The 72,089-nt window shown below is 34.8% G+C and overlaps 5 protein-coding genes across 10 annotated transcripts; 3 read left to right on the top strand and 2 right to left on the bottom strand.

Annotated features, from left to right (window-relative positions):
• Positions 1-22,895: 22,895 nt before the first annotated feature.
• Positions 22,896-24,457, bottom strand: LOC122304385 (serine acetyltransferase 5). The gene is made up of 2 exons (XM_043116635.1): positions 23,891-24,457; positions 22,896-23,734 (listed from the first exon to the last, which is right to left on the bottom strand). The coding sequence occupies exons 1-2, from the start codon at positions 24,275-24,277 to the stop codon at positions 23,243-23,245; spliced, it is 879 nt and encodes a 292-aa protein (XP_042972569.1). The 5' UTR covers positions 24,278-24,457; the 3' UTR covers positions 22,896-23,242.
• Positions 24,458-26,389: 1,932 nt separating this feature from the next.
• On the bottom strand, positions 26,390-41,704 carry LOC122304384 (protein EFFECTOR OF TRANSCRIPTION 2-like). 5 transcript variants are annotated; one of them, XM_043116630.1, is made up of 4 exons: positions 41,272-41,704; positions 40,931-41,088; positions 32,964-33,322; positions 26,390-27,933 (listed from the first exon to the last, which is right to left on the bottom strand). In XM_043116630.1, the coding sequence occupies exons 1-4, from the start codon at positions 41,310-41,312 to the stop codon at positions 26,590-26,592; spliced, it is 1,902 nt and encodes a 633-aa protein (XP_042972564.1). In that variant the 5' UTR covers positions 41,313-41,704; the 3' UTR covers positions 26,390-26,589. The 5 variants fall into 5 exon arrangements, with proteins under 5 accessions (XP_042972564.1, XP_042972565.1, XP_042972568.1 ...); XM_043116631.1 differs by lacking the exons at positions 40,931-41,088; positions 41,272-41,704 and adding an exon at positions 33,781-34,023 and having other exon boundaries at positions 32,964-33,332; XM_043116634.1 differs by lacking the exons at positions 40,931-41,088; positions 41,272-41,704 and adding an exon at positions 33,781-34,014.
• Positions 41,705-45,559: 3,855 nt separating this feature from the next.
• On the top strand, positions 45,560-51,756 carry LOC122304383 (inactive protein kinase SELMODRAFT_444075-like). Its single transcript, XM_043116629.1, has 9 exons — positions 45,560-46,458; positions 47,466-47,617; positions 47,713-47,807; positions 48,022-49,055; positions 49,762-49,922; positions 50,012-50,088; positions 50,167-50,314; positions 50,491-50,640; positions 51,294-51,756. Exons 1-9 carry the CDS (start codon positions 46,281-46,283, stop codon positions 51,315-51,317), a joined length of 2,019 nt encoding a protein of 672 aa, XP_042972563.1. The 5' UTR covers positions 45,560-46,280; the 3' UTR covers positions 51,318-51,756.
• A 376-nt stretch (positions 51,757-52,132) lies between these two features.
• On the top strand, positions 52,133-55,601 carry LOC122304382 (probable acyl-[acyl-carrier-protein]--UDP-N-acetylglucosamine O-acyltransferase, mitochondrial). 2 transcript variants are annotated; one of them, XM_043116626.1, is made up of 10 exons: positions 52,133-52,325; positions 52,408-52,493; positions 53,153-53,277; positions 53,385-53,493; positions 53,927-54,019; positions 54,129-54,245; positions 54,344-54,427; positions 54,708-54,812; positions 54,919-55,005; positions 55,086-55,601. In XM_043116626.1, exons 1-10 carry the CDS (start codon positions 52,235-52,237, stop codon positions 55,203-55,205), a joined length of 1,017 nt encoding a protein of 338 aa, XP_042972560.1. In that variant the 5' UTR covers positions 52,133-52,234; the 3' UTR covers positions 55,206-55,601. The 2 variants fall into 2 exon arrangements, with proteins under 2 accessions (XP_042972560.1, XP_042972561.1); XM_043116627.1 differs by having other exon boundaries at positions 52,163-52,305.
• A 7,111-nt stretch (positions 55,602-62,712) lies between these two features.
• Positions 62,713-64,202, top strand: LOC122304381 (transcription factor MYBS3). Its single transcript, XM_043116625.1, has 3 exons — positions 62,713-63,093; positions 63,299-63,495; positions 63,645-64,202. Exons 1-3 carry the CDS (start codon positions 62,808-62,810, stop codon positions 64,035-64,037), a joined length of 876 nt encoding a protein of 291 aa, XP_042972559.1. The 5' UTR covers positions 62,713-62,807; the 3' UTR covers positions 64,038-64,202.
• The last annotated feature ends 7,887 nt before the right edge of the window (positions 64,203-72,089 follow it).

Genomic DNA, 72,089 nt, shown 5'->3' with positions numbered 1-72,089 from the left:
CTTTAAAGGCAATGTGGTACAAATCCCTATAGGCTATTCTCAAAGTCAAGTGGATTGAAGGTTGTGGTAGTGGGATGATGCCAATGTCACAAATAGAGGTATATGCATGGGGGGATCACGTTATGTGAAACAATATGTTAAAGGGCTACAAAGGGATCATGAATTACTCTTATCTCTCGGATTGCACCCCATATGAGAATGATGGTTTTGGTACAATACTCATGTGGAGTATTGTCCAGTTGAAACATGTAAGTAAAGAACATGAATACAACACCATATCCAACAAATCAGGAAATGCAAACAAACCCACATCTAAAAAGTAAAAATGGAAGCAACTATGCATTTAGCTGGTCTTAATTTTGAACTTAAGGTTGTACAAAAAAAAGACACATGTTTGAGGTGCTGCTGGCAACATGGGAATGAATTAAACAACATACCATAAGTAGACAAATCTATTGAGGATTTTAAATTGGAATAAAAAACCTACTCATTCAACTAACCATGTTTATTATTGTTGATATGTAACAACTCTTGCCCAACTGTGTTGTATAATTTTGGATCACGGGGATTCAAAAAAAATATCTAGTACTTTCTAGATACTGTTAAGGATTTTAAAATGGAATAAATTGAATATTCATGCAACTAACTATGTTTATTGTTGTTGGTATTCTCATAACTCCTGCCTAAGTGTGTTGTATAATTTTAGATCATGGGATTTTAAAAAATGGTAAACAATTTTTGGAATACTATTGAACCTGGAAATTGCATTTTTTGTGATGATAATATATAATAATACTTTGCTAATTTCTAGTAAGCAATTTTTTGAAGTGTAAGGGTGAAAGCACACAAAAAATGGATTGTGTCAGGGGTGGAAGATGATCAGGTAGAGGGTGGGATGGTCATTTTTTTCAAATGGGAGATGACGACACCATGGGTCAAATCTTGATTGCCTTACAAGCTACCAAAGTATTTCCCATGGAAAGGTGGTGCCCAAACCAGTGTGTACAAAGCTTTATTTTGTACTAAGTTGCTTCCCTCTGATTCAATTGGGCACAACTTACTCTGAAGTTCAGAAATATCCAAGGGGTTGAGCGTCTGTTCTTATTCCAGTGAGGTCAAGTGGTTCCAGCTCTAGCAAACAGATTGGTAAAGTCCTCCTATGCATGGAGCTGCTTCTTTTCTTCCACTTAAGCTTCTTGAAAAGTATCTTCTTCACATAAACTACACTTCAATGAATCAATATTCTCGCATTTACCTCTGTCTCCCTATGCATGGAGTTTCTTCTTTTCTTCCACTTAATCATTTTGAAAAGCTTTAAACCTATTACATAAACTACACATAAAGCTTCTCTCATTCACCTATTGCCACACAAACTAGACCCACAACCAAGTACTAACAAAACCTTTTGCTTCACTGGGTCTTTATCCTCTTTCTATGACTAGGTTTTCTTATATTGAGTTGCTGATGCAATTTAAACAGGCCACCTACAACCATTTCAAACTGAAGTACTAATTTTTTTGTTATCTAAGGTTCACCTCTATTTAGAATACTGGATTTATTTTTCAGTTTGCCACCTGATTTTAGGATATTTAAGTATGAAATGTTTGCATGTCAATGCATGTATATAACACAAATCTGCCCTATTATTTGGAACATGCTAGAAAATAGGTTAATGAAGGTTCAAATACATACCATAAAAGCTATAAAAGGTATTGGATGTCATGAGGCTAGATGTTTCCCTAATCTATGACATTTCAGTAGAGGTATAAAGTGTTTTTAACAATAGTAGGAGCTCTTATTGATTATTTTATTATTTCATTACTAACTTTAAAATAAATTTAGCATTATGGTTAATCAGTTCACTCAACCCATCAATTACTTATATCAATTCAAGTGGCCAATTTCTTTAGCTCATCTCCAGTTAGTATGCAATATGTTAAATGAACATTACAAGATGTAGGTTGCTTGGCCAAAAACCAAGTTGAGTTCCAATTGGTAAGTCTGCCACCTCTCTCTCTTACAAAAAGACCACAAAAATTTCACAAATTGGGCATACTTCTTGGTGTTCCTTTTTCACCAAGAAACAGAGGAAGTAATAGTACATGGGGTCAATAGCAAGAGCGCATTAATTCTCCAAATTGGTTAGATATATTTATCTAGCTTTAGTATGTTCTATGGTAGTAAATTATAATGGCAACAACTCCATAATTTGAGGCTGAATTATTAATTTATACGATGTTTAGCAAGTTAAATAGCATGTAATCTATTCTCTCATTTACTTGTTACATTGGTACAACTAAGTTAGGGTTGAATTTCAGCAAAGTCAAGGTTGGTGAAATCTATAAAGTTTCCCCGGGGGAGAGGGGGGGAGTCCGACATGATAGATCTCTCATATGTAGTAGTCCAAAAGCAGAACCATTGCCTCCAAGAACCATGTTGCAGGAGTCAAAGTCAAATGAATTGACTCGACATGTAGGAGGTGCGACCGCACAAGAGGTTATGAGTGGAGCACAGGTTGGAAAGGGTCGCACTAATACAAGTATGTCATCCATTTTTGCCAACGAGTTAGCATATTTGATGTGTTGTCAATTCATATAGAACTACAAGTACTAAATTTTTTCTAGTTTACAGTAAAAATAAGGTGATTGGGTTGCACACAATCGATGTCTAGATGTAAATCCACCTAGTAAGAAATAAGGTAAAGGGCCAACAAAAGGTACATTATTTGAACGACTTAGGAAGGTGGGTAAGATATCTCTGGTTATACAAGATGGTCATTGAGGGCCATCATATGAGAATTCCTCCATATTCACTAGGCGACTGATGTGGATCATTAAAGTACATGCCGACATGACGTATGCTAGTTGGAGTTAGGTACCTGAAAACGAGAAGCAAGAGCTCATTGACTGTGTTAGGGTAGGACTTTACTTTCTACTAACAAGGTGCATGAGTTGGTTGCTTACTCATTTGGCCTAATTACACATGTTTGACTCCAAACCCTTGTAACAAAGTGCATATTTGATATTGCAGACAGATTTTGTTCTAGATTGGACAAGAGACAACCATCATGAAATTGTTGTAAAACATTTAGGCGATAAGTATAATGCATATCACTATGCATTACACAAAGTGTATTTATATGCATCACATGAAGAGGCCCTACGTGGTGGGACAAACATGATGGAGAAACCTGTATAGCAAAAGTTATGTGACAGGTGGGCAAGTGAGACATTCAAGGTATATTGTAATTCTGTGTCAGATTAGTATTAAGTGAATAAAATACTTAAAATTTATTTTTGTACATAGTATTAGGTTCCTGAAAATGAAGTATATGAGGGACTATATTTTTTGCTTAACTTTAAACTAGAGAAACACATTATTTGTAAATGGGATTTAATTTCTTGGAAACAAATGCAAGAGAAGTCCAGACGAAATAGTTCAAATAGGAAAAAACTGAAGATCAAACATACTGGTGGGCAGAATTCCTTTATATAAATATTAGAGGAAAAGGTTTGTGATAGTAAGGGGTATAATATAAGCCCTTTAATCTATTTAAGGTGGTTTAACTTCAATTACTGTTACTTGTGTGTTTTAGCAGGAGACAGCGCTAAATATGGTTACATTCTATAAGGAAACACACTGGTTAAAATGGAAGAGTAAATTCATTAATGCAGCAACGAAACACAATTACATAAGGTTGTGTTTAATTTAATTTAAGTTAGACTATAGGCTGCATAGGTGTTATCCAGCAATGTTGATTTTACCTTTATCTAATTTTTCAGAATCTAATGTGGAGAGGTTAGGTGAAAAAGAGTCCAAAGATTATGTTGAAGAAGCAACTGACACTATCTTGAAAGAAGTGTTGGGACATAGATCTAGGTACGCAGTAGGGATGGGGCACATGGTCATTCCAAACTCCTTTCCTTCAATGAAGAAGAGTATAGCATTTATTCGCCTACTAGAGAAGAATCAATGGAACAAGAGTGATGCAAAATTGTACAAAAGCAAACTAGACCAGATAATGGTTGATACTGAAGCGTCAAGGAAGAATTTTTCTGAGCATGAGAAACTCTTAATGAACTATCGAATGACTAAGTTAAAGGGAGGTAGTGAGTCTCATAGAGAGAATTAGTGAGATGCTTAGGTATCTCACTTGCTGTTTGCTGCTTTTTTTTTTTTTTTTTTGGATTGTCTTTTGGATATGTAACAATCCAATGGCCATGGACTGTCCCTCAATTAAGATTTTGGTAATTGCATATTAAGTTAGGGTGTATATCTATAAACCAATGCAAGAAAATTAAGATGTGTAGTTGACTTTTGAGTTATTGGTAGTCTGATTTGAATTGTTGGGGGATAAGATATCACTTTTAGTTGACTAGCTTGACAAGGAGAGTTATGGTTATTATTAAAGGGTAAGTTCTCTTACAGATAAGTTACTGGTTTAATGCATGGATTTTTCATTTGCATAAGGCTAAAAACTGACCAAGTAGGCTAATATCACCAGTTTTCGAAAATTACAATTTGGAGCAAATCTTAGCTCAGCTATATGGATCATGGAATGTAGACCAGGATTTGGTGGAGATGAATAGTAGTTTCAGATAATAGGTCTTTGCTGGGGTTGTATTTCTTCAATAGTAGTAATAATTAATAGTTGCAGCTACTGCTTTTCAAGTTATGTATGCAAAGGTTTTAATAAACTAAATAGTTTGCAATAGTTTATATGCTAAGATAACCTACACACTAAGTAGTACAAGTAGGTTAAACCCAATTCTAACTACTTTGGATATGTGCAAATCAAAAAACTGCTAACGGTGCTTGGTCAGTACCAATTGGGATATTATTAATACTAATGTGTATATGTTAGACTTGGTTAAGGAAAAATGTACATGAAAAGTAAAAGTTTTGTAACTCTATTCTAGCATCCCAAAGAGAGCTGTGGTTATTCATAAAATGGTAGTAATTTACTATTTGGAGCATGAATAGTTTAAAGTGATACACACAAAGTCTACTGAGCTACAATTCCCAAAAGAATACTAGTAGGTGGGCATGGTTGGTTAGATTTCAGAATTGGGTTGTGGGGAAACAAATCTGATAGTAATTCCTACATGGAAGAAATTTTAATTTGGTTGCACATATGTTAAATATTTTGTACTCTCATAGCCAATCCCTTGCTATGGTAGATGGGAAGGCTTAGTAGAATTTCAATATAAAAGTTTTCCCGCAATGGTAGATTACTTGAATTCAGATTAGGCTGCAAAGTTTTGGGATATAAAGAACTGATATTCTACTATAGCATGGCTGAAGCTATAGCAAATTCTATTCTTAGAATATACAACTGCAGTACTTTCAATAGAATAAAAGTAATGGTAGTAGGTATATAGTAATAATTCCAAGGGAATATCAACTATTTATATTGTCATTTTCCAAATTCATCTTTTAGGTAAATTTTTTTACTCTAAAAATCTATATATGCTATATAGGCAAGACTTAATTAATTAAAATTAATGTAAAAGGGCTGGATACACAATTACTATAGAAGCTTCACACCCCATGTCATCTCATTTACAAATACAGTATCTTAATTTGACACAGTTCTTTTTGACAATTTCAAGAAACATTTAACACCATGATTTGTGGAGCAAGAGGCTGAAATATGAATGTCTAGAGAACACATTAAGCAACATCACATTTAATGCTTAGTAATTGTCTATATGTCCTGACACTTATCATAGATGTTGTTGGAGCAAGAATTTATATTTCCCTCATGTACTTGGATTTGAGTTGCAAGCAATTTGTAGGTTTCATGGCCTTGAACTATTTGATTTCAATGAATGTGGAAACATTTTGTATATATGAGGGTGTTTCAATGAATGTTGGTGGATTTGTATATATGACGGTGGTTATATATGTATATTGACGGGTTATTATGAAAGTCAATTTTAGTTGTTATATTTTGATGTGGTATCTTCACCAATATACTTGGATTGTTTGTTGGGATAACAATGAGTTTAACATTTTTAGTTTCTACTAGTTATCATTGGTGATAAGAAACTTTTATAAAGTGTCCAATTGGTGAGGAAACAAATTTTTTCACATTCTTGTTTCAAGTAAACCAGTTTCATGGGAAAAATATACTACCTCCATAATCGATTTGTGGGAAAAAATTATATCATAATAGCAAATGGAATCCAAAAACTGTAGACGTTGAGAACTTATCATGGCACAAAGTATTTTCCCACAACGTCGTACTTATAGATATTTTGGATATTTGAGTTTTTTACCACCAACACCACTGATGTTGAATGAAATGGTTGCAATCATATAAGTTCACAAGAAATAATAGTTTCCTACCAATGAATATCATTAAGATTGACTAATTTCCACCACAATTCGTCATCAGCATAAAGGCTATTATCATAACAAAACATATCAGCCAATTTTTTTGTCACAAACACAATACATGGATGAATGAACTTTGCTACAAATAAGTGCCACGGGGAATATATATTTCAAATAATACAAGCTGGTGGATAGGAAGTAGCTTTGACAAATGTCAAGGTTACTAAGCTTAATTGTCACCAAAAGTTATCATCCCAAAACCAACTTTAGTCAAGTAATAGTGGATGGGGAAAAACTTTATGTCACTAAAGTTTCGACAAAATGCTTCAAGGATAAAAAAAATTTCTGACTATGGGTTCCATGGATAAATGGCCTACTTGTCACCACAATAGTCTGGTTGGCAACAGAATTTGCCACGGAGAGAAACAGGTATTGCCACAATTTGTTGTCATGGGGAAAAGATAACTTTTCCCATGAAATAATATTTTGGTGGGTAAGATATTATTCGTCATGAATTATATGCCACGAGTGTGCCACCACAAAAATTGATGGAAAATGGTTTTTCTCACTTTACCAAACCTTGTTTCGACCACTATCCCTCACAAGAAAAAATGCTATTTGTTGTAGTGGCAGCTTTGAACGCTTCACCTCCTCCACTAGTGGTTGGCATCATATGTGGTAAGTGGGTTCATTTCCCCCAAATTCTAGGTGCAAATTATTCTCATGGAGTGATCGTACAAATTTTGGGACAGTGTGTGTCACATTATTCTCATGGAGTCATCTTTCGGATGCTTGTAATTGTAGAGATGCTATTATGTTGTTGAAAATCTCAAGTTTCACATCTAATTAAGAAAACTGTTCTAGTATGATGTTAATGGTTCAACTTTAACCAGATAGAAAAAGATTGATATCCATGTGATACAACAATATGGGCAACGCTTGTCATCCATGTAGTTCATATGTTCTTGTATTTTTATCCAGGTGATTTAGGAAAATATGACAATATCTGAGTTGCTATCGAGTATCAAATCGTAACATCTGGATTTACTATTCTCCTACGCAATTGAACTGCATTGCCACCACTATCCTACAATCAAACTTAAGATTTATAGCATAGCCCTTTGTAGTGAGCTGAACGAAGGTTTTTATAAATTTACATAATAACATTTTGAGTTAAATATTAAAAATAGTCTTTCTTATTGGGTATATATATTGGTCTCTAAGTTATGAAGTTGAACAATTTTCACTCCATATATTTTCATTAATGATAAAATCAAATTCTCCATCCATCTCCTATCAGTAAATCATTAGATCTCATCAACACCAATGACTATTTTGAGTCTTGACATATTGCTTTGATAAGCATTTGGATGCTTGATCAATTTTTTATCCAAGTGATAAACATCAAAAACTGGTATGAATAATGAAGGCTTGATCCAGCCAAGTACATGACTAATGTCTTAAGTGAATCTTACTTACTATGTGCATTATCGAATAAATTTGGATTTTCACTGCTAAGGCTTATACAATTTTGTTAGTTGTAATTAGTTTTGCATCTGAAATTTATTTGGGTTTTACTTTCATGATGAGGGACAATGGCCAATAAGCTTACTAGATTCTCCTTACATGGTTTTGTTAGACAAGGTTAATTCTTGTGTATCAAGATCTATGATCTAAAATGTTCTCACTTTATGTTTCTTGTTGTATATAAAAAATAAAATGTTTATTGATGTTTTTGGAATATTTTTTCTTTGGAAAAAGCCCCTTTGTCGCCTGGGGTTAACCGCCCGGGTTGACTGCTGGGCAAAAACAATTTTTTTTTTACTTAGTGATTAAGAAAGTGATTTTAAATGTATTTGTGTATTTTTCTTTTTACTTAATGATTAAGAAAGTGATTAAAAAAATAAAAAATGAAAAATGAAAAAAAGAAAAAAAAAAAAAAAAGAAAAAAAAAACGTTGGGCGGTACGCCCAGCAGTATGTTTGGGGCGGCATAGTAGCCTTACCCTTTTTCTTTTGATCTTTTTCTAGTTGGTTTTAGATGATTTTTAATGTTATAAAATGATAAGTTATCTCTAGATAGATAGAAGGGAAGGAGCACGCATATCCTACAATACCTCTTACCACAAATCCATCAACCCATGTATTCATCAATTAAAGTTAAAATTCAGTTTTTATTCATTATTATGATTGGTTTTGTTCCTTAGGTGATACCAAGACCATTCTATTCACATTTCTTAATACCTCCTACAAGAAATCCATCAACCAATATAGCAACCTAGGTATTTTGAATATTAAATCAAGTTCGTTTGACTAGAACACATAATGTCTATAATTATATTACTACATTTGTGTTTCATAATCATTATTGGTTTTTATATTAGGTGATATTAATACCATTTTATCTGGATTTCTCAAATCATACACATGGTTGCCATCCACCAATGCTACATGCATGGTTACCACCCTTTGTTCCACATCCTAATCCCAACCCATATACATGGACTACTCAGGTGATAAGTTTGTTCTTTGAGTAGTGCACTTATTTTTTACCATGTTTCTAATAGATTTAAAACATGGATTTGTTTTGTAGATGCAAATTGCAAGAAAATCTAATGCCCCCATTTCACTCATCAATTAACCCCTCTATTGGTTTACACTTCACAAATTCAAGTAATGTGAAAGAAATTAAAAGTGCCACACCTGACTCTAGGGGGGTTGAAAGTTTGTCTACACCCACTATTCCTAATACTATTGAATCCAAAGATGACAATGAGTCCAGGATACAGAATACAGTGTATACTGAGGTAGATGATAGCATTGAAAGGCCCAAGTTGGGATGGTGTTTAAATCCAAAGAAGAACTACACTCTTATTAAAAGAAAATATGAAAAATAATGCAATTTCGGGGTAAGTATGCAAAGTAGTAAGAGGTATAAGGACGGGACTCTCAGATATGTCACACTTGGTTATACCCATGGAGGGAAGGCATGGAACTGGACATCAAAGGAAGTTGATTTGGAATATGTCTTCGGAGCAATTGCACTTATTTATTTGTTTCCATATAAAAGCACATAATTCTGTGGATAGACTAAATTCTAAAGGAAAATGAGGCCTGGGAATTTAAATCAAAATCTAATTGAGAGACATGAGATGTAAACGCATAACTAGAAAAAAAGAGATATGTACCACAAAGTTATGATCATAGAATGAATGAAAAAGACTTACAATTGGCTCAAAATTTGGGCTAGTCAAGTTAATAGTGAGGTTTCTCATCAACAACAAGACCTGCACAAGTCACCAATTGAATTATAAATGCAATGCATCTTTTCAAATAACGAAACACAAAGTTTGAACTTCCTCTATATTTTCTTTTTGTAATATTCAGGAGGGGGCACATTTTATGTTGGTAATTTCATATTGGCAATACATGAGACTATTATAAAGAAAAGCAACTCTTGTAACTGGCCCCAAGCATATATTGTCAACCATTATTCTTACCACTAACAATATATTTCTCCATGGTGCTGCTAGAAGATCTAAGGCATCATTCTACAAATCTTAATTCACTATTATTCCCCATTGACACCAACATACCAAGTCCTTTGAAATGGATTTTCTACATGGTAATAAAAATTTGTCTCCCTATTTGACCTTGGGCTCAACCGATAAGCATCTCAGTGATCTGCTAATAATGAAATAGAGTATCTTTGCAGGTGGCTCTTACGATAAATTAGTGGAACTGAATTCAACTCACCATTTAAAATTTATGGGATCCATTTCCTTGAGCTTCTGAACATTGCCATCGGTTTCTGGATCAAATACATGAGAGCAACTATACTCATCAATCATTCCTTTTACTTGCCAAAAAAAGGATTCCTTTGTTAACAATTGTGTAGAAGGTAGAGCTAGATTGTTGCTAGCCAACATAGACCACTAGTTGATATGAACTTGACCAGCAAGACAGGTCACTACACATGCTTCCAGTCATTATAGACTCAGTAATCTAGTTCTTCATAAGATTCTATATTGTCCTCATAAAGTTCCAAACATAGACACCATGGAGGACACAAAAAACTTATATGTTTATGCTGAAAGAAAAAGCAGTTAAACCTCTGAGTATTAGAAAGAAGATAAAGAGACTAATGATGATTACTTTTATGTCTCATTTTTTAAGTGGGGTTTTTCTTCTTGCTATAGGTATACATGGAGCATAGAGTTATACATAGGGATCTCAAACCTAAGAATTTCTTATTCATTGATGAAAGTGAAACTGCTCGATTAAAGGCAATTGATTTTGACCTCTCCATATTCTATGAATCAAGTATGATTCTGGATAGAAATATTTGACTGTTTGTCCTTTAATATATAGCTTTTGTGTATACTTGGTACATGTATTCAACTATGACTCAGGATAACAAGATAGATCTTAAGAGGGATCCTTAGCCAAAGATTTTTGAGGAAGCAAAGGATCTAGTGAAGGGAATGCTCAACCCATATCCTTATAGTCGAATGATGGTCCAAGAAAGACAAAAGGGGAGAGAGAGGTCACAGAGAGAGAGAGGTTGAAAAGAGAAGGCGTTTGATGTGAGAGAGAGAGGGGGGGTTTGGTGAGAGAGAGATGAGGGAGATAGGTTTGGATTTGGTGATGATGGGTTAAATATTAAAACAAAAAAAATTGTGTGGGGTGAGAACAGTTACTGCATAGCAAAACTCCTACGTGAGAATGCTAGTACTAAGAGAATTTCCTTTTGTGTGTAAATAAGATGTAAAGTGAACGTGATTCAACATCTAAACTTAATTGAACTAAATAAAATAAAAGAAAGAGTTCATGAATAGAAGAATAAAGGAATTTAAAGGATATTGTTTTGGCATAGCTCATAATCCAGACCCAATGCGAATTAATTTTGACACATTTGGTCAAGAACAAAATGGAATCAACAAGAGAGAGAGAGAGAGAGAGAGAGAGAGAGAGAGAGAGAGAGAACCTTCACGGAATCGATGAAAATGAGAGTTTGTGGCCGTTGAACATTTTCGCAATGTTCAGAAACTCATCTCAGGTCACGACATGGAGGAGGGAGAGAGATGGCTCTAGGTCTTGGTTGCACTTTAGAGATGGACAACAAAATATAGGAGAGATGCGGAGGTTAGGTTTTAGAAACCCATATCGTGGGGAAGCTTTAGATATGAAGGAGAGTGAGATGGATTTGAATAGAGAAGGGAAGCTGAATGGAATGTACGTGAGAAACACACCATATAATTTTTGTTAAGGACCTTGGTCTAGTCCCTAAACATTAGGATCTTCTAGCTCCTCTTCTCCTTAAGATGACCAAAGTGCCTCATCTTCTTGCTTGTCTTTACTTGAGTATGGATCTTGAGCCATGGTGTTTGGTGAATAATAATGGATTGAATGGTGATTGTGGATTGAGAAATCAATAGAATGAATATGAGCAATGGTGTATTGTGGATGGATTAGATGGTCTCTCTTTGTGTGGGTGCCACTTAGGAAGACTTAGGGTTTGATGATGATGGTTGGCGCCACTTAGGGTACTTTAGGGTTTATGGAAGTGAGGCTAGGGTTTGTGATGGATGAAATGACATCCAAAGTGTAGGATCGCCTTAGGGTTTATAGGATACGATTAGGGTTAGAATATTAGGGTTTTAGGGTTTTAGAAGAATTCCTAAGATTTAGGAATTATTGGAGGCTGCTAGGGTTAGGGTTTTCTAAAATATAGGAAATCCTTATGAGATCTAGGAAATTCGGCCAAGGAAATGGAGGCACTAGATCTAGGCTAGATCTAGGGTTTTATGGCTTTATGGAATATATATGTGATGGAATATGGAATGATGGAGGCTAAAATAGTGTTTGGTGGGTAGGAAAATATATGGAAAGTGAATGGAATTGGGCAATATGGCTAGATCTTCTTGGAATGATAGATCTAGTGTGTTGTATGGATGAATAATGGAATGAAGTTGATGTAAGGAATGGTGGATTTGCAAGATAATGAAACAAAAAAGAAAAATAACAAAACAAGTAAAAGTTCAACAATGGAATTGTGAAAAGAAACTTGTCATATGATAGATAAACAAATCATCACCCATTCACAAATTGTGAGGTGAAGATCCTCTACTTGGGATTCATGAATTGCACTCAAATAGCCAAAGTGTCGAGCATAGAAATATGATCTCCTAGACAATAGTCCGTCCACAAAGGAAATATGCTAAAAGATGCAAAATGAAATGCTAAGGGTCCTACTTATAGGTTTACGAAGTGGAAACCTTAGTAGATCCCATAAATAATAAAAGACTTAAAAATAAATAAAATAACTAAAATAATAATGAAGATAGCTAGAGTTAGCCATGGGACCCATAGTGGCCCATGGCTAGCCTTGGCACATAACTTGGACTCAGATGGCCCATGGCATGGGCCGTGGGCATTGTTGCCATGGGGGCTTGGCATGGTGCATGGATGTTGTACACATGCATGGCTGATGCTACTAGGTGCATGGCTTGGGTGCTGGGCAGGATACTGGCATGTGCGTGCGCGCTATGCTGCGCGTGCTGCTACATGCTGGCCTGGTCACTAACCTCGTTAGCGCGTTGGTGCGTGCTGGTTAGCTGCGGCAAGAGCATGTCATGGCATGCCTATGGCTCGTTAGTGGGGCTATCGAGACATGTCAATGGTCGTGTCGAGACTTGGCCTGAGGCCACTTTCCTAGGGGTTCTGACACATTTTCTATGTAGACGTTCATGTGCAATCCTTATGCCAAGTCCCCTGCATCCATCATTTTAGGAAAGCTTTGTTGACAGGCGAATTTGCAGATTGATTGCAGACGAAACATCATGACAGATGATGTCAAAAATGAAACAAAGTGTTTCATTGAAGAATACTTCACAGCATGATTGGAGCAGGAACAAAATTTTCAAATCAATGAAATGGTGCATTTCATATTTTTTTTTTTTTCTCTCTTCTCCTCCCCATCTGCAACAATCCCTAAACCTAACCCTAACCACTATTTTGAATTTCGTACCATACCAGTCGGTACGACCAAAATATTTCATTTCTATGGCTTAGTCGGTACAGAGAAGACCCTTGTTTCATACCTATCAGAATTTCAGTTGTTTCAGCCCATAACGATCGATATTTTGACCTTTATTTTTTTTTTCTCTTTTTTTTATCATTTCTTCAAATTGCAAGCTCAATTTTTTACCCCCAATTCAAACTAAGCTATTTATAATTTATATATATTTATATATAATTTATTTATATATAGACTATTATTTTAGAATATAATTTATATATCTATTTATATATATAATTTATTCATATATCGACCATTTTGAAATGGTACAGGAAATTGTACCGATACCGAAATATTTCATTTATGTGCCTTGAGCACTATAGCTTCTGGTACGGTATTCAAAACTTTGACCCTAACCCCTCCCTAACCCGTTGCAGACTTGCAATCCCTCCCAACCTGCAAAATTCAGGATCTGATTTTCTCTCAGTAGAGACTCATAGCCTTGTATTCTAGTATTTCACTTCTTATTTTTTTGGTATTTGGTATTTCACTACTCTTATATCTCGATATTTCACTGCTCTTTGTAACTGGTATTTCACTTCTTATTTTTCTTTGGATATTCTATTGTTTTGGTTTGGGTTACTTCCTTGTTTTCGATTCTACAAGTTTTGAGAAACTAAGAGTAATGACTGGTAGTTTGTGACGACATTAGAGGGAGTTAAAGATTTCCAGGTTGGAAGATTGTTCATTGTTGCCCAATTGAAAGGTACGCCTCAAGTGCCAAGATTTTGTGCTTGGATTGACACTGGTGCTCCGTGTGAGTAGCATCTCTTAACATTTTTGCACCTTTCTCTTACTTGATTAGTTTCAACCAATTATATGATCTCGTCATGAATCATGATCATAACGATGCGGCCACATTGTCATGGAACACTTGACTGACATTATCTATGCATGTTTTCTTCCAAAACCCATATGCTCCAATGGAAATTAAATTTTCATTTTTTGCACTAAGAATCCATACATGTATGCATATAGATTTTTTGCACTTGTAAGAACCCATGTGCTACAGAGCCATATATACTTTAATTTGTGCAATAATATTTGTCTGTAATCATCAAGACCCATATTGGCTTGGCAAATGCTCATCCTTTCTAGCTAGCTTTGTTGGTTTGTGTTGCTTGAAGAAAAATGTCTACTAGTAACTACAGTCCTCAAACACAATGAAACTAGACATTTCAACTCGCAATAAGTTTCCTTTCTCTTCAATATAATATAATATCTATAGTATTAACTCATTTTGCAAGCAACTGTTTAAATTCTTGTTTTTATGCACAAGTAAAAAATAATATAACTAAAGGACCTGCAATTATCAAAGCCTATGTTAATTTCTATCGGCTTTCCTAATAATTGACGAATACATTTCCTAATAAACCTGTTCTAATTATTATGAGTAAGATAAAACTTGGCTGCACGAAATGAATTAAAGTGGTAGTTGGAGGGGGTTCAAGTGATGACATTGGTAGTTTGTGATCATATTGCAAAATAAGTGGTAGTTTAAGGGGGTTAGTTGTAGTTTGCTCTATATTTTTTCTTCATGAACTGAGTCTGGAAGTCCATAGGTTTTGCGATTGATTTCCTGAGGATAAGAAATGTTAGACAACCCCCTTGGATGGGTAGATCTTAAAAGCGACCACACTTCCTATCAATTGTTGCAGAGACAATAGTGTAAGTGGCAGAATTGCAGATCTTTGATTTATGCATTAGGTAAGATTTAGATCAATTGGTTTGCATATCTTCATTCGGTGAATCATATGATGTATCCTGAATGTCTTGATAATTCCTTATATATGTACAAAAGGTTTATTCTCTATTTCAACAATTGGAATTGCTTTTTGAACTTTTGCATCAATCGTATCCATCCGAGGCAATGTTATATGCTGCCAGCTAGGCCAAGTGATTCCTACGATTTTCAACTTAACTTGCTTCATGATATTCCTACTAGAGCATAAGTATTCCTTATTTAAGGTCTTTGTCTTAACTGTCTATGTGTACCTGTGTGCATGCATGTATACTTCTTTATACCTTTTCACTGAAATATCCTAAAATAGCCAATGATTTTACAAGCTCCTTTAACTTCTCAGCATATTTAAACAAGATTGTTAGAGTTTTTCTCTTTTCCTCAAATAGCCAATGAAGCATTTCTTTTTGTAATGTTCCTTTTCCTTCTTTCTTTTCATGAAGCTTTTAACAAGTTGCAAGATATCCGTCTGTCCTACTCTGGTTTGATTGATAGATTATAATTATATTCTTTCTTGGAATGTATTAAGCTTAACTCATATACTAGCTGTAAATTACAGAAAAACTAAATAACAAAACTAGACTCAAAATAAAGACTCTGCCGTAGACTCAAAATAAATACTAGCTTATACTGCTGGCTTGTTCGATCTTTTGGGAATGTTTTATGCAATACAAATTTTAACTAAGAGCTCCTTTCTTTAGCAATATGAACAGATGGATTAGTTGATTTATATCCCAATATCTGTACAAACCTTACCCTAAACCTAACTAGTGCCTCCCTTTGTTTCACTTTGTTGTTTTCTCATGCTCATGTGAGATTTTTTGATAATATGCTAGAAGAAGTTGTGCAGAATCTCTGAGCCAGATATACTTTACTTGCTAGAGGAGAAAATTTGTACAAGAGAGAATAAACTTTGGAAGATATAGGATGATGTACTCATGCACAAGCTGCAAGTTCAGAAAATGAAATATAAAGTATGAGAGAGAGAGAGAGAGAGAGAGAGAGAGAGAGAGAGAGAACTCTTCAGAACGAAAATAAAAAATTATTTTGTTTGTACTAGGTTGTTATATTTGTAATAGTTTTGGCTTGGTTTGGATAAATTGTGTGTAAATAGCACGTTGTATGGAGTAGATCATTTTTTAATGTATCAATTGTAATGGTACTTCTCAAGTGTTTTGGTTATGATGTACAAAAGGGGTATCTGGTTTATTAAATTAACCTTTGTAATGAAAAGTTGTATAATAAAAACAGCTTGTGCACATAGTTTGGTAGAGATTCCATTGAAATGAGAAACAGTAGTTCTTGAATTGGTTCATAACTAACAAATATTACAGCAAATGAAACATAAGTAAACAAATAGAATAACGATACCCTTGCATTTCATTTACTATACTACTTTACTTCCAGTTATTTTTTTCCTTTTGCTCTTTAAATTTGGATTGAAAATCTAAAGCTAGAAATGACCTTCTTGCATAATCTAGGAGAAAAAAAAAATTAATCAACCAATGTAATAATATAATTTAATTAAAAATAAAATAAATTTTATAAAAATTGACTCAAAAAAGAGCCTTGATTACATTGGTTGATTGAATTTATTTTCTTGTAGATTATGCAAGAAGTTCATGTTCTAGGATTTTTAATCTCAATTCAAATGGCAAAAAGAGGAAAAAGAAATTACTGAGTAATAAAGCAGTAGTAAAGGAAACGTAAGAGTATCATTACTCAAACAAATATTACGAGTCTCAAAAAGCCTAGTATGACTTTTTCTCTAACAAAAAAACAACTTTCTTCCTTCTAACCCCAAGATTGTGGATTTGGCTATTGAGGAGGTTGAACTTGCTCAAAATTAAAACCTCCAATATCCATCATGTGCAACCTTCGCCCAAGTAAGAAACCTATGAAATGGATACAAATTCATGTTACAATTGATAATTAACTACATGTCAAATTTACAATTTTTCACATCAACAATGTCTAGATGTTAAGCAAAATAGAGTCTCATGTCCACTCCATCATAGATTAGCCGTGCACTATGCTTATATAATATAAGAGAAGCTAGTTGTTCAAGCGAAGCTATAAAATATATAACTGCATCTTACAAACCAAAAGCGGAAAAAATATAACTTGGACTTAATAACTTGCATCTTATTAAAAAAAAAAAAATGCATTGGAATAGGGAATCATGGTTTTCAAGTGGAAACCATATAACCTGGACTTAATAACCATATCACTGGAAGAGCATGATTAAGTAGTAGTAGTACTACTACTACAGGCAACTAATTTTCTTCTCGGCATGATTAAGTCAAAAAAATAAGTTGAAATATCCACTAAATGAATTAACTGTGCAAAAAAAAAAAAAGTTGTATGAATTTGCATTTTTTTTTTTTAAAGGAAGATAAAAGTACTCAAATTTTATTTATAGGCTTCACTTGTAGTGGAGGAATACCATTATTACAACTAGAATACCTTAGGATTACATATAATCATAAAAACCAACCCAGGTATTAAAATCAATAATCAAGCTAAACATTAAACCAAGATAACAACTAAGTAAAACATTAATAAGACGGAGGAAAGCAAAAGAAAGAAAAAAATACCTACATACAAAACTAAACAACCCAGTTAAGGTAAAGATATGACAAAGTAAGAGGACAACAAACTTGTGGAAAGATGTTATCTATATCGAATAACGTGTAAACCAGCTTGGTCCATTCAAACAACTCCCAAATGTCTTTCAGGAGAGTGTTTATTTGCATAGAAAATGCCATTACCATTAATTCCCAACTTAGCTAATTTGTCAGCTACGTGATTCGTTTCTCTGTAAGAATGAGATATCCTCATCACCAGTAAGCTAGCCTTCAACTTAGCCTCATGCCAATATATGTGACTCTTCTAAGGGATTTGTTCATCTTGCTCCCACCACTTGACCACCAGCTTAGAATCAGTTTCAACTTCAATATGCGTAATGTTCCTCTAAACACAAAAATTAAGGTCATCCAAGAGGGCCCTGATCTCAGCATTTTTATTGGAGATTATGCCATAAAATCTGATAAAAGTAAAAATCATGTGAACATCCGCATTTCTTAGGATACCTCTGCCTCCACTCCTTCCAGGATTCCCGAGGCTACTTCCATCAATATTAAGTTTGGCATATCCCTGAGCTAGTTGCATCCATTTCAAAATCTGAGTCATCTTTTGCTTGACAAGCATTTCCATCAATCCAAGTTTTTTGAAAAAAATGCACCTTCTGAACACTTGATAAAAGGTTTATTCATTCTATTGTGAAGGATTTGAGATAAGAAAATTTTGACTTTAAAACACACATGCTCCCTGTTTTTATAGATCCCCTCCATGCCAACTTTACATCTAAAGAGCCACAAGAACAGCTAATCAAATAAGGAAGGATACCAATCACTACACTGAGCTGAAAATTTGCCAGTTGCTAAGACTACTTTTTCTGATGTAATCTCTTTTCATCGCTGCTACTACCTGTTAATTTATTATATTAATGCGTGCAGGCCTCAAAGTAGAATTAAGTCAAATTAATTACAACAATGACTTAAAGGCAAGGAAAACAAAACCAAAATATATAAATATTGATTATGTAGATCATCCCTTAAAACTCCCAATAAGAAGTTGCCACATTCAGGTCGAATAATATTAATAAAGACTAGATAAGGTAGTTCATGCCATTAGAGTATTAGAAGAGCTTCCACCCATTATTTATATATATATATTTATATTGTTCAGAGATGGAGAAAGTTGAAGGGCTAAATTGCTGATGTAATACTCATGAACATCCCAAATTGCTGAACATTTGGGTCAAGGCCTTTTTGTGTGTGTGTGTGTGTGTGTGGATAGGCAATTCTCTGTTGACAAAGTAGTAGACTCTCTGTTGACTAGCAAACTTAGACAATTACTTTGGCTATCTCTCCATGCCATACCACTTTTTTATTGTTTCCTTACCAATCCCACAAATTGCACTCAAATAATTTCACATTTCAAACATTAATGTAGTAGTAAGAAAAGGGACAAGTACTTCAGGAGACGCCACAATTCTACTCCAAAATTCTATTGTATTCTCTTCCCAGTTCATATACATTTCATCTCATCAAAAATCACAATACATTTTATCATTTTTCTTCTATAATTCACTTGATTGGGCTCTTGAAGTACAATCATAAAAAATCACAGTATAATTCTACTCCATGATTGGTGTATTCCATATATCACGCTCTTGATTCAATTGGTTCAGCAATATGGAGTGAGGAAATGGTCTCACATTGCTCAAATGTTTCCAGCTGGGAGGATAGGAAAGCAGTGTAGAGAGAGATGGCATAACAATCTTAGTCCTGGTATCAAGGTTTAATTTTCTTAATTATTCATTTTTTGTTTTGTACATTATTCGAACTTTAGACCATATATCTCCTTTCTGAATATATATATATATATATATATATATATATATATATATATATATATATATATATATATAATTGAATTCTGATAAAAACATCGGATACATATGTACTAATTAGACACCAAACGGATGCATGAAAATGTTCAAAATCTTAGTTGATCAGAGAAAGAATACACCACCAATATGAGGGAGTACTTGTGCATGTACACAATATATATTTCATTTTATTATTTTGATCTTCTTTTTTGTTACTTTGCAAAAGGATACATGGAGTGAAGAGGAGAACAAGGTACTCATTCAGGCGTATGCAAAAGTAGGAAACAAAGGGGCAGAGATTGCAAATATATCTTGGGAAGTATTAAGCTTTTTTCAAAAGATAAAAACTTTGTTTTTGGTATTTTTCTTGTTAATTATTTTTGTCCCTCCCTTAACTATCCAAACATTTAAAATAATCTTATTTTTAGAAAAATATTAAAAACTATACATCTAGTTTTTAATGTAACATCAAATATAACAAAACAAATTGAATTTTTATCTCTTCTAAAAAAGATTTAAGTCTTTTTCAGAAATCAATAATTATATATTAATTGTGCCCTTGCTGAAATCACAACAATGGATATTTTATGCCTATTTTGTTTTATGTGTCTTTTTTTTTCTAAGTTGGGTAGGAATGAGCCACTAACAAATTCAAATGTAATGCAAAGAAAATATTCTTGTATCTACTAATCACCAACAAATCATGCTGGTAACTGCTCAACTACAAGGAGATTCAATTCTTCTACTTTCACAAAAATCGAATATTCAACACCCAAACTCTCCAGATCGAATGCGCTGAAGAGGTTTTACATCCAAAACATAGTAAAATTTCTCCTGGCTATTACCAAAGTAACGCAATATAACTTAAAACAATACACCTAACAATAACACAATGCAATCAAGGAAAGAGTGGCAAACAAAAATACAAATGGAGAGAGAGCTCGTGATGTGGGAAGCCAAACCTGTTTTCTATGTGCTAAACACAGTTTGTGCACGTTGAGGAAGATAGAGACAGAAATAGAATAAACGAAAACTCTTGAGTCAGGCTTGCTTAGGAGGTGGGTCGTGGAAGAGATCAGCTAATCTATAGCAGAGATGAAAATAGCTAAAATAGGATAGAATTTGGTGGAGGGGAGACAGAGGGAAGATAAAAATGGCAACTGAGTTCTTTCTTCTTCTTCTTCTTCTTCTTCTTCTTCAGTTCTTATTTTTCGTTTCTTTTTTTTTTTTTACAATTACACAAATGCCCCTCATCCTTTAGTATGCAATTAGTACACAAAATTGCTTATACCTAGAAGAACTGAGAGAAAAATTCATACACTCAGATTAATTTTTTAATTTTTTCTTGATATATAAAAGGTAAGTAAAAGAATTCAATTAATTTAAAAATAATAAATTAAAAACATTAAAAAATGTAGTATATAATGTATAAAGATTATGAGTAAAAGAACTTTAGGATAAATAGTGGAATAAAAATAAGATACGTAGATTAGATTTATATTATTTATTCAATATTTATAGTTATTCAAAAAATTTATCCAAACAATCATAAATGTTATAGAATTTATTTTACATGTCTATCACTCTCACTCTAAGCCTTAGGGTTCGATAAAAATTGTCAAAAAATATAAATCCACTAAGACTTACTTGATCCATTTTAACTAATAAGTTTTGTATGCATTATATATCAGTTTATCTATTCTTTCTTTATATAACGTTAACATTTTCTTTTTATACATTACTAACTCCCAATTGCATTTTAATGTGTAGATTCCATATGTTCTATGAATGAGCTTGTAGATGAATCTTCTCCAACTATGAGATTATCATATTTATATACCAAAATATAGAAAAACTCATATTTTATTGATCACCAAATAAAGTAATAAAAGGGAGAAAATTAGACAGATATTCAAACAATAAAATAAAACAATTATTTTAAAACACAGATGTATCCGAGCAGCAAATAATTGCATGTCCACTGCTGAAGATTTGTGCAAGCAACATTCCAATTTGTGCAAACTAACATTTCAAATAGAGGACAAATTTTGCATGTATATCGTTCAAAGTGTCTACATTGGAGTGGCTATAACTCCTCAGCTCAAGGAATTTTTTATTCCAAAATGCAGAAGAACAACTTCCAGGCTACGGACTTTTTTGTCTGGTCATTGAAATCTCGATGCGTTGCTTTCAAGAAGAGGAAGCTGCAATTCGTAGCTTGCGACATCGTTTGGCAGCAGAATTATTGACTACATGATGGTAGTCTTCACTGGGGGGATGAGCTTGAAGATAATTAAAAATTATTATTAACATATTGTTAATGTAATTGTAAAATATCAAATTAAATTATTAATTAACTTATGATTAGTTTAATTATAAAATATGAATAAAAATAAATTAAAAAATAATATTATATTATTATTTTGATGAATCCAGTATGGGGTTATGGTTATGGAGGTTTTGGACTTATATAAAATATAATTTTTTTTTATCAAATTTTGGAGATACCAATGCTAAGTAGATGGAATGACCTAAAGCTACCTTGTCAACGAGATTTATGACATATATAAGAAGTTCCTCTGTCTTCTTATTGTATCCAATTCCCTTGATAACCAAAGCAACCAAGATAGTTTTTATAATGATCACCAACATAACAGCTGATAGTAAAATATGAGCATGATTTCCAAGGAAACAAACATGTATTAGCATGGCAACGCTGGTGAGAAGAAAAGCAGCAAAAATATAGCAAAATTATAGAAAAATATAAGAAAATGTTTCATATTCAAAACAAACTAAGAAATAATCGCCTTTTCCTCATGAAACATTAACAGCTGGTGGCAATTAATGACAAAACTTTGTTAAGCAAAATTCCATGAAAACTATAAGCTCCGTCATTTTAAATCCAAATGTTTCTAACGTATATATGTTTCTACTCATGATGATCAAATAAAGACTGGGTGCTGTCTCACTTCAGTGAATCTATTGGAAGTGACTGATCCTTTCCTAAATTGCACAGACACCCCACCTTACGCTAGATTTCATCAAGCACAATACTTGAGCCACATCCAGCCCAACGAGTCCCAAATCCTATGAAGAGTATTTATAATGTTAAAAAGATTTCAAGACCTGCGGACCCAACAATATGAAACATGCACAGCTAGGGAAGAGACCTTCAACATCCACATTGATAAAAGGCATATAAGATAAACTAAAGAAACAAACAGCATGACAAGTATATACAAATTCCAGAGTATGCATACATGCAAAGAACAGACTACATGGTTTCCAATTCTGTCTTCACTTCAAATACTCCAAAATATCCTGTCTGGTAGGTACATTGGAAAAGGAAACTGAAAGTACAAACCACCTATTTTCACTTCAGATGGGTTCTCATTGGCACATTAAGGAAAGTAGAAACTGGGCTGACACTATTTTGTCTCAATAAAATTGATATTTGAAAACATTACGGGGAAATCATTAGCGTAGTCGATTTGTTACCATAAAAGGTCGATAGGATTTAACATTACAAAGCTCATAAAGCCAGCCTCTTCCAGTCAAAACCATTTAAAAGTAGGAGAATTCAACTACATAACAGCAATCTATGTAACACAAATCAAGACTAACTCTCAGATTATATAATCTGACCACTCTGAGATAAAGGAAGTATGATCCATGGACTCCCCAGGCACATCCTCATGCTTGGCCGGCCGCTCCTTCCCTCCTACCAGTCTTGCCGGGTTCCCTACTGCCGTGGTCCGAGGCGGAACGTCAATCAGAACCACCGAGCCTGCCCCGATCTTTGCCCCCTCCCCAATCTTAACATTCCCCAAAATGGTTGCGCCCGCTCCAATCAGCACACCATCACCAATCTTGGGGTGCCTGTCACCCCCAACCTTTCCAGTCCCACCTAGGGTGACATGATGCAGGATTGACACGTTATTCCCAATGACAGCCGTCTCGCCCACCACCACCCCTGTTGCGTGATCAAACAGAACCCCTTTCCCAATCCTCGCTGCCGGGTGAATGTCCACCGCGAATACGTCGGCGATTCGGGAGTGGAGAGCCAGAGCAAGTGGCCGCCGCGACTGCGTCCACAGCTTGTGAGCTACTCGATGAGCCTGACGAGTAGTACATCATATACATAATTACCCCAACTAAATAGAAATATCATACTGCTGAATTTAAACCCCCTATGCCATCCATTTCAATTAGGAACCTAGATGGGAGAAAAATAAGAGTGCTTAACACTGATCGGATACATTCATTGAGGGTACCTGACAGGCCAAGAAGCCCTTGTAGTTGAGGAGGCAGTGGGAGAAGGAGACGCAAGCGGGGTCACGGACGCGGGCGGCGCGGAGATCGGCGACAGTGGCGGAGCGGATGCTGGGATCAGAGGAGAAGGCGTTGAGGAAGAGATCGTAGAGGAGAGTGGAGAGAAGAGTGGAAGAGCACAGCTTGTTCCCAAGGTGGAACGACAGCGAGCGCTCCAGCGAAGAGTGAGACAGTATCGTCGAGTACAGGTAGCTCGCAAGCGCCGGCTCCGCCTCCGCATCGCTACGAGACTCGGTCTTTATTTGAGTCCACACCCATCCCTCCTCATCTTCCGCCTCCTTAATCTTCTTCTCCTCCTCGGGCGGGTACATGAGCTCGCCAGCGGGCATACCGTCGGTGACGGCGAAGGAAAGCAGATTTGATCCGAATCAAGACTGCTACGTGTGCTTTTTGGGGCCAAAGGCGTGTTGAATGAATGAAGTGCGGAGAAACCTTTCAAGAATCGAAGAGATCTCAAAAGTATCGAGGAGAAGCCACATAGACCAATCGCGCACAAAGCCGTATTGTTTAAGGAAAATGATAAAATTACAGCTCTCCTACTACATATTTATTACTCTTTTTATATTTAAATTTCTTTTAACTGTTTAATGGCTAAGAATAACCGAGGCCACATAGACCAATCGAATGAGAACAACCTTTTATTTCGTGTTCCAAGCCGAATTATTTAAAGGTTTTTTTTTTTATTTAAATAGATGCGATAGAATCTGGTATTTTAAAAAAATTTATTAAAAAAATATTTAAATACTGAAATAAGATAGTATATGATAAAAATTAAATAAAATATTATTATGATATTATTTTTTTTTAAATTTAAAAAATTAAATTATTTATAAAAATTTAAAAAAATTATATCTTCTATATATAAAAAATGTGTATGAAACGAAAAATCTTGTTTTAACGATTTTTCTTATTTTTCCGTTAAAGTTAACACCGTTTGTTTTAACGGTTTGGCACATAAAATAAAGACATAAATATTGAGAGAGATAGCATTCAATGTTGTTATATGATTTATTAATCTCAATAATTATAATACTTAATAGTTTATATAATAATAAGTAATTAAAGATTAGTTATTATATTTTTCTCTTTCTCCTTAACATATACACGTGTATTAGGTGCATAAGACGTGAATCCCTAAGTATAATATACGTGTATTATACGTTTTATTAACTCAGATTATTGAGTATTCCAAATTTAAAAATCTCATATAATATATAATACAAGTGTGTTTAATCAAAGTATTTTTTTTTCCCCATGGTTGTAGGACGTAGCTTCGGCTAAGTCATATTCCATACGTGGGCTTGCTATGATAGGCACGTGACAAATGCCGTGATCCTTGAGCTAATCAAGAAAGAGTAAATTCGGCCAACAATTTCAAAATATATTTTATGATTTATATATATGCTATATATAGAAAATATTATACCACAAATTTTATAAAAAGATTATGTTTTAACTTTATGTTGTCCCTGATCGACTCAACCAACAGCAAAATAAGAATTTCAATGTCTCTATTGATTGTCTACAGGATGACATAAATTGATGAATTATAATACAAACATCAAACGACACATATTTTGAACTATCATTTGTGTTAGACTTTTATTAAATTTTTCGTATACATCTTTGCTAAAATTATAGATGTTATGAACATGTATTGGATTATATGATACTTTGAACTAATTTTTTTTATTTTCTCCAATATGCCTTAAATTATTAAGTGACATCAATAATTTTTATAAAATATATATTATTTTTTACAAATAATCATTTCATAAAATTAGATAAACGTGCTTTGCACGTTACTCCCACCTAGTAATAATAAAAAGAGATGAAATATATTGAATATTTCTCATTCCTAACTACCTCTAATCTTAAGTTTTATTATTAAATATGTTTCCTGAAAAAACAAATTTAAACCTATTTATTAATTAACTAATCCTGACTATTTATTTACATGTTATATTTAAGTACAATTTGGACATGAAATGAGATAAAAATTAAAAATAAAATAAATTATTATTATTATTTTAAAATTTAAAATTATTTATTATATTTTATATAAAAATTTAATAATATTATAATAAAATATTTCTTGAATCTAAACGGCGCCCCGGGGCCCGGGGAGGGGGGGTCGGTTGGCGTTAGTCAAAAGAAAAAAAAAATTACCAAAGATTAGTCAAAGTCGCCTGTTGATTTGAAGTGGATACCATACGATAAGCAATAAGAAAATCTAAGAAAGTCTAAGTTTAATGAGGTGTTACTCAGACAAAAATGGCCAATTAAATGGGTGAGAAAAGTCCTATCTTTTCTAGAAGTAGATTAAAATTAAAAACAAGAAAGTCGATATTATCTTCCCTCCATCTCATAGGGACGGTAGGGATCTTGATATGCCAAAAAAGTCTGCCTAGAAAAGTTTCAAAAAAAAAAAGAACATTGCATGGCTTTTAATAATTTACAGGAAGCATAAATATATAGAAAATGTACAACCATACCACAACTTCTAAGTTAGAAAAGAACATACCACATAGTATGGCTTTAGGATACAAGCCACAACATCATTTGAAATACAATAAAGAGAGGCACAACGTATAGTTAAATGGGTTTTTCTTACTAGGCAATCTTCGGGATATGATGAATTTCAGAAATAGGAGGAATTAGTGATTCTCCTCCCCTTGTGCTGCTCACACCTCTTCCTTCCATGAGCAGGAATCCTCGTACAGACTGACCCATTCTGTAAGCTGACACCACATGTGAGAGAAGTTATTTCTGAGCCAAACCCAGCTGAAGAACCATCTGCCCTCATGCCTTTATGTTGCCAACACCTTTTATTTCCTTGGACTGGTTGCCTCCTGCACTGAGAACCATTGTGTAACGTTGCTCCACATGTAGGGGCACTAGTGTTGCCATATTCATATTCACAAGAACTGAATTTCGAACCCATGTCAGATAAATGGGATTTGCCTTCTGCTGCTAACTTGGAGACCAACCCGTTAATTCTCAGCCCTTTGTGCTCATCACACCTTACTCTTCCTCTAGCTGGTTGTCTTGTACAGTAAATCCCATAACCTAAATCCAACCCACACATTGTGGTGGTATCCTTGCTGACAACATAACTCTTTGAGGAAGCTTGAGTTTGCACCACTCCAGGTATGCATAACGCAGAGGAATTTTGATCGCTACAACTGAAATCCAAGCCTGCCTTGTGCACATTTTGTGATTTTCCTATTCTTACTGATTCAGAAATAGATCCACGTATTCTCATACCTTTATGCTCATCACACCTTTTCCTCCCCTGAGTTGGTTGCCTTCTACAAGGAGAGCCATCATGCAAAGGGACTCCACATATAGGAGTAAAGCTCTCACTAACAGGACACTTACCCACAACCTCTGTATCCTTCACTGAGTCATAGCAAAGATTCTGTGCATTGTGATTGTCACCCTTTCTATCCGCAAGATGATTCGACACTGAGCCTAGTGTGCTCCCTGATTTACCTACCGTAACCAATGTTGGGACCAACATTGGGATGGACCCATTAATTCGCATCCCTTTGTGTTCAGCACACCTCTTTCTTCTATCAACCGGTGGCCTTCTACAAACCAAACCATCACCTAAGACTACCCCACAAAAACTATTATTCTCTTCTATGATAATACTTCTATCCAATAAAAACCTAGGCAGCGATCTGCTAAATTTGAATACTTGAGATAGGAAATTGTAGCTCTCTTCATCAGCACAGGCGCTCAATTTGTTCTCTGGTGATGGCAACTTGCGTGCTTTGATGCTAATGCCCACTTGCTTCTGACCAAATGGAAGAAGTTTTCTGACAACTTTGGGAAATTGAGTTGTGTTTGCAGCAATTCTGTCAAGTTTCCAAACGATATCATTTGGTCGTCGTACACCATTATTGCTTGTGTTCCATGCATAATCAAATGTTTTGAGAAGCTGAGCTTCAGTCTTCTCAGCCTCTCTCTTGTTTTCCATCTGCTTAACAAGCAAAATAAAGAAAAGAAGAGGATATGGTCAAATACTTATATTACAAGCAAAATGTGCATCAGACCTGCTTCCATATATAAACACATGCATGCATAAACATACAGGCAGGCAGGCACATAACCACAACTCATTTTGCATAATCCATGATTCCATCCAAATGTGAGCAGTATATGTAGAGGCACGAGTCTCTATAATGTGATTATGCATAGAGATTTGATCCATCCATGTATGTATATTATCCCCAAAGCCATCTTTGAAATCCATCATTTTCCCGGACCGAACCGGACCGATTACCCCTAGTGGACTGGACCATTAGCTATCAATCCGGCCCAGTTATTTTGTTATTTTATTTATTTTGTTTTATCTTCTTTTTTTAAAAAAAAAATCAATTAATAAAAAAATTATTTAAATTACTAAAATTAAAATTAAGTGAATTATTAATGTGGATTATGTAACCAACTCATTAAAAAAATATTTAACTATAATTATATTTATGATATTGATAGTTCTACTTACTAATTTAGAATTTACTCTTTTGTATACATAATTATTAATAATGTCTTACATTTTATATATAGTTAATGAATATTAAATAATTTCATTATGCATAAATTATTCATGCCTGCTTGCAACTTAGGGATTTAAAAAAAAAAATTACCAAATTACTTTAATTAAGTGTAAAGAGTAGAGTATGTATGAATGTAATATGTATCTACATATATCACCATATGATTTATGATACAATATTATTAATTGATAGCATATATTATTTAATATTTTATATTGATAATATATTAGATGAAAATCACATAATTAACTTATATAATTACTATATATAAATAATATATTATATTATTAAAAAATATTTTTTTTAAAATAAATATTTCAATTGGTCGGTTTTGGTCCGGTCCAGTCCAAAACTTACAAACCCCAGGACCAGATTGAACCCCTTTGCTCCCACACATTGTGGATTGAAACCGCCTCACCAAATTTCAGTCCAGTCCGGTACGGACCGAACTTGTTTCACCCCCATCCATGGGTACTATCAACCATTAGCATTCTTACTAGAGCCGTGACTATCTTACTTAGAAAGGCCCAAATTAAACATTAAAAAAAAAACACACACACACATCTTCACATTTTCCTTTAAGAAATCCTCCAATCCCCCCATCCACCCCAAAAGAGGCACAAAAACAAATGGAAAATGATGAATAGGAAACTAGGACAATAATTGATACATTACTCTTGTAATTGTGGGAATTTTCAACAACTACCAAAGAAAGAAAATAAGTTTGCTTTTTTTTTTTTATGAGTATAAATAAGTGTGGGACTTGAGCCTTGTCATCTCTGATAGAATCGTCAGACAAGGATGTCAAGAGTTTAAAAGGAAGAGATTGTGATACTGTAACATCCGATCCTAAAAGTATGATTCATTTATTTATTTGTTTATAATTTTGATTTATTTCATTTTATTATTTTTATTACTTCCGTTTATTGTCATTGGATCAGTTTTAGAGGGTTGTATTTCTGTTGGGAGTCTCCTTATCACTTTAGTTATCTTTAATTTCCAGTTTGAATAGATTCCTAGATTAGAACCAACACTTCAAATTCAAACTTTAACTTTATCTCCAGATCACTTGTGCACTTCATCCTTTTCCTCTCTATAAAACCCACAAGACCCTCAGAAGGAAAAACAGAAAACATTTTACACACCAACCCAGCGTAACTGCCTCTGCAACCAAGAAAACCACCCTCACAGCCAACCAACTTGCCGGAAACAGCCACAGAAAGTGCTGACCAGCCCAATCCCATCAACCCACTCCCTTCCAATAAGCCCATGCCGGAATCTTCTCTCTCCCTCCATTCTCTCTCTCTCTCTCTCTCTCTCTCTCTCTCTCTCTCTCTCTCTCTCTCTCTCTCTCTCATATGTTGCACACCAGAAACTGTCGGCCAGCTTGTGCCTCTGTGACCAGTACCAAGACCCACCAGATTCTCCTTCTCTCGGCGAGTTCCCATTTGCATCACATCACTGTTTTCCTTCATTACTCTCTGACCCGTGTGTTCTCCAGAAGGGTAGCCACCCTTTAATTTCTTAATGGGCCCTTGGGCCTTAGGCCCATTCGGCCAGATGCCTGGTTAATCCTTAAAAGAACTGTTTTTTTTTTCCACAAGCCTTGGGCCTTCCTATCTTCTAAAGAAGCTGTTTTCACAAATTAGTATATTGTTTTAAAGTGGACTGGTTGTGTTTACAGAAACTATTTTTAGCAACTTAAATGGGTTGTTTTCTTTATTTGAGGTTGGGCTGAAAGTTAAGCCAGATAAGCCAGACCAAGTTTTACAACTTGTTTTTATTAGAAACCATTTAAGTGATTTAAAGTATGTTTTAAAGTATATTTTAATAAATACTATTGAGCCTTTTATTTTAGTTAATATTCCCATTGTCTATTTAGATCGGATTTTAGTGAACTTATTATGTTATACTTTAATTAGAAAACCAACGAATATGTTATGAGTTTTGAAAAATATTATCTTATGTAGTCTTTGTACAAAAGAATAGTTCTTAAATTATCTCTTTGGTATTATTTTAAGTATTTAGAATGCTACGACACGTTTTTCTAGAAATGTTAGTGACGATTAGTGTCTCGTATAGGTCACAAGCTACGACGTAAGATTTTAGAAGTAGCGCTGAGAGGTAATTAGTATGATCATATAATTGCATGAATACTGTAAATTCTCTAATAGTATGTGAAAATATAATGTTTGTCTACGCTATGCTACGAGCTAAGTCAAGGTTAGATTCCTTTTCATGATCTTTGATGAATTATGACATCATGCTTGTATGAATGAATTGTTGTGTGATGGAGTAAATAATTCTAAAATCACATGGAAGCCATGAGAAGTTCATTAAGTCAAGTATGCCATATAATAAAGTAGCTAGATTATGTATGCCATGCTCATGTTCATGTAGTGATAGATCATATATGCTATGTAATGTCAATTAGATCAAGTATGTTATGTAAAGTTCATATAGATCTCAGATCATGTATGCCATGGAATGTTTATGTTTAGATCATATTGTGCCATGTACAAGAATATGCCATGTTATGCCATGCCATGTATAAGGATATGCCATGTTATGCTATGCCATTTACAAGTATATGCCATGCTAGAAAAATTCATGATATTAAATAAGTTCTCATGCATTAAAAAAGATAAGATGTTTAAGGGTGACACGGACCTAAGCGTGTCCACCACAAGTTATGTTAAGACGGTGTCACGGACCTAAGCGTGGTTCACCATATGTTAAGTGGAACACGGACCTAAGCATGTTTCACTTCAAGTTACGTTAAGGATGACACGGACCTAAGCGTGTTCATCACAAGTTATGTTAAGGGTGACACGGACCTAAACATTTTCACCACAAGTTATGTTATGCGGTGCCATAGACTCAAGCATGGTTCACCTTATGTAAAGTGAAACATGGACTCAAGCATGTTTCATTCCATGTCATGACGAGTTATGGGGTGCCATGGACCCAAGCGTAGTTCACCATATAATAAGTGAAAGACAAGATAAATAAGTAAATTATGCATTTACGTTTATATGTTCGCCATGATCATGTACGTTTCCGCTCATGTTGATGATGAATAGACATGCTATGAGAATCTGTGAATGATAAATATTTGTTTGAAGAGTCTTTCAAAAATTAAGTCTTGTTAAGTTATATTTTACGGTATGATGTACTACTTACTGAGTATTCGACTCATTTTTATTTGTTTCTTTGTTCGTTTGTTCTCTTTTATGTTTAAATGTTACAGATGATGATTGCAAGGACGTAAAGCTGGAGGACCAGGAGTAGACCTAGTGCAAGGACTTAGTTCTTTTATGTTTTTATGATAAAAAGTCACCCGTAGGGTTAGTTTATGTTTTTATGTTACATTTTTAGTTTTTAAGTTTTCAACTAAACAGTTATGTTCAGTTTAATTAATGTTTTCAATAAATGCGGTATTCCAAGATATGAACCTCTTTACCGGGCAATATATGTATGTACGTTAGTAAAATCTCTATCCTACGGGAACGGGGTGTTACAGATACCCCATTCTAAGTGGTGAGTATAGGTGGCATATGAAATCCCACATTACTTGAGAGGAAAAAGTTCTTACACTTTATAATAATTCCAATGAGTTTCAATTGTATTATTAATTAGTTCTTGATTATGGGCCCAAATATGACTTGGATGTCCCTTGGAGTGTTACAGTAACTTTTGCCATCTAATCTAACCGCATCAGGTCCCTTTTATGTTTTGCGAATGTCTGAAGCACTTTAAGTTTACCCTTTAACCAGCTAATGAGACTTGATCTTTACAAGAGTTGGCAGGAAGTCTTTTGTGATAATCAATCGCATGGGTGCCACTAGTCTCAGTCAGTGGTATTGATACCAACACAAAAGAATGCTAACCAGAAAATTATGTCATATATCACCCAATAGAATCAATGGCAACAAACAAACACTTCAATAGACAATGTAAAAGTAAAGACTTTAATATTTAGAGAATTAGGCGGAGGATTTGCAAAATACTCAGGAATAGGTGAAGTTAGTTTGAAAATAAGGGCTACCAGGCTTGGTTACACTTACTATAAATCAGATCCATACGATGGAAAACAGAAAAGCAACTAGTAGTATCACACCAAGTAGATTCCTAGGAAACACTTCTAGTGTGAGAAAGAAGTAAACATTCTAGGTTGCTAAATCTGACTTTTCTTATTCTCCTATACCCCATGAACTTTAAGTGGCTGGTTTTGATCAAAACCTTTAGTAGATAACGATAACATCACAGAAATTGACTGGTTCACTATCAAGATTCATTAAGGAATGAAGCTTATGATATTTTGCATATATTATAGGCCAATTTTCATCTAGCTTTGTGAACGTATTCTGTTCACACGATTGCCCCCTTCTTTCTACAAAATGCAGTGCTCATGAAAATAAATAACAAAACCAAGCAAAGATGGACTAACCGGAGCCCATCTAAACACAATGGGGTAGCGTCGTGAGAATATCTCCTCAAACAATCCGGGCCCTTTCTGGACAGATACACTCTTAGAGTCATTTGGTTGACCATTAGGGTAGCTATGGCCCAAATGAGCACCTGTCCTGCCATACCGCTGGAGTCGCGTCCTAACATTGTCAGCCTGACCAAGGTAAACCCCGAGTATACCGTCTGGATTAAGCCTGCCAACCTCACGCCCTAACCCGGTCCGAGACACAGCAATCCCAAGCTCATATACTCCAGGGCCAGAACTTTTAGGAAGGTTGTGAACCCTGTACCATGCAGCTCCTTCCTTTCCCAGTGAATAGTCTTCCCAATCGGAAGGACCTACAAGAATCTAAAAAAGTTGAACCAAAAATGAAAATGTTGCACCAAAAAGAGCTAGTACGCCCAATTTAAACCTATATATACGTAGACAGCACAATTTGACGTCCCTCCCTCCATCATTGGACCAGCATGTTTGATAATATGTTTAAGAAAAGAAGAAAATAATCCCAAGACGGAATCAGAGTTCAACAGGCAATTCTCAACAAATTTAATAAAAAGTCGAGATTTGAGCAGTGCTACAGATAATGAGTGAAAGTCGAATAGGTACACATTATGTTGAAAATAATGCGCATAAACATCGGGTTTAGGGCATGTCGAACTCACGTTTTTTAAATTGATCAGGAAAAAAGACAGAGCAAATACCCATTGATTTCTTAGAGAGAGAGAAGGGGGGGGGGGGGGGGGGGGGGGGGGGGGGGGGGGGGGGGAGGGGTTGTGGAGACTCTTGAAGTTTGAACCTGCCATTGAGAGAAGACAGAGTCGTGCTTAGTCCGATTCCAGTCCTCCCTCTTCAACCTGGCGGCAGCAACTGATGACGAGTCGCTTGCTACCATTTTCGTTGGCCCGGCAGTCGAAATGATCACCGTTGGTGACGCCGTTCGGTAACCGGGGACTCATGAGAAATTATTACCATGTGGACCACTTTGTGAAAAGAGCAAAAGCTAGAGAGAGAGCCGATGGGTCCGACAATTTTTTTTTCTTTTAACTTTGTGATTAAGGAAACAAAAATATACTATACTCATTTTTGTATAATTTTTACGGACTATATTAATATAATTTGGCTATATTATTTTTTTAAGAAAAATTATAGTTGCAATCAAACCAAATATGTCTATTTTAAAGGTTGACCCAACATAATCGTTTTGACTCATTTAAAATTAAAAATAATAAAATATTTATTATTCCTACTATTTAGTTTTTAATAACAAGATAAAGACTATACAAGAAAAATTTAAGAAAGTCAAGAGCATGTTGTTGAGATAGCATGAGATCCAGTGTTCAAAAGAGTGGTCTTACGTTCGAAACCCCTCCCCAAATCCCCTAATATTAAAAAAGAAAAAATTAAAAAAATACTTAAATATGCTATATTTCTTCGTTCAAAAACTCAATTTCTAATTACAGTATTGGGAAAGGTGGCGGTTTGGCAATGTTCTGGAAAAATGAGATTAAGGCACAGCTACATTCTTACTCCAGAAGTCATATTGCAGTTACTGTAACACCTGAGCATGGAGGGCAGCCGTGGCTCCTGTCAGGTTTCTATGGGCACCCAGTAGTGGAGAAAAGGAAAGGAAGTTGGCAACTGTTAAGGATGCTGAAGCCTGAGAACCCCACCCCATGGCTTTGTATGGGGGATTTCAATGAAATCATCAGTTGGGCTGAGAAGTCAGGGGCTGCCTCTAGGCCTTTTTCCCAGATGGAAAGGTTTAGGGAAGCACTTGATGCATGTGACCTTAGTGACCTGGGCTATATAGGATCAAAGTACACATGGAGCAATAAAAGAGATGGTGGCAACTTCACTAAAGAGAGGCTAGATCGAGCAGTGGGAAATGCAGCTTGGCCATTACTCTACAGTAACTGGGAAGTGCATGTCCTGCCTGTCCTAAACTCTGACCACTCTCCTTTGCTCCTTGTATGTGACAATAAAACATGTATATCGAGGAAGGGACACAAGCTATTCAGGTATGAAGCTTCCTGATCCAGTAGAGAGGGCTGCAAGGACACAATAAAGAGAGCCTGGCTGGAAGCTTCCCATAGGGGTCATTCCCTCAGATCCATTAATTATGGCCTTGCTAACTGCAAGCTCCACTTGGGAAGATGGAAGAAGATCGATACAGTCAGCCAAACTACATTAATCAGGCAGAAGAGTGACAGAATCCGACAATTACAGGAATCAAACCAAGGAGATTTTAATGACTCTATAAGGAATTTGCAAAGGGAGGTGGATGCAATGCTAGCAGAAGATGAAATCAAGTGGAGACAAAGGTCCAAGCAACTCTGGCTCAAGGAAGGGGACAAGAACTCTAAATATTTCCACAAATGTGCATCCCAAAGAAGGCAAAATAATACCATAAAAGTGGTGAAGAATGAGAGAGGAGAGTGGGCTAGGGATCATGGAAGTATATGCTCCCTCTTCCAGAGATACTATCAGGACCTCTTCAATTCTTCTCAACCGAAAGAAATTGATGAGGCTCTTCAAGCTGTGGAGCCTATGGTGACTTCTGAGATGAACAGGGATTTACTAGTGGAGTGCACCCTTGAGGAAGTTAAGAATGCAGTTTTTGAGATGCAACCTCTGAGTTCTCCAGGGCCAGATGGGTTTTCTGCTGGTTTCTATCAGGACAACTGGGCAGTAGTGGGAGACAAGGTATTCTCAGCACTGAAGAACTTTTTCTCAACCAAGGCAGGAGTAGGAGAGGTAAATGACACGCACATTGTCTTAATCCCCAAGAAGAAATGCCCTGAGTTAGTCACTGAGTACAAGCCTATAAGCCTGTGCAATGTTCTTTACAAAATTGTTGCCAAGGTCTTAGCTAACAGGTTAAAAGCTTTCCTCCCATCCATAATCTCACCAGCACAGAGTGCTTTTGTCCCAGGGCGTTTGATTTCAGATAACATTATAGTGGCATATGAAGCTATGCACTCAATGAAGTACAGGATGAGAAGCAAGAAAGAGGGGTATATGGCCTTGAAACTAGATATGAGTAAGGCCTATGACCGTATAGAGTGGACCTTCTTGGAAGCTGTTATGAGAAAGATGGGCTTTGCTGAAGCATGGTCTAAGCTTATCATGGAATGTGTGACCTCAGTGAGGTACTCCCTCCTTATCAATGGTGAACCTCAGGAAAGCTTCCTCCCAACTAGAGGGCTGAGGCAAGGGGACCCCCTTTCCCCTTACCTATTTATTCTGTGCTCTGAAGTCCTTGGTGGAATGTTGGATAAAGCTGAAGAGAAAGGATTAGTTACTGGGTTCCCTTTTGCTAGGGCTCTCTTTTGGTTAATCACCTCTTTTTTGCAGACGATAGTCTGCTCTTTTGCAGGGCCAATACACTGGAATGGACCAGATTAATCAAGATCCTCAACATATATGAAACTGCATCAGGCCAGAGGTTAAACATGGACAAAACATCAATCTTCTTTAGCAAGAACACCAGTGCACACAACAAAGAAACCATCCTCAATGCAGCTGGAGTGAAGGAGGCAAGGGTTTTTGAGAAGTACCTGAGCCTCCCCTCGTATGTGAGAAGGCACAAATTGGCAACTTTCAGGCCTATATTGGACTCTATTAGTAACAGGATCCAGAATTGGAAGGTTAAGTTCATGTCTCAGGCAGGGAGAGAAGTACTTCTAAAATCGATAGTTCAAGCAATCCCAACCTACTGTATGAGCATGTTTAAGCTCCCAAAGGCCATTCTCAAGAACATCAACAAGATGGTACAACAGTTCTGGTGGGGAAGCAGAGATGACAAAGTTAAAACACAGTGGATCCCCTGGAAAGTGATTGGACAGACAAAAAGCATAGGGGGACTGGGGTATAGGGACTTTAATGACTTCAATGTGGCCCTTCTAGTAAAGCAGGGCTGGAGAATTATTCAACAACCTCACTCCCTTGCAGCCAGGGTGCTAAAAGCAAAATACTTCTCAAGAACTGACTTCATGGGCAGCAAGCTGGGCAGTAATGCCTCATATCTATGGAAGAGCTTCTTCGAGGCTAAACCAGTTCTGGAAGAAGGTCTCTTTTGGAGACTAGGGAATGGGGACTCAGTCTACATAGGGAGAGACAGGTGGATACCCCAACCCTCATCATACCGGGTCCAATCCCCTCTAAGTGATAGGCACTCTAGATGGCAAGTTAGTGAATTGATTGACAAGCAAGGGATGTCGTGGAATATGTCATTATTGAGGGAGGTCCTATCGGTGGAGGAGGCCAATGTGGTCAGAAAGATCCCTTTAAGTTTGAGTAGGAGGCCTGACCAGCTTATATGGCGACTCACAAAGAATTGACTCTTCACAGTCAAGAGAGCTTATAATCTTCTAGGGGAGATGGAGGTGTGCTCAAAGGGGCAAGCTTCTAGCAGAGCTAAGAGTACTGATTTCTGGCACAGGCTGTGGAAATTGGGTGTGCCAAATGCAACCAAAATGCTGCTCTGGAGAGCTTCTCATGAGTCACTGCCCACAAACCAGAACCTATATAAGAGAAGGATAAGGGAGTCAACATTGTGTCCCATATGTACCAAGAACTCAGAATCGACTACACATGCCTTGTGGTCATGTCCCTCAGCTCAAGATGCATGGGGACTTAGCTCGAGAAAACTTCAAAAAGAGAGGGTGGTCGAGTCTCCATTCTATAGCATAGTGGGCCACATGTTCTCAGTACTGGATGAAAATGACATGTCAATCTTCGCTTCCATAGTTCACCAATTATGGAAGAGAAGGAATCTTTACGTATTTGAGGGCAAGTATGATGCCCCTGAGACAGTGGTAAGTAATGCCACCAAGATAGTCCTCGATTACAAGGAAGCTAACAGCATCCAAGTGAGCAAGGACAAACCAGCAGCACCATCTGTCCGAAGCTGGTCGGCACCTCCCATGCATGCTTTTAAGGCAAATTGGGATGCAACAGTAGATAAAGCTCAGTGCAAGGTTGGGATAGGGGTAGTGATCAGAGACTGGAATGGGTGTGTAGTTGCCACCCTCAGATCCCAAAGGGACCTGCCCCCTGACCCGTTGTTAGCTGAATCTTTTGCTGCCTTGAAAGCTGTCATCCTGTGCAACCAACTGAACATGCAAGATGTCATCCTCGAGGGAGACTCACTTGGTGTGGTTCAACAGATTAGGGGTGAAGAGCTGAATTGGAGCTGCGCAGGAATGTTTATTCAGGACACCAGATCCTTGCTTAAGTTTATGAAAAATTGGTCTATGGTGCATGTGTCTAGGATATGTAATAGTGTTGCCCATTGTTTAGCCAAGGATGCACTTAAACTCTCTGAGAAGAGCATCAGTTTGGAGGGAATCCCCTCTTGGATCCAACATTTGCTAATCTAATTGAAATCCGTTTCTCAAAAAAAAAAAAAAAGTATGTGGCAGGGTCATCTTGTGAGTTTTCTTTCCCTTTTACTTTTGGCTAACTGCATCAGAACTCGCAAATTGATGACCCTGACAATGTTCAAACTTTCATTCCTAAACTTGTCATTACGTATAAGTAGTTTGCAAGCGTCTTGAAAATAAAAAAATAAAAAATAAAATTGAGAGCAGCCCTACAAAAGGCTCATGTATATTAGGAAGGGACGACTTTGGAAAGTTTATTCATGCATAGACACAGACAAGAGAAAATTGTTAGAAAAATATGATGAAAATAATGAAGTTACTAAGGTAAAAAATGAGTTTTGTTACGTATAAATAAAATCGTATGTTAATCTACATACCAATATCGATTTTTTCATATTCAAAATTTAAGTTAGCACTGTTTTTAATAAAATTTATTTTTTGACGAATCACATTAAATTAGTACATATATTAATACATAATTATACTTACAATTTAATTTTTTTTATTGGCAAAACTGTTTCCAAAATACAATAAAGTCTCCTTTCTTCTCGTTGTTCTACAAGATCACTTTAATAAAATAACTCAAAAAATATATATATTTTTTTCAGAATTATAAGATGAAGAGATATCTTTTAGAATGAGAATTCTGGTTTTTCTTATTTGTTCTATAACTTAAATAGATCAATTATTTATAGCCATTTATGAAGCATTCCAACGGCTAGTTTTCTTTTTACGTAACAAATGGCCTCTAAAGGCCATTTTCTTGTTACCTAACATGTGTCGTTTAATATTTTATTTTTCATATATTTTAATGATTTGACATTCTCCATCAATATACAAGATTTTATTTAAACATATAATAAAATATTACGTTATTATTTAAAATACTTAAAAATAATTTTATCATTTTAATAAAATCCAACAAAGTAATCGAATCACAGCACATTGTTTTGATGGACAAAGATGCATCCATCCCTGTTTAATATCTCCACCACCATGCCTGGCCGTAAATGAAGGTGCCAAAAACCAAAGATCAACAACTGAAGAAATATTTATTAAATTTAAATTAATTCCCGAAGTCAGTGATTTTTTGGAGGCACCAGACACCATAATAGAGTGTGTGTTTGTGAGTATATATATCATTTTTCTTTATAGCGATGCTACTCTGTTGCCTATATAGCATCGTTCCATTTCATCGCCACACATTTTAAAAGTTTTATCTTTTAATTATTTTTCTTTTTAAATTTTTTTAATATATTTAAATTTTTTTAAAAATAAAAAATATATATATAAATATATTAAAAATTACTTTCTAAATTATTAAATAAAAAAATTAATAAGCAGTCAAATAGAGCGGTCATATTGGAGCGGCAAAGTAGTGTTTTCGTTTTCTTTAACCCATGCCCATTCATCAATCAAAAAATATGCTTGCACAGCTAAAGTTAATAATAACCCTGCTCATGTCCCTTCGAAGGAACCTACTCCCTGCCAAAAGAGATTCTCTCCGGAGCAAGAAAAAATAGAGAACTCATGTCATTGACAGTGCGAGCCTGAAATTTCATGTCCTCTTCTGCTGCGTAAATCACAAGGTGGAAAGTTTGATGATGTCCTCTCGTCTTTGGATTTTACTTTTGGTTTTTTTTTTGCAAACTTTATTATTATTATTATTATTTTTTTTTTTTTGCTGATTCAACACCTTGTCGCTATGGAAATCTCCCACGCGAGATATGTTAAAAAAGTAGCAGTGTTTTCAACTTTTTAAAATGAAAATTAGATGAGAGCAGCCACTATTTGTGGCAGCAGCCAAATTAGACATGACATGGCTTAATCAAATTACCAAATTCTCCCTAAGCCCTCTCACCCCAAAGCCCCCATTGAATTCAAAGTCCCTAACAATGGCCAGGGAAGCAAGCTACCGGGGTTATGAACTGTGATGGAGAGGGAAAAGGGGGTTGCCAAGATTTGGATTCGATAGTGGAAGTTGATGGGAAGTTGTGGGGTTTAGTGGTGGTGACTGTGCTGGTGTACGTCGACGTCATGGTGGCGAGAGATGGGCAAACCCATTTCGGGTTGTGAGCTACAATGGAGAGGGAGGAGGGGGTTATCGTGACTTGGGTTTGATGATGGGGTTGCTTGGAGGTTATGGGGCTCGATGGTGATGGTTGGCCGAGCATATGGCGCCGACATGGTAGCAAGAGAGGCTTGAAGGTGGTTGGAGGGTTGCCAGTGTGACGGGGAGCCGATGAGGTGGTCGGTGGCACTGCTAGGTGCCGACAGTGGCTAGGTGGGCAGGTAAGCTGGTGGAGAGAAACCCCTTTGGATGTTGTCGTGAGTGGTTTACAAAAAAAAGAAAAAAATAAAAAAAGAAGAAGAAGAAGCAAAAGCAACTACATAGTGTGTACAATGTGTGCACTACTACAATCGCTACTCTGTAACAAAACTCAAAATAAAATTGTAATGAGTCCGATAATAAATACTAGTACTATGTATTAACCCACCAATTTGTATATAACATAATCATTTTTTTAAACCTTTAATACCCAATGTGCTACCCACACTCACCAAACATGGGGTGCCCTTGTCCCACCCCTCGCTTCCCGTATGGGCTGGGGGTAGTTTGGGCTCTTGAACTCTGGCACTGCTCCTCGTGGGTGAGTGGCCCTGTTAGGATGCTAGGAGCGTGGATTGACCCCCTAATTCGTCCGCCATTCCATCCACCACTGCATTATAGAATCATAGATCTTATAAAAAATTCCAATATAATCGCACAATGCATTGCATATCTTAAAATCCAAATAAACTTACAGATCAAACCAAACAAATGTACATATTATAAAAATATTGCAAATCCAACAAAAAACAAAACAAACATAAGAAATTAAAAGTCAAACTAAAGAACTAACCTAGAAATCGACAAATCACAAAAATCTTCATATCTGTGCATAGAAATCTATGCATAGGTTCACAAGCCATGACCGCTATCATGGGTCATACAAATATGTGCACAAATCTCTAGAGATATGTGGGCAAATCCGCATCATCCATGGTGGCAACCGTGGATCATTAAATTGGTAGATTTGTTACGGTGTCACCCATGGTCGCAGCCATCAGCCACATGTTATAACTCCCAACTTTGGAGCTTTAACTTCAGCCATGACCCACGACAATAGAGAGAAGTTCTCTGTTGGATTAGAGGAGGAATAGAAGGAGAAAGGAAGAGGAAGAAGAATATAAAGGAGAGAGAAAAAAGGATAGTGGCCACTGGTAGTCTGGCACTGAGGCACAAAAGCTTAAAAGAAAGGCGGAGGAGAGAAGAGAGGAAAGTGGGTGGAAAGAGGGAAGAGGAGAAATTAGAAGGGAGAGAGAAAAATCATTTTTATAGTTAGAATTTTGTTTTGAAATGACATTGTTTCATTATAAGTCTATAAGGATCTAGCCAGTGCCCTTGCAAATCATCAACATGTGGGCAACTGCCCTGTAGCCTACATCTCACAGGTGGGGGTGGGTCCCGGCAAATGGGCGGGCCGTTAATCATAGTAAACCTTTCTTTAAAATTATAAAATAACATTAAAAAATCACAATTTTATTTTTCTAGTGAATTAAGGTGGCAAAAACTGCCATTTTTAAGGAGTGAGATGGGTTGAAAATATCTCATCTCATCTAAAAATTTCTTATAATTTTATTTTCTAATAGTATTAAAATATAAAATACTTTCAATTTTAAATTTTTAACGTTTTAATGATTTAGTCATTACTTAATCATTACAATTTTATCAAATTTCTAAACTAAATGCAAAAAATAATATAATTTTTTGATATTAAAAAAAATAATATTCAAAATTATATGTAAACAGGTTTTTTATTTTTATTTAACTTTCTCTCTTATTTTTAAAATTAAATAAAATATCTTAATTCAAACTATTTAATTACTACTCACAAATTATTTTATTACTATTTACATAATTCTCATATTATATCATCTCGCTTCTCAAACATACCTCATACTAAGAATATAGTGGGATATGGAAGTAAACTTCAAAGTTATACGCACGCTATTTTTCACTTATTTGTCATGTTTCGAAATTGAACAGAATAAAACTAAAACAATGGCAGATAGCAGATATATATCTTCACACATACATCATATGCAATATGAAAATTAATTTACCATATGCTAAGAAAATTAAAGGTTAATACTCATTTTGTCAAGGTTTTCTTTCTAAAAAAATGTTCAAGTCGGTCACATATAAAACGACATTATTTTTATATATTCACTTTTATTATAAGTTACGTTCTAGATAAAATTATAGTAATTTATAAATTTATTTTTATAAAATCTGTTTTAAGACATTGCAAGGCAGAGTAATAAGGATTATTTTGCTGGAATATAGTACTGTAATTTTAAGAGCATGAATTTATATAATTTGGGTGCTTTTGGCAGCATGCACTCAGACATTTGGTTGCCATTTTTCTGCTCAAGGGTCAGCGTCGTCTCTGAAACGTCCGACCATTTCTGATGAATGTAGTTGCATTGCATGTCACTTAGCAGTGAATACAGGGAGGCAGATGTACAAGCTAGCTAGAATCCAAGAAAATGGCTTACAGACAATACACATACAGGAATCTGTCTGCATGAATATTGACATGAAATGAGGTAAAAAGAAAATTTCAAAAGTCGCTACATCGCTTGCTGGTTACCTTTATATATGTTTGGTTGGTGTTTAAAGACGTACCAAATCAAGAGGTAGATAAAGAAACAAGCTGCAGTAGTAGTATTGGTCAATCTATCACAGTTTTCCTTGTCATGTAGCCAAAAGAGAGTTGAATTATTTTCATGGTGGTACCCATAACCATGAATTTTGGGTCATTGTTCTCATCTTTGTGTATGGCTTCCAGCCGGGATTGAATAACCATTCTCATTGCAATAATTAATGAATTATTTTCAAGCTGCTACTGCATGCATGAAGACCAGTTTTCCATTTTTCAAGCCTATAATTAAGCTAGTCCAGATGTTTAAAGAATCGAATATTTTTTCCGGATTTTTCTTGTCTGCATTTTTATGCATGATCTGTGTCGTTCATTCAGGACAAAGCTGACTACAAATTTGAGGTATTCGCAGTAAGTATATAGACGAGAGGTAATTGATCAGCTCATGATCATGGTTGTTGTATTCGATCGATCCTTTAACGAGGAAATTAAACACTTGTTTTGTGTTACTCCAACGTGCATGCGCTTAAGGATAGAGTCTTCGGACTCGAAGTGAGTCGAGGAGCCAATGTTACTTATTAATTGAGTGCCTAGTATTAACCACAACAATGAATCGTGATGAACCCTTAGACCACTTCGATAAGATGAGTAATGCTATGTATAAGTTTTAAATAAATAAATTTCATGTAGGTCTTTTGTGAAAAAATGGATCATACTAAAAAGAATATTTTTTTAATACTTTTCAACTTATGGTCTATTTTATTTTTTACAAAGGCATGAACGAGCTTGTCTATTTGGAGTTTGTACAAAACATAATAATAGGCTTACTACTCTCCTACTATCTTTTATTTTTTTTAATTTTTTATTTTACTTAATAGTTAAGGAAGTGACTATTAGTGAAGTTATATATTTTTAAAATTATTTTAATAATTAAGGATGTTAAAAAAATACTTAAATGAAAATAATAAAAAAATAAAAATTTCAAATATACTAAAGTAGTAAAAGAGTGATAAGAAAGTAGTAAGCTTATTCTAATCAAGACGGATACATATATCAATTATTAATATAGATCTAAATTTATTTTTATATAATTCTTTTATACATATCTGTAATACTTCTTATATACTTTACCGAAAATTTAATTTTATAACCATGAAATGTGTTATAACCAATCTCTTTTTGAGAAGTCTTTTTCACATTTTTGAAGAAGCAAAGTTTCAAAAACTTTTGGATATAAAGAGATTTTTTTTTTTTTTTAAATAACTTTCGTTTATATCCAATCATTCTTCTTCTTCTTCTTCTTTCAATTTTTTTAATTTTTAATTTTTAATTAAGAGGTTTGGGGCATGGCCCCCTCCCCCACCCCCAAGTAATGTCAAAGTTATTGGTTGTACCAATTCAAGCCTTGTCTCATGAATGTGAGTACGTGCGTAGGCTTTCTCAACTTTCCCACGTTTTTTCTTTTGCTGCATCGCATTGAAATCCAAATGGCAAAGGGTGGCATCGGCTGAATTAAATTATAAACCTACCTATTATTTATAATTTTAAAACCCCAAACACACCCTGTCACCTCTTTTTTATTTAAAATACTAACACATTTCATGTCACCATCCGGCCGTAGAGTTTGACATATCTTTTAATTAATGGTAAATATAAAATATTATGTTTTCAATTAAAGATATATATTTTTTAAGAATTTATATTATTTTATAAAAATACCCCAACTTAAAATATCAAAATTATATGTATATTATTTTCCCTTTTTATTAGGAGTAAATCCTTTGTTGAATTCTCTTTTTTAAAAGTTTATATTACAACTAATAATCTACCATTATAATTAAACTAAATTGAATCCTTTAAGAGCACCATCCACATATTACTTTATTATCATTATCTATTATTATACCATTAATCTTTGGATCGATTTTTATTTTTAAAAAAGGAACATTAATTTTATTTTATTTTATTTAGAGAATCGGGCCATATGTCATTAAATCATCAGCTTCTTAAAAGCTGAAGATCAATTTAGATGTTGCCCTTTATCTTTATTGTATTATTTTCATTTACATCGACTGATATAATGTATTTTAAGTAGTTTTATAAATTAAATAATTAAAAGATAGGCTATTTAAAATGTAACGTATTAGCAAATATCAATATAAATAACAAAAATTAAGATAAAAAAACAATATTGCACTATTTAGTACATATAAAATAATTTGGCTCATCCTTTGCCCTTTCATTAGTTTCAACAGAAAAGATTTTATCCATAATTTTTTTAATTATTATTTGTTTGTCATCTTTTATTTGATTGTGAGATTATTGGATAATAAATAATGAGTGATAAATAATTTTATAATTATTTAATGATAATAAAATAATGATGATAAAAAAATGATTGTAAAATTTCTCTTTAATAAATAGATTGACAGTCCAGTTCCTTCTCTCACAACGTTTCTTTCTTTTTCTTTTGGGGAAAGATGCCGTGGGTCCAAATACTGCTTTAATGACTCCATAACAAGCAATTAACGGGTTAACAATCGGAGAGAGATCCAATCATTGATCCGATTTCTCACTAATGGCAATTCCACCTAAAACCGTCTGTTTCTTCGTCACGTTTTGGCTTTCTTCTCTGGCGGTTCTTTCTTGTAGTTTTGCACAGGCTGGATAAGAATCTCGTATGCTACTGCCACAACCTCACCCCGATTCGTTTTTCTAGAACTCATTCATTCCTTATGATATGGGTGGGTTTCGATTTCTGTGAAAAATGTAAAAAAATCTTCGTGCTTGTAAAAATTGTTGCTGTGAGTTTTTTTTCCGAGTCCAATGCTTTTACAGTTTAACGTTTTGCCTTTTCCTTTTAACTTGAGATTAGGGAGCAACCAAGTCGGTAAAAGTACGTACCTTGAAGTGTGCGTCTTCTTCTATACCTTTTGTTAACTTCAACCTTTCAAGTTTCATGTGGTGTACCAAAAAGCTTCTTGGTTTCCGTGAGACTTGTCTCTGACCTACTAGTCATTGCAGTGATAATGCAACTTTTGCTGTTTAAAGTTTGTATTTTTTTCGTTGAACTTTGTTGCATCTGATTGATAAAATCTCATGTGGGTTTAAAAGACCAAAAAATAAAAGAGAGATCTTTTGTGGGTTTGAGCCAGAGGGTGTGGTGAAGACAGGTCAGGTTTGGAACTTGGTTGGGTGGGCTGAATATGAAAGAGAAGGATGGTAAGGGAAATGGTTCTTCAGATGTGGGTGGGAAGGTGGTGGTGGTTGCTGTTAAAGCATCAAAGGAAGTTCCAAAGACTGCTTTGGTGTGGGCTCTGACTCATGTTGTTCAACCTGGTGATTGCATTAAGCTGCTGGTGGTCATTCCTTTCCACTCCTCAAGTAACTTCCACTGTCTTTCATATTTTTAGAAGAAGTCTCAAATTGATGAAATTATCCTATGATCCGTTTCTTTGTTTGGTTTTTTGAGCTTAATTATGTTCCTTATTATGTTTTTTTAAATTTATGTTTTATTCTCGATTGGAGGATATATTTTTTACTCCATCATGCTACTCTGCTCGTGCTTCATGGATATACTTTGTGCGAAAATTTCTTCTGTTCGAAATTGCATCTTGTAGAATTGAATGCTCATTTCTAGCTTGGACATTTTATTCCACCTTTGATTTCCTCCTGTAACTACAAAGTCTTTATTATTATTTTTTGCTTCTTTTTTTAATGAAACAATTAGTTATATAGCTGGGTGTTGGGGATTCTGTAATCAGACATGAGAAACTTGCAGGACATTGTTGTTTTTCATGGACGTTTTCTTTTTTCGCTTCATTTGCATTGAATTTCAAGGGTAAGCAGATCTGGTGTCGTGATGGTTACTTAAAAAATCTAAGGACTGAGGCAATGGAAGGAATTTACTCTCACGGACTGTAGGGAGTGATTGAATTGTTGAGGTGCCCAGTTTTTCCTGATCTATGCGTATAAGGAAGTAAAATGAGGGTGTTTGTAGGACAGCTTCTTCATCGTTGATCTTGGCCCTTGCGATGTCATTGAGTTTATAAACCTATTCAGAAAGTAGAGTAAAGAGCTTGTACTTAGCTTGCAAATATGGGCCTGTCTTCCTTGGACTCACCAAATTTGTATCTCATGGTCATACTGGCGCCAGATTGTGTCCAATATAGGTGCTTCGCAAACTCGAAGTGTTGTTGAGTTTAGGCCTGCAAAATAAAATGATCCTCAGTTTCTTGAGTATTCATATATGGTAGCTTTGATATACTGCAACATTCTATTGCAGTCTGTGCCACGTTTATTCATTCTCTCCTTTGGGGCTTTTTTTCTTTCCTGCCTAGTTATATTGGGATGTATATCTTGATATTGATGAGAAGGCTGTACAATGTTAGGTAAAAGGACATGGGGCTTCTTAAGATTTACCAGCGATTGCACCACTCGTCACTGGTCTCTTCAAGGAACCAGTTCGGATCAGAAGGATGATATTGCAGATTCATGCTCTCATATGGTGCAACAACTCCATGATGTTTATGACACAGAGAAGGTTGGTGGCCAGTGCATTGATTTTCATGTCTACAATTTATTCTGATGTACTTCATGTCTAGTTTTAATTGTTTCACACCTGACTTTTCTTGACAGATAAAGGTCAGGGTAAAGATTGTATGCGGTGTGCCATGTGGAGTGGTAGCTGCTGAAGCCAAGAGAGCGAGATCAAACTGGGTTATATTGGATAAGTAAGAAATATATAAACCTGATTTCCTTGCATGACACTTTATTATTTGTTACCATGAGGCATCCATTTGAACCTTGGGGATTAAGCATGTACATAGGCTGCTGATTTCACAAAAGATGTTGACTAATATCTGATGTGCTTTTAAAATTTTTTTTCCTATTATATGACTTCTTTCTACTTCTGTTTGTCATTGCCACATTTTGAAATTTGAATAGACGATTGAAAAATGAAAAGAAATACTGCATGGAAGAGCTTCAATGCAATCTTGTGGTTATGAAGCGAACTCAGGCAAAAGTTCTTCGCATAAATTTGGCACATTTACCGAAGATAGAATCTGAAGTGACTCTGGATTTATCTTCTGAATTAGAAACATCTCCAGATCATCTGAAAAGTAAGTTTGAGCAATTGAATTTGATTAAAGGACCTGCTGTGACTCCAGCAAGTAGTCCAGACCACGAGTCACCATTGACTGCAACTGATGTTGGAACGTCGTCAATATCTAGCTCAGAACCTGGGGCTTCACCATTTATCCTTTCTGGAATTTCCAGGAGGAAAAAGCTCAAATTTACCACTAAAGAAGATGAAAATCTTGATGATTGTGACTCCGACACAGATAGTGACAGACAGAGTACTTGCTCTACAAGTTCACATTTCCAGCCATGGATGACTAACATTCTCAGTGCTAGTGGTGAATATTCAAAACATATGGTGGAAGGTTTAGAAAGGCATAAGGGGAAGGCTTTGACTTCCACGTATGGAGCCTTACTGGCAAAATTGTCTAAATTAGGTCAGGATCCTTGTATTGGAGTCCTGAATTATAGGCTTGATCTGGACTTAAGCAGAAGTGTGAGAGAAGCAATTTCATTATCCAGAAATCTACCTCTCGGCCCTCCTCCGTTGTGTTCCATTTGTCAGCACAAGGCACCAACATTTGGGAATCCTCCAAGATGGTTCACTTTTGCTGAACTGGAATTTGCTACTGGTGGATTTTCACAGGCAAATTTCTTGGCTGAAGGCGGATTTGGTTCTGTACACCGAGGTGTTTTACCTGATGGCCAGGTTGTTGCTGTTAAGCAACACAAATTGGCTAGTTCCCAGGGTGACCTAGAATTTTGCTCAGAAGTTGAAGTCTTAAGCTGTGCACAGCATCGTAATGTTGTAATGCTAATTGGTTTCTGCGTGGAAGATGGAAGAAGATTGCTGGTATATGAATACATTTGCAATGGGTCTTTGGATTCTCACCTTTATGGTAATTGTCTCTTCCCCCTTTTTATCGATAACTTCGTAACCTTCAGTAATGGTAATACTATCATGGATGTGAATAGCAAGCATCTTTGTCCTATGCAATATTTCCTCTTTACTTGAAATTCAAATATTTATTTCTGGATGTTAGTTTAAGCTGATCAAAATCTTCAGGATCACAACTGGCCTAAGAAGACCAAATAGTAAATCCTTACCTTCTTCACGTAAGTGTGGATTGAGAAGTGAGATGATCTCACCTTATCTCATCTCATCTAAAACGTTTTGTAATTTCCTTCCCAAACATCACTCAAACACAAAGTCCTTTTCAATTTCATTTCAAATTTTCAACTTTTTCATCTAATCATTACATAATCATTAAAACTTTTCCAAATTTCTAAACAAAACACAAAAAATAATACTTTTTCAAATTAAAAAACATATATATATATATATATATTCTAACAAAATTTCAACTTTATAATATATTTAATCAACTTTTTTCTCTCATTTTCCAAAATCTAATAAAACATCTTAACTTAAATCATTTCACTACTATTCACGAACCATTTCACTATTCATATGATTCTCATATCATCTCATTACCCAAACATGTCCTTAGTTTCAAAGCATGAATTTATTTTTTATTTTCACAAACTATTTATTTCATCACTTCTCTAACCAACGAAATAAATTATTGTGCTCGGATATTGCAGGAAGAAAACGAGATCCATTAGAATGGTCTGCACGACAAAAAATTGCAATTGGAGCAGCTCGTGGGTTGAGATACCTTCATGAAGAATGTAGAGTTGGTTGTATTGTCCACCGTGATATGAGGCCTAACAATGTCCTCCTCACCCATGATTTTGAACCATTAGTATGTCATACCAGTTGTATATTGTCCTTAAGCGTCAAATTATAAGCTGCATCAACAATGTGCTTTTAATGGCTATATTTGGACTTTAGGTGGGAGATTTCGGACTGGCAAGGTGGCAGCCAGATGGAGACATGGGGGTGGACACAAGAGTAATCGGGACTTTTGGGTAAATCCAGATAACGGTTACTTTCTTCTTGGTCATGCTATTTGAGAACAGTGACAAAAGAAACCATGGCTTGTGTAGGTACTTGGCTCCAGAATATGCTCAAAGTGGCCAAATCACAGAAAAAGCTGATGTGTATTCCTTTGGGGTTGTACTGGTGGAACTTGTTACCGGGAGGAAAGCAATTGACATAAACCGGCCCAAAGGCCAGCAGTGCCTCACCGAATGGGTATCAATTTAAATATTGGAGAAAATACTTAACACCTTATAGTTAAGATGCAAAATTGTCTTCCAGTTTATCTTATCCCTTCTGGTTAAGCGTACACATGTTTTCCAAACAGGAGTAAATCTAATTTTAGTTTTGTTCTTCTCCTTTGTCATTGCGTATGTTTCAAATTGGAGCAGGCAAGACCATTGCTAGAAAAACAAGCTATTCATGATCTGCTTGATCCATGCTTAAGGAACTGCTACTCAGAGGATGAGATTTATCGCATGCTGCGATGTGCCTCATTGTGTATCCGGCGGGACCTTCATTCAAGGCCTCGCATGTCTCAGGTTGGATACTCAGGATTCACATTTGAAAAAATACTTCTCATCATAAGTTTTTATGATTCTCCGTGCATAGATTATTTGTTTTAATATATATCCTGGTATCAAAATTGATCTGATTTCTTGAACCAGTGGATAATAGTTGCTAATATTTTTTAGAATTATCTACCAAGCCATGAATCTCCACCTGTACTAACTTGTGTGAGAGAGAGGACCTGTAAGAAATTTACATCTGCAAATTATGTGGATGGCAGCAGGTCTCATATATTCAGCTTATGTGAATATGCTCATTCGAAGGATGCTTCTAATTAAATAGTATCCCTCACCACCACTCTTAAGGTTGCATTTGGATGCTGAGGTGATGATCTCAGATAATCCAAATAAATTTGTGAATAGTAGTATTTTGTGAGTCCTATTAAGATGTATTTGAATGTGAATAGGTTGATATGTGTTTAAATATATGAAGTAGGTTGAGATGGATTTAACTTTTTTTTTTTTTTTTTTTATGGGAATTTGAAAAATAGTGGGTCACATCAATGATTGGTTTGAGATGTGTTGAGATTATTTTAACAACCAAACATAGCCTAAGACTGTCACAAGCAACTATCCGGTATGCATTCGTTGTTTTCTTATTTTCTTTATACATTGTCCTCATGTAGGTGCTTCGGATACTGGAGGGGTGACATCTTTATTGTAATCAATAAGTCACATTTCAGCCTATGAACAAAGGAGGTGAAAGATCCGATGACCAGAGAAGCATAGGCATTACATTAGTATGATCTTGAACGAGGCATTACAATGATTAGTTAGGATGTTTCCTATAATGATTAAAAAGAATGAAGGAAGCAGGAGTTCATGACTTCTTGTGTAAAGACAAAGACTATTTGTAAACAATGCACATGATGGAAGTACTTCAATTGCCTTTTTGCCTTTCTTGTTGGCTGAAGCCTGAAACGAGACTCGGATAGATAATTTTGGGTGTATGGTTGTGAGACTACGAGCAAGTGTACATTGTTTCTCTATATTTTTTAGTTCTTTTTGTTGGGGAAGAGGTTTAGCAAATTCTCTTTTGGTTTTTAATTATTTAAATGTATATTGTTCCCAGTCGGCTCTCAGACTCCACTCTCTGTTGTTTAGTTTTTTTTTTTTTCTTTTCTATTTATAGTTTATCTCGGCTGTATTCCGTTCAAATAAAAGTTTATAAAAATAAACTCATAAACTGATATAGTTTTATATAATCGTGATAATAGTACCTAATAATTAATGTCTTTCTTAAATTATATTTTTTCGCAATCAATGTTATTTCAAAATAAAGTAATCATCATAATTGAGAAGTAATTATAAAATGGGCCGTCCATTTTCGTAACATAATTAAGGCTAACGGTCCAGATTAAGCAAATTATCAAAGAAGCGTAGCGGATGGTCCAGATCAACTGAGTAACCGTACCATAAAAATACACTGAAACGTCTATATATATATATATATATATATATGAAGTATCAAGTATGCCCGATAGAAGCAGAGCAGCGTCAAGGTAAAGTCACGGACCGAGGCCGAAGTGGGAGTTTCGCTGATGTCGGGTAGTGCACAGCTCCAAGTATGCGCTTGCTCCTGAAACTTCGCAACCCTTTTGGCTCTTCTCTCAGCATCGCCTCACTATCCCTACAGCGGTTCTCTTCCACCCTCACCTGTACCTCTCTCTCTCTCTCGTTACTTTGAATTCTTAGATCGTTTTTTCTTTATACGTATTAATTTTGAGTGGTTGTATGAAGATGTAGCGGAGGATAAGAAAGCGGAAGCTTCAGCGAGCTTCGTTCACCCTTCTGCAATTGTTCACCCCAATGCTGTCATCGGACGGGTACCTCTTACTACCTTTTTTTCTGTTCATTTTTGTTCGTTCTTATTTTTTCTTTTCATCCCCTCTCTCTCTCCCCTAAATGTTCTTGATTTGGGATTCGATCGTTTGTTATTAGAGAATGAAGTAGTTATAGTAAGAGTGGATTGGAATTAGTTTCATCCAGATTTAAAACATTGATGGTTTTATGTTTTTGGTCTTTCAAGCAAAATGCTGCTAAGCTTCACTTGACAAATACCCTTTTGGCTATTTTCCCTAAGGTTGTCAGATTCTCTGTTTGACAAATAGACGACATGAAACCTCACCAAGAGTAGTACACCCCATATAGACGACCCTACCCAGGACAAATTATCATGTGATCCAGTGGAATTCCTAGTGAAGAATCGAACTCAGTATATCTGCGTCTACAGCTCATCCCAAGCTACCCTTTGACCACTAGGATACAACTCGGCTAGTGACTTGTAATAATGATGGTCAACATTTGAACTTTGACTAAATCAGTTATTATTTAGGTTTCTGCTTAGTTTCTTAGTTTGAGTGAGTTAATATAAGTGCAAACTCTATGCTCAGGAGCTATGAAATTTTAGCAATCAGATTGGCTAGCTGTTTTACTTGCTTATTGATTCATATAGGGTTCAGAAAACTACTGTTTAATGATGCAGGGTGTTTCAATTGGTCCTTTCTGTACCGTTGGATCTTCTGCAAGGCTTGGAAATGGCTGTGAATTATATCCTGGGAGCCATATATCTGGGAACTCGGAATTGGGGGAGCGTTGCATCTTAATGACGTAAGTTCAGATGATGGTTTTACCGGTTTGGGTTTTTACTTGGGTGATGCATACTTCTTGTTTTTCTGTACTTTAAACTATATTACTTGCTTAAATTTGTCAGGCAGTGGTGCTGTGGTTGGTGATGATTTTCCAGGACGTACAGTCATTGGATGTAATAACATTATAGGGCATCATGCTGTGGTTGGTATTAAGTGCCAAGACTTGAAGTACAAGGTGAGCTTTCACTGGCATTGATGTTAACTTATCTTCTTTGGCTTGTAATGGTAACTAGATGTACGCCATCTGGGAAGTTTGTGTCATCAACTTAATTAAGTGCTTTCCTTGAATATAACTCATGATTTTTACTAGTTTGTTTGGAATGAAAAACTGTTTCTAACTGGTTACATTAGAATTGGTTTTTACAAACTAATTGATAATGTGTGGCGCATATGTTGGTAGGTGATTTTTACTATTGCCATGGACTTGTCACTAATACAACTCATGTACTCTGCTTAGTTTTCAAGAAAAGATTGATGAAATTAATAAAAATGGGCAGATATTTATTGCATATTTACTTGATAAATCGGTATTACAGTTGCAACATAAATATACGTATGGCTGTGTTGTGTACAGGATTACCACTCTAATTTGTATGTCTATCTTTTAGTCAGGGGATGAGTGTTTCCTTGATATTGGGGACAACAATGACATTAGAGAGCATACCTCAATTCATCGATCTTCAATGTCGAGTGATCGAACGGTATGGGGTGGCTGAGGCTGATATATGCTTTTATTTTTTATATATGAAGTTAGAAACTAGTGTATTAAATTTAGATTACTTTATATTCTGATCATCATGATACAATCAGGTCATTGGTGATAACAATCTTATTATGGGATCCTGTCATATTGCCCATGATTGCAAGATTGGTAACAACAACATATTTGCAAATAATACTCTCCTTGCAGGCCATGTTGTGGTGGAAGTAAGTCCTTTGCATGCTTTGCATATTTTATCTTTTCATGATGTTATTTCTTATGCATTTCATTCGATTATATTCTAATTCAAGAGCTCCTAATGTAGGACTATGTTCACACTGCTGGTGCCATCGTTGTTCATCAATTCTGCAGTGTTGGTTCTTTCTCTTTTATTGGTGGGGGTTCTGTGGTAATGATTATCTCCTCATTATAGGCCTTGAGTTGTCCTCATGCCCTTTCTGTTTAATAACAAGGAATCTAATATGGGTGTCCGTGTATAACATGGACTTGAGGCATTGGGCATGCTTTAAGGCAAACTAAACTGTGACACTGGTGTCACTTCCAGGAAGAGTGTCTAGAATATAACTGTTGATGTGTCTAACACTAAGAAAATCTGAAGTGAGAGTTTTCTTTACTTCTATCGTGTGCCATCCATGAAAGTCTAATGTCTGTATCTTATATGCCTAAAGGTTTCCCAAGATGTCCCAAAGTACGTGATGGTTGCTGGTGAAAGAGCTGAGCTTCGTGGCTTAAATCTGGAGGGTCTACGGCGTCGTGGATTCACAGTTACAGAGGTTCCCTTAAAGTAGCATTACAATTCAGGGTTTAAAGTTATGAGTAGATATTGCTTATGTGTTTGTTTGAAAAGAGCTGATTTATACCTTTTGGGAAATGATTTAGATAAATAGCCTAAGAATGGCTTATCGAAAGATATTCATGCCTATCGATTCAAAGTCAAATGGTTTTGAAGAGCGTCTTGCTGAAGTGGTATTTGCTCTCTCTCTCTCTCTCTCTCTCTCTCTCTCTCTCAATGCTTGCATTTAATACGGAGCAAAATCATTTTGCAGGAGCAGCATGATGACTTGTCTTGTATTCCTGCTGTTTGTTCCATGGTGCGGTCTATTCGCGACTCTCTTGCAGAAAGTAGACGCGGAATATGCAAGTTCAGACATTGGAGTGGCTCTTGAAAGCAAGCTGTAGTGAGTGATGGTTTCTTCTTCTGTGAACCGCTTCCCAATGGTGCAGGAGAACTTTCATAGTCCTAAACCTAGTCCAAGTTATTTTGTAGTTTAAACAATTCTTTTAATTGATCTTGTTATAAAGGTTAAATTTGTCGCCATTCAGCTTATCTTTTAGAAGATTGTTTGTATTAGTTGAGGCTGTAATATGGAGGGAAGTTGGTGATGCAAATACATTAGGTAAATCGGATTAGAACAGAAGAAAGCAATGTAACCTATAAAAAAAAAACAGAAGAAAGCAATGTATCCATATGAATTATGCCAAAGCATATATATATTTCGTGTGACTCTTGTGATTTTGATTGTTCTGCATATTGGATTAGGATTGTGTTTTTAATTTTCCAATACTACACCGAGCGTTCTTTTTGCGTTCCTTGACTGATCTATTGGACTAGCCATGCAAGATTTATAGCTTTCCTGAAAGCAAAATCATGGAAGATCTTGTACTTATATAACCTATGCACTGTTTATTTGTTTTCGTTGTATTGGCCCTCAAGATTTTTGGGTTACGTCCTTGGAGTGATTGTTCATTGTCAAAACCCAACTCCATGTTCCTAAAAAGACATACCGACACGACTAAGACGCTGCCAATTTTTTAATCTTTCAGTGGCTTTGACTGCAAATTGGTGCTTCGGAGATTGAGAGTAATGGTTGGATGCAAGAACATAAGCTCCCATGGTTATAGCATATTCTGATGCATATACTGCAAATGGGAGCCATTCTTCTTTCTTTTCAATTCCCCATACACTTCAGATAAATTCCTGGAAATAACAAAGCACAACACCAGCATAATTTTTCCATGTAATATGCTTCTGTGACCATTTCAATTATTTTGAGTTGCACATTTTTTATTTTTTTTTAGGAATACAATATTACCCTAATTTTATTGATGACCCTTACTTATGATGGAGAAATACCGTAATTACAACCGAATATTTGAGAGTTACATATAATCATAAAATCCAAACCCAGACATCAAAATAAAATATAGAATAACTCAAACACTATACAATAATTTTGAGTTGCACATTACTGATATCAATAACATGTTAAAAATGCTTTTGGTTTTGGAAACAAGCAACTCCCTTCTTATGGTATGTTGTAAAGGTTTTATTCTCGAAAGTTGCAGTATTTCTAGTTAGAGAAATACTATGAATCACCGTCCTTTTAACCATGATGTTTTTATCATTTTAAAATATGACATCAAATGCTTGAAAAACTATTTATAATCTATCAAAAATTGACGAAATGATCGATAGACAAAGGATGATGAATATCTATTTTTTCAGGTTATATGTATGAGAGAATAGTAGGGGAGAAAAATACTTTCCTTTTCAAAAGATTCTTCTGACCATCTAGAGAGTCAGTCCAGATTGTCTAACACAGCAAGTTTTATCATCTTCTTAAGAATTCTTATTTCCTTAAATTTTTCTGTTTTCCCTTTGACCTAAATAAGGGATCATGACTTGGAATGATACCTCTTTGTCGAATCAGAAAGTCAGTTCTTTGTGTAATAAAGTAATATTGTAAGGCATGATGTATATTGCGTTTGGGTAACAAGGATCAGATATTTTTCCTCGTTTTATATTGCGTTTGGGTAATGAAATGATCTTAGATATTTTGTGAATAGTTTTACAGGAGTGTAAATTGATCCGGCCTGGTCCGATCTAGTCTGGTGATGGATTGAAATTTTCAGTCAATCATTTTTCTCGGACTGGACCAAATCGAACATCCATAGGGACCAAACCAGACTAGTAGCTATTGATCAAGCCCAATTATTTTTTTATTCTTTTTTTTTTTAAATAAATTAATAAAAAAATTATTTAAATTACTAAATTAAAATTAAATGAATTATTAATATAAATTATGTAACTAATTCATTAAAAAAGTATTTTCTATAGTTAATGATAATAAATTAGATGAAAATTATATAATTAATTTATATAATTACTATATAAAAATAATAAATTAAATTATTAAAATATTTTAAAAAAAAGATATAGGAGTTTGGTTCATTTAGTCCAATTTTATTTAAAATTTATAGACTCTAAGATCAGACTGAATGATCTCGATCTATAATTTATTAGACCGAAACCAACCGATCTTCCTATCGATTTTTACAATCCGGACCGACCGACTTACACTCCATTGCCAATATTACTTCACTTACTATTTAATAATAATAATAATAATAATAAGATATCCATATCCTCCAAATAAGTGGGTACACATGTTCACCAGCCAATGAATTACTCCCACGTACTACAAACTTTATTACCGTTTAATATCCACACTGTATCTAATGTTTTGAGGTATTCGTTGGGCCCCATTCCTCCTCATGCGTTATCTTCTTTAGTAATGAATTTATCTTGACTATAAAAATTTTGTTAGCAATTAATTAAATATGTTAATATAGTGAGTAATATTAAGTACAAGTTTTAAATAAATAAGTCTCACACAAAAAAATAGATCTCATTAATAAAAAATATATTTTATTTTTATATTTTTTTATGATAAAATTAACATTTTTACAAAAGAATTGAGTAGAACTTTGTAGAAAGGAAAGATGACATGGCATTCATCAGCCAAAGACGAATATGACACTTACAATAGTTACTCCACAATTCAATTAATTAATATAGAATACGAAAAAAATTAAAGGAACTAGTTGCATGATATTATCGTATATATTTTTAGTATTTTATATGGATATTGGACAGAACAAGGAAGAAGATCATAATTATATATATAATCAATAAATATCAGCAAAGACTGTAGTTTTCCCATTAAAAATAAATAATAAAAAAACCAGATTTTCCTGCATGTGGAAGATCATCATTGATAATGATATAATTTTATAAATAAAGGAAAAAAAAAAGAAAAAAGAAAAAGAAAAAGCAAAGTGCTGGTACATTGGACATTCCGCAAGATTGTATATATTCTAATTCTGGATTATGATCTGTGATGTAATCTTTGTTTATAACATTAGTGGCACAGTTGATGCTAATTATGTAGCCCATAAATATAATATTATATGATATGATAATGCAAAAAGTAAGCAAAATATGAGACAAATGCACGGTTCCTATATTATCAATCAATGTCAGAGATCCTTAACTTGAATATGACCCATGCAGCAACCTTGCCCGTTCTTTACCTTTTCTTTATCCAAACTTTGAATTCATTTGCTTCCTTTACGTGTTAACCAAAAGACTTGCAATATCATGTGGCTGCTAATATTTTATACCTTAGTAGGTTTTGGAAAGTATTCTTTCTTTTATGCAACTTGGTGAGAGATCTTTGAATGGGGAGGTTTAGTATTGGTTGGAATTGTTTACGGAAAGGTGATGAATAAGATCGCACGATACTTGAAAATGAGATATTATTACTTTTTATAATGAAGTTTAAGAGTTTTTTTTTTTTTTTTTCCTAGGCCAAAAAAGGTAAAACGAGAAAACAGGAGATGACTTTCGTATCTGGATGTGACCATAATAGCACCCCTATCTAGTACTATAAACTTGATAGGTGAGGTCTAAACGATGAGAAGTCATGATAGACGCTCTCTCAAACCGGATTGAGAGCATAGCTTAAACCTAAACCTTATAATTAGGGAATTCAATGAATCTTGAAACGACCAATACCAATAGTTTAAAGTGAATCTATATTCAAATTTGAAATCAAGAACTAGTACATGTCAAACCACAATTACAAGCTATCCTACCTAATTGATATATCATATATGGAGTCATGTGATGTAAACCTTTTGTTTAATTCGTTACAAAGGGGTAGCAGTTAACAGTAACAGGAGGTGTGGGGCAGGTTGCAATGGGTTGGAAATGTTTTAAAATGCAAAAGCATTAGTGTGGTACTTTGAACTAAAATGTGTTTGTTAATTGTAGGTAGCATTAATTGTCTAATATAAAATGGTCTGTCTTGTACTTCAAGAAATTGTGGAAGTGATCCAGAACTGCTTTCAGAAGCAGTGCTTTTTACTTCAGCTAATTAATGGTACACTTCTGCCCATTTGCTTCTCTTTAAGTTGACAACTTTGCCCGTGTGGAAGCAACTCTGAGAGAAAAAAAAAGAGAGTAATGCAACAGTGTGTAATGCGTAAGTATTACATAATTATTTTGAAAAAAATAAGATTTATTATAAAAAAAATTTATAAAAAAATTTTTTATATGAATTTTGTATTTATTAATTTTTTTTAAAGAAATTACGCGATGCTTATATACTCAATAACCACAAATATCATTTCTTAACAGAATTTATTATAAAATCTTGCACCAATTATATTTTGTGTAAACGAAAACACTAGTTTTACAAAGGATTTCTACTGTAAGTAAGAGTTATTTTGTTTTATTTATTTTTACTTATTGATTAAGTAAGAATTTTTAAATGAATATGTTATTTTTTTTATTTTTTTTAAAAATGTCTAAATTATAGTTTTAAAAAAAATAGTGAAAGGAAAAAAAAGGTTTTAACTTATCGATAGAGGATTTCGGTGAAAAGTCCCTGTAGACGTAGCAACGTCCATTAAGTACACAGTACTGGTATATATGGAAACATGATACAACCTTGCAGATATCAGTCTCATCCAAGTTGCAGAAAAAGTCATCTTCAAACTGGCCAGGAAAATATCAAGTAGCCGACAAATATATATATGCCAACTTGGAAATTGAATGCATGCAGAACCAGATTCAGATCGGTCTGTGGTGCAAATACCATAAATTATGTGGATAGTAACAGTAAAACCCAGAAAAAGTTTCATAAACAGAGACCTTGACACGGTAAATTTGTTGAAACTTCTCGAAGTTTAATGAGTTTGGTCATCATGATTATATTCAATTCCCTTGATCATGATCTCATAGTTATTAAGCTTAGGTTGATTTCTTCCAAACCACGTGTTCAGATTGATATGTTTTCTAACTAAATACAGCATATGCATGGATTATATATACTCAATAAAAGAGTAAGCAATTAAGTGATCAACACTAGAGTTTCACAAGGTTTAAAAACCTAAAGAATCTGTTTTTTCTGTTTACTTTTTTTCATTTCTTTCAATGTGTGGAGTTTACTTTCATTTTTTAATGCCAACTGAGCCCGGAATAATTGACCTAATGGGGGTACGTTTGCTGGTTCAGACAGTGAACATGGCTAAAAAAATCCCTGAAATTGGCTTCCATATGCAATGACATGCATGAGTCGCATACTCAACAGCTAATCAATATTATAACAAACATATGATTAAGAAAGACAAAAGCTTGTTGGGTGAGGTATCTACAAAAATGTTACATTTCAATCCCCATCTTGTATGAATTATTGAAGTATATATTATTTTCCCGCATAGGAAAGAGAATATCCTGTTCTCACTCTATTATCATCCCCACATGATACTATTTATGACTAAGATATTTAGCCAAGTACCATAATAATCAATTTGAATAGTTATAACAGTTTGGTGTAGTACAAATATAGTATCATGGATTATGTGAGAAGTCAAACAATCCAAATCTTGTACTGTTTCTTGGGAAAATCTCATTAGCTCTTAAAACTATAAAGAATTATGGGAATTGTGAAAAAGGAATAAAACAAAACAACTCTATCTAAATAGTTAGATATGTGTTTAAATAGAACCATAAAAATAATAAATTATATGTTAATATATGATATAAGAGATGATAAGTAGAATATCAACCTTCCCATCATAAGTATACCAAGAGTTTTTTCATACAAAAAGAAAAACTTAAAGGACATTATTTTACATTATTTATGAGGGATATTAGTACATATATATCCAAATTGATATAGGATATCAATTACTTTCTCTAAAATCATTCAGAATAATATCAGTTATTTTTTTTCAAATAATATATTTATACTCATTCTTGTATTGTTAGTAAATATTTGATTTCTAGTTTAAAAGTGATTCTGATTTTGAATTTGACCAAATCTTTTATAGGATTCTTGTTTATTTATATATTAAATTATCATACAATAATTTAGATTTTTTCATTTTTAAAAAATCTTCATAATTTAAATTTTCTTATAGCTATTTAAGTCTGGCTTGTGGGCTTTATGAAGAATTTCAAATTGTATTATTAATTAATATTATTCATATTTTTCTTTGTATTTAAAAAAAATATCTTATATTTTCTCTATAAATTATCTTTTGAAACTAACCGTCAGAATAATTGTTATTCTGTCTGGCATAAGATATTATATAGAAGTGAGCACATGTCTTTGATTTCAATGTTATCTCTTAATTAGGTTAAAAAGATCTAATCAAATTGGTATTAAACAATTATATATAGAGGTTTTGAATCAATGGTCAGACACCTAATATAAGTTAGTATTAAAGGCAACCTATCTGTTGAACTAAAATATCTCGACAATATTACGTATAACCTTGGTGTTAATTAAGTTATTCTCTATTATTAAATGAGTCACGATTCTAACCTCGTGAGAATTGAGGTTTAATCAAATAAGTATTCAATAATACTAAAATTTTTGGTTTAGATTTTAAAATTAATTGGGAAATTGGGAACTCTAATTTTCCAAAGAATTAATGGGAATTTAATTGGTTTAGACTCATATGAAAATGTTAATTTTTTTAATAATAGACCTAATTCTTTTTCAAAGTAACTACATAACGTTTGCACACTCTACTACTATATGCAACATTACTTAAAATTGACATGACTTGTTTGAAACTTGTCTCTACAATAACTTAATTGGTGGGTACTGATCATAATCTTCTACATCACGTTTTAAGTATTTTTATTGACTTACAACAAGAAGATAAATTAAGAATATGACTTCCCAAGGTCCTTTTTTTTTTAAAGAACTAATGTGAAATTCAATTCAAAGCCATTTTCTTTCACATTCATCTTTCCTACTTATAATAATAAACCATGGATATAATTGTAGTAAATTTCCCATGAATTGGAATCACTTTCCAAAGTTCTCATTTTCTGTGATGTTCCTTCTTCCCTCTCAAGTCTCAAGTCTCAAGTCATCTACCTACCCCCTAGCTAACTATTGAGGATCCTCTCTCTCTCTCTCTCTCTCTCTCTCTGTCTGTTGATACCATGAAAATTCAAGGCTTATATGAAAGTATTATCTGAAATTGATCGAAAATACAGATGAGTACCTATATATAAATTATATGCCAAATGGATGAAAATGAATTCAAAGCGTCCCCATCAACAGAGTAATAGTAGTAAGCTTACAAAACTCCAGAGGACAAAACTAATCCCATTAAGATAAGCTTTTCTAGAGAGAAAAAGAGAGAGAGAGAGAGGAGTACTTATAATTGCTTTTGTTTTAGAACCCAAGTTGTAAAAGAAATATCCAACAATAAACAATGTCCATCCAATCATCTTCTCTTAGTGTGCATCCATTTTCATGAGCCCCACCCCTCCCCCATCATGTTATATATACTACCAAACATATTAGTTATTTGTGCTCTCTCTCTCTCTCTCTCTCTCTCTGCGTTTGGTATTGTTGGGTGCTGGTCGTTAATCTGAGGTTGAGCTTGTCCGGGTGAACATGGGCAGAAAGTGCTCACATTGTGGAAACATAGGCCATAATTCAAGGACCTGCACAACTTACAGAGGGAGTTCTTCTGCTGGTCTTAGGCTCTTTGGAGTGCAGCTTGACTTATCCTCATCTTCTGTTGCAATGAAGAAGAGTTTCAGCGTGGATTGCTTGTACTCATCTCCCTCCCCATCTTCTTCATTTTCCTCCGGAATTTCCATCGATGAAAACTCTGATAAAACCACCATTGGTTATCTTTCTGATGGTCTCATTTGTCGACCCCAAGAGAGGAAGAAGGGTTAGTAACTTCTCTGCAAAATGACATTTTTTTTTTTTTCCTGTTCTTTACAATGGAACTGTTTCAACATCTTAACAAGAATCTTTGAGCAACCTTTTCTTCTTCAGTTTATTATTATTTTCTTTTTTGGCTGAGTAATTCTTAGCGGAAACAAATTTTGTCTTGCATCAAGTTAACAAATATAGATATCCCTATGGACGTTCAGGAGTTCCATGGACAGAAGACGAGCACCGGACATTTCTGATTGGGCTTGAGAAGCTAGGAAAGGGTGACTGGAGAGGTATATCCAGAAACTATGTGACAACAAGAACCCCAACCCAAGTTGCAAGCCATGCTCAGAAGTATTTTCTGAGACAAGCAAGCCTTGACAAGAAGAAGCGGCGTTCAAGCCTCTTTGACATGGTACGTGCTCTCTCTTCAGCTAATATAAATTAGATTTTCCTTGCACCCTTTGATTTCCACAGCCTCTAGCTATAGCTTTGTCAATTGAGTAATAGTTTCTTTTTGTTTTTTGTTTTCCTTTTTTTTCTCCCCTGGAATGAACATAAAAGGTTGGGCGCAGCAACATGTGTGTTCAGCCTGCTAAAAGTTCTAATTCCAAGCTAAGTGATCCAGTTCGTACTCAATATAACCCTGATCAGCATAAAGTTCACCAAGATAGCAATCTTCCTGATCTGCAAGGTCTCACTTCCTCCGAACATGTCAAATCAGAGAACCAAGAAATCGACTGTCTTCAATTAGCTTCACGCAATCAGGCGGTACCCGTTTGGCTATATGGATTACTTGATTCCCGGCTGAACACTTCAAATGCAGCAAAACCCAGTTCCTCCAACGCAGCACCTAATCTAGAGCTCACCCTTGCCGCCCCAAGGCCTTTGGAACAGAATAAATCATCCCCAGAACCCCTTGTTCTCGGCCCCATCAGCGTACAAATTCATGGATAAACCATGGAAATGATTATCTTGATGATGCATGTCAACCCCTAGCAGAATATCAAATAATATGTTACATATTGTAGGTGTTATTATTAGTATAATGGTAATTCTTAAATGGGAAATTTTGTTCCTTTTTTCGCTCCTCCTCTCTGAATAAATGATCTATTATGCTTACTCTGAAAAGTAGCCAAAACAGTTGATACTAGAGATTTCTTTTGTCCTCTGATGGGCTTTTAAGTGGTTTCATTCATTCTAGTTACAGGCTCAAACACACAATCATCTCCTATATATATTGTTCATATAGATAAGGACATTATAGATATATGTGGTTTACAGGTAATTGCGTCTATCCCTTGGAATTATTTCAACTCATTTTGGGATACCTTGGCGTAGCCCAAAAATAAAGAAGAAAAGAAATGGCCTTTTCCTCACCACCATGCACTAGCTTCAGAACCCCATGTAATTATTGACATCAGTACCTAACCACTTTCGTGTCTTTTCTATGCCTATATTAAAATGCTGCCCAAGTAATTTTGTTGAAGTCTCAGACTTTTGTTTACTTGAAACAGCGACAGCTGCGGGGATCGAAGAACCAAAGTGACTTGAGAACAAATTAAGGTTCTTTGGGTTCCCACTTCTAAATATATAAAATGATAGTGCTCTTTAGAATATGGGTTTTTTTTTTTTTTTTGGGGGGGGGGGGGTTTGTCTCTAGTCTTAAACTTTATATCTCATTGGTCCAACATCTGGAATTCTGGATTTTAGCTCCTGCTAGCATTTTATACTCTCTTCTCCTCTTTCATGATTTTTGGAGCTCAATTTACTTGTTCATGCCTCTTTTTAACTCCAAATTTACAGTCAAATGTTCATAAAGGTACCACAATGAAAGCAATACTCTCAATAGTTTTTCTTAGCTTGAAACTTAGCCAGAGCAATGAATCTGAATCGAGGCATAATCTAGTGTTTTGTCCTACTACTTGTAATGACAAAATGATTGTCCAGCCAAACTTGCCTCAAGACCGTACATCCAAACTTAAATTCGTTGCCTTCCATTGACAGAAACATGTTGATATCAAAACCCACTTTTGAGGATAAGATTGATATAATGAGGAAATTGGTGATCATCGTATCTTAATGAATGGCCGGGAATGTAGTACTAGCAGCAATAATTATTAATAGATCTTGACAACCTTTAGAATACTGCATGTACTATTTCTTCCAAGTTTGAATGCTTTAATTAGAAGTTCAATCAATGTTCAAGTAATTTGAAAATATTTCAACATTTTTTGGTCTGTGGACAGATATCTTGAACTGATGTATCTTCTTCCCCACGACCATCCCCCACGCACATCCCACAAAAGAAGAAAAAAGAAAAGAAAAGAGAAGATAAGACACACTCTTGATATATATCAAGTTGCAGAACTGCATAATATGGAATTGTACGGACAAGAATCCAAATACGATAAGAAGACACAATGCAAACTGTGTGACCAGAAAGCTGACACATCTCTTAGCATTCTCATCACTACTGGATACACCAAGATAATGAAGAGATGAAGCTTGTCCACGAGGTGCAAGGAAAACACAAATCACTTTCTAGTCCTTTTTCCTGTCTAGTAATGGCATTTAATTAATTGGCAAGGATTTTTGAGGCTGGAGAAAGGAAGATATTCTCTTCTCCAGTTTTGTACTCAAATTCGGATAAGAATTAAGGGTTCAAGTGAACAAAAAGATAGATACCAGGTTTTATGATATTTAGTCGAGAATTAATATGAACAACAAAAAATGCTTCTTGTAGTAGTACTGCAAGTTTAACTCTAAATCTGAAGAAACTGCATGAGGTGGGCTGGGGTAAAGAGATTTTTCTGAATACTAGTGGATGTCGACAAAAAGAAAACCGGTCGGTATTCTACGCTCTTCTAGAATTGCATGGCTTTCGTTAGATCTGTGATTCGATGGTAAGATTTTGTATGGATACGATTTGTCGCATTTATGACCACTTTTAAGAAACAGTGACTCTTCATCTGACATTGTACGTCTTTTTTTACTACCTGTACCCATCTGCTGAGGTGTCATCTTATTTGGATCTTAATTTATTCCTCTCAGGTTACCTGTATATCCACTCTAATGTTCACAGGATTTGTGTGGAGGATGTAGCTTTGTTCCATCTGGGTCATGAAATTCGAATTTATCCTTTTTTTTTTTTTTATGTTGACCTTGTCATCATCCTTATCATCAAACTCATTTGTTTTTCGTTTTTGTTTTTGTTTTTCTTTTCTGTCTATATGTGTTTTTGGGTCCATCATCAATTCGAAATGGAATTGATTTTTCTCCTCATTTTAAGAGTTTGTGATGTTTTAGTAATTAGATTGCAGTATGATTCTCCAATTGGACGTATATAGATAGCTCTTTGAATGTGAGATCGAATGAGTACTTAATATTTTGCTGTTGGGGTTCAAAGAGGGCGGCCTCGAGAAATTAAGGCTATATCGTGCTTTAACCATTGAATATTGATAAGTGAAACTTTTAAAAGTTAAAAGACTAGCTAGTTATCGGATCAATATCGGTAGAGTGGACTGTCGTGGATTTAGATTGCTGAGCATATATATTTTTTTTAAAATAGACTTCAATTCAATTCCTGAATGAAGAAAGTTACAGCTGTGACTAATAAGTCCGGGTACCAATCCTGATTACAAGCCAACTACTCATCTGTTTTAAGCTCCCCCGCACACAATAAGTGTCGGACACTGTCTAAAAAAATTTTAGAAACTCTCTGATGACACAGCCCTTTTGAGATGCGAGACTCTGTATAAACAGAGATGTCCATCTCGACTTGTCTATGAGACACCAATCCACACCACTCCCACCCTCCAAAAGAGGGAAATGACTCACTACCCTACTCCTCCAAAAGAGGAAAGGGACTCACTACCCTACTCCTCTAAAAGAGGAAAGGGACTCACTACCCTACTCCTCCAAAAGAGGAAAGGGAATAATCTATTTCAATTTATTTTCATTACCCTAATAAAAACCACTAACAACCGTAACTGAAAAGTAAAACAAAGTAGCATAGTACATAACTACCGAAACAACCCTAACTGAAAAGCAAACAAACAAACACTTGCTCTCCACGCCGTATGCACACGTCGTCTGCCCACGCCGTATGCCCACGCCGAATGCCCACCCCATCTGCTTCTGGTACTCTACGGACCACTCCCCCCTGCATCCCCTGCCCCATGAAAGGACCACTCCACCATCATCCCACCTCCTTCCAGTCCGCCTAACCAGCTTCATCGCTGGCAACCTCTCCCAGCACCAATAAGCTGTGAACAACATATCCGATAACCTCCACTATGGGCTGACAAAGGCTAAACCAGAGACAAAACCAACCTCTATTTTTCAACCAGCAGAACAGGGCCAACGAGAGATTTATTACAAACACCCAAATCCAAATAAACAAGACTGACAGATCTAACAACCATACGAAATGAAAAAACTAAACAACCATCTATCCACTGCATCTCCCGATTTTCGGCCACCAACCATAGGAATGTCCACCGTGAGTTGCGACCAGACTCCTTACCAGAAACCGCTTCATCCCCTCCATGCAGCTCAGCATACCACCCGAAACAAACCCTCTGTTTTCCATGGATAAAACAGAGCTCCTTTACCTCGCGGGAAGCACCCCAAACCATCATGCAAAACCATCATCTCCGGAGCAAGATACCCTACCCACACTCACACCGTAACGCTCCGAAATGTCCCCACAGGAGACTATACCTAAATAGTCGGGAATATCGGCCAAAAGGAAACCGAGAACCTCCACCCCTACAAGAAATGAATCTCCGCCCAGATGGGTGAAATAAAAAGGTAGAGGCCTCGGGACGCCGCCTCTGGTGGTGGCCTTTCAACCACCAAATCACAGCCAAAACGGTTCTTATTTACACTAATGAAAACAAAGGAGAAAACAGACTCATTACTGACCAAAACGAAAATGAAAGCTGGAAAAGATTGGGGGAAGCTCCACCTCCCTCGGACGCTTCTGTTCTTTTAACCTAGAGAGAAGGGAGAGCTTCGCACATCCAGCTAGCTAGGGACCTTGATCAGTAGATTGCTGAGCATATTGGTACATCACAATCCAAGTGCTCCACATGACAGGAGGGCAACCTTAATGGCGTGTTTGTAAACTCTAGCTATCTAGGACATCATCCCTCTTTGTTTCTTCAATACAAAAACTCAAAACATTTGTTTCATACCTGAAAATGATGCGATACAAAAGCTAATTAATGTCTAAGTTGTTTAATTTTAAGGATGAATTAAGATCCGTACGTATAAGGAGGTTTGGACCATCAAAGTAGGAACCCTCGGGAGCCTAGAAGATGTAGTTTGACGTGCCGAATGATTGAATTTTGCTACTTGCAAGCCTGGTGGGAATCACATCAGTCCATGTATAGTCATGTGCTAGCTGGGTGTGTAAAAAATAAGTTTGTAAATAAAATCTTTCAAGATGATCAATATATCCACAACTTTCAAACAATTAAGAACTGCACATGCTAGAATGGTGGAAAAGAGAGCTAGCTAGGAAGGTGAAAGCTGGCCCGCGGGGACCTTAGCTTGAGGAAAGTACTACTTGTTTAATTTGGTGCCATGCATTCATTTTGACACCTTTTGGAGTTTTGTAGGAACTTTTTGAGCAGAAAGAGGGACCATTTCTTTGAGTTGGGGTGGGCACCAACAATATTAACGTGCATGAATGTACCTTCCTGCACGAATCAATTTGTCATCCAAACAAACAGACAAGATACGCATGTGAAAAGGATCTGCAATTTCAGCATGTAATAACCATGCATTCATTCATTCATTCTACTGATCTTCGTCTTTTTGTGCATGCCATTATGATCTTGTTAGGATATAGTTACCAAGATAGCTAGCTAGTAACAGATATGATACATTGACAGCTACACCGAGCGAACTTTTAGCTACGTTTGAATATTGAGATGATCTTAGATTATCTGTAAATATATAATAATAAAAAAATATGTAATGAAAAAATAGTGAATAGTTTATAAATAGTAATGAGTTGTTTGTGAATAATAATGTAGTCTGAAACATATTATTAATTTGGTAAGTACTGAAGTAGTCTGAAACTAATTCACTATTATTCACAAACAATTCACTACTATTCATAACCATTTACTATTTTTTCACTATATATCATTCACTATTTTTTTTAAAATACTATTTTTAATTTCCAGTACTATTTACAGATCATCTAAGATATATAACCTAGCATCTAAAGGTAACCTTAGCCTCTTAGAAACATGATATTACATGGTTACAAAGAAACATAAAAATAAATAAATAAATGAACAAAGAAGATAAGGGGACAAACAATGAAACTTATTGTCGTGGCATTTTAAACTTTGAAATGGATTTGCTTGTTCCTTATTTTAGATCACCTTTAAGATTTCATGTCTTTTCAAATTATTTAAATTTATTTGCATTTAATACATGAATGGATATTATTGATGTACGTCTTGACCCAAACAAGACAAAATTAATGTATAAATGAAAGAAAAAGGAATGTCTCTAACCTTTAAAATTATTTTGAATTTATTGTCATTTGTTTTGATAAGTAGAAATTGAAAAATCTTTTGAGAATAGGAGCCCCAAGATTTTTTATTTTTTATTTATTTTTTTATTTTTTTTCCCCTGCGCATTGAAGGTCATTTAGATAAAATAACGTGAGAAGTAACAAAAACTCATTTAAGGAAAAAAAAAATTGAATAATTGAAATATAATTAAATTAGAAAATGGAAGACATGACTTAATATGGGTAAAGAAAATGCTTCAAAAATTATACAAATAATAGATTCTTTTACTTCCAAATAATTACATCACTTATTCTTTAATTTATAAGAAAAATGATATTTATAATTATAAAATATATAAAGACTGTAAACTTTTTTTGAAAAATATAAATAAATATAAAATTAATATAAAAAAATTAATTTTTTAATAATAAATATTTTTTTTAAATATAATATTTATACAACTCATAATTATATCTATCATTAATCGCTGAAATGACTTGCTACCACAAAAGGTTATAACATGTGATTGGAGTTGGAACACTTAATAGATAATAATAGTGACCTTTGAACTACACTGTACCTAAGCTTTTACTACCTTTAATCGTCAAGAGAAATGATTTGTGCAGTCGGCAAAATGCAGTCGGTGTGCAGTCGCTTTGAAAAAAATGAATTAATATGGGACCTATATGAAAAAAAAAAATTATTTTTATAACTTTTTTTTATTCATTCTGTACAGCCATGAAAAAAAAATATTTTTATATATTTTTTTTATTTATTCTGTATAGCCGACTGCATGCCAACTGTATTTGCCGACTGTGTCTAGCAAAGCCCAATCGTCAAAGGATCCCTTTTTTCTTTCCCTCAACCACCGCGTTTTGTTTCATATTCGCATGATGCTTGATGTGTTGGATTGAGGTGTGATTTTGATTTAAAAATGAGATAGAGATAAATTTAGATAAAAGATAAAAATTAAATATAATATTGTTGATATTTTCTTAATCCAAACGGAATTTTGTACTGCTCTTCATTTTTATATATTTAAAGTACATCATATTCTTTAATTTTCATATCGACTCAACTTCTTGTTCCAACTTAAAATGGTTTTGGTTAAGAAAATGAACAAATAAAATATCATGTCTAAAATATTTATTTATTGCTTATTGAATATTGTTTAATATATTTATATGAACAATAATAAATACTGTTGAGCTAGCATGTTTCATATATTTGAATTTCTCGAATTCGAATAAGAAGAAAAAATCAAAAGTTTAACATATTTTCACAATATTTTTATTCAAGAAAATATTTTAATGGTTTAAAATTATTAATTGTCTCAAAAGTGTAACCTAAAGCTTAAGTTAATGGAAAAATATAGATTTTATTATTTCTATTATATTTTTAACATCTACTCTCACATGTAAGTCAATCTTTTTTTCAATAAGTATATTTAACACATGAAATATTTAATTAAATGAAATAAAGTGTAGAATGAAGATTTAAATTCTAAACTTTTATTTTAATATATTGTAAAATTACTATTCATAATAAAAATTTAAATTAATAACAAGAGATAAATTTTATTATATGTATTATGTTCACCACAAATGGCATCATCAAAACGTTTATCATGTTTCAACTTCAACCTGACTTTTTATTGGGTCAATCAATCAATCTACTTCATCCAAACCTATCAAAACCTACTTTCAATGAAAAGAAATATCTTGCTTTGTGTTATTCAAAGATGCATAGGTAAAGTGCATATTTCGTGGAGGATGAGTTCTACCTGCTAATTTGTTAAAGTGCTACAAGATAGCTTCAAACACACTACAAATTAAAATGCATTGACTAAGCCATACTCCAAACTCATAAGATATTCATTGTTTTCATTGTCTCTGACATCATAATCCTCGGTGCATATATACTTCATAAAACTATGGTAATTATGTGATATGTTCATAGAATGGACTTGACCTAAAGCTTACATTAAAAAATAAAAAAAAGGTTGTTAATTAGTTAATTTAATGCATGATTAACTTGCATCAAACGACATTTAAGTGCATTCATATAAAAGGTGACAAATCCCCATTTCCTATGGACTGAAGAAATTAGAAGAATTTGAATTGATTAATATATTTGTAATTGCAAGCATCAAATATATGTAATTAACTCTGTATGGACTTTAATTAATTAGGTGCTTATCTTGTCATATTTATATATATTTTGCTGCATCCAATTATTGATGTCATATAATATAAATTCAAGCATCACTTTCTATAATCTCCACATCATCATATCATGTGACTTTCTGTCTGCTATGTTTCTCTTGTATTTTGTATTTGATATGATCCCCAGGTCGCTTTCCTAGTCATAAAAAGGTGAAAAAATAAACACCTATGAATGTATTAAGAGATAAGAGGGAGATCGAATCCCTTTCATCAAGATTTTTAGGGTAGATCCTGTCTCCTTTAAT

This window comes from Carya illinoinensis, chromosome 3 (genome assembly GCF_018687715.1).
Source record: "Carya illinoinensis cultivar Pawnee chromosome 3, C.illinoinensisPawnee_v1, whole genome shotgun sequence".
Classification (NCBI taxonomy): Eukaryota; Viridiplantae; Streptophyta; class Magnoliopsida; order Fagales; family Juglandaceae; genus Carya; species Carya illinoinensis.
The sequence above is the reverse complement of the archived record's forward strand: the minus strand, read 5'-3'. Positions and strand labels throughout refer to the sequence as shown.

Excerpts from the sequence above, each read along its gene's own strand:
- LOC122304384 (XM_043116630.1), bottom strand. The coding sequence starts at position 41,312 with ATGCACAGATATGAAGATTTTTGTGATTTGTCGATTTCTAG. Across the intron at positions 41,089-41,271 it reads TGTGATTTGTCGATTTCTAG|TGGTGGATGGAATGGCGGAC; the intron begins GTTAGTTCTTTA and ends TCTATAATGCAG. Across the intron at positions 27,934-32,963 it reads TTGTGTTTAGATGGGCTCCG|ATGGAAAACAAGAGAGAGGC; the intron begins GTTAGTCCATCT and ends CTTGTTAAGCAG.
- LOC122304381 (XM_043116625.1), top strand. The coding sequence starts at position 62,808 with ATGGGCAGAAAGTGCTCACATTGTGGAAACATAGGCCATAATTCAAGG. Across the intron at positions 63,094-63,298 it reads ACCCCAAGAGAGGAAGAAGG|GAGTTCCATGGACAGAAGAC; the intron begins GTTAGTAACTTC and ends ATGGACGTTCAG. Across the intron at positions 63,496-63,644 it reads GTTCAAGCCTCTTTGACATG|GTTGGGCGCAGCAACATGTG; the intron begins GTACGTGCTCTC and ends TGAACATAAAAG.
- LOC122304385 (XM_043116635.1), bottom strand. The coding sequence starts at position 24,277 with ATGCCCGCTGGCGAGCTCATGTACCCGCCCGAGGAGGAGAAGAAGATT. Across the intron at positions 23,735-23,890 it reads AGGGCTTCTTGGCCTGTCAG|GCTCATCGAGTAGCTCACAA; the intron begins GTACCCTCAATG and ends ACTACTCGTCAG.
- LOC122304382 (XM_043116626.1), top strand. The coding sequence starts at position 52,235 with ATGCGCTTGCTCCTGAAACTTCGCAACCCTTTTGGCTCTTCTCTCAGC. Across the intron at positions 54,428-54,707 it reads TTATTGGTGGGGGTTCTGTG|GTTTCCCAAGATGTCCCAAA; the intron begins GTAATGATTATC and ends ATATGCCTAAAG. Across the intron at positions 54,813-54,918 it reads GTGGATTCACAGTTACAGAG|ATAAATAGCCTAAGAATGGC; the intron begins GTTCCCTTAAAG and ends GAAATGATTTAG.
- LOC122304383 (XM_043116629.1), top strand. The coding sequence starts at position 46,281 with ATGAAAGAGAAGGATGGTAAGGGAAATGGTTCTTCAGATGTGGGTGGG. Across the intron at positions 46,459-47,465 it reads CATTCCTTTCCACTCCTCAA|GTAAAAGGACATGGGGCTTC; the intron begins GTAACTTCCACT and ends GTACAATGTTAG. Across the intron at positions 49,056-49,761 it reads TTTGGATTCTCACCTTTATG|GAAGAAAACGAGATCCATTA; the intron begins GTAATTGTCTCT and ends CGGATATTGCAG.